Source organism: Bombina bombina, chromosome 8, assembly GCF_027579735.1.
Source record: "Bombina bombina isolate aBomBom1 chromosome 8, aBomBom1.pri, whole genome shotgun sequence".
Lineage (NCBI taxonomy): Eukaryota > Metazoa > Chordata > Amphibia > Anura > Bombinatoridae > Bombina > Bombina bombina.
The window spans coordinates 144371475-144443563 of NC_069506.1; the positions used below are offsets into that span (position 1 = coordinate 144371475).

Here is a 72089-nt window from a genome sequence, read left to right on the forward strand (position 1 = left end):
TTTTAATTCAACTATTAAAAATATATACATTTGCTGTCTATTTGGCAGCATCTCCCTTTCACATGATACAAAGATGTGTAAACCAGGGAAGATTCAATCTAAGCAAAGTGTGGGTATATGGTATTGTTATGTAAGTTGTTGTCTGGCTTTCTTTCAAATGCGTACGCAGCTAATAAATGATAGAGCCGGTCTTACAACCTAAGAAGTCATATACAGTCCCCTTATAATTCAATCTAAGGCAGGAGGGACATGAAACAAATCTGTTTAGTCTCCAATTTGCTTTTTTTTAAATTTGCATGGGTAGTAACCTGGACAACTAACCATGGTGACCTTTAGCTTGATAAAGGGGGCAATAATTTGAAATAACTAATTTCCCTGCGGAAACTGACACCTATACTGTTTGTCAATACTGCAATAATTGATATGGAAAAGCTATGCAAGCAACAGGTATTGGGTGTGTAAGGAGTAATAGAGAAAGTGTCCCTGCAGAAAACAATAACTTTTCAGCTGCTTGATTGAATACATTATCTTTTAAGGGGACTGGGAATGGGTAAAGAGCATTCCCCCCCCCCCCCCACACACACACAATATTCCTTTAAATTAATGGTTTAAAGGGACACTGAACCCCAAAAAAATATTTTGTGATTCAGAAAGAGCATGCAATTTTAAGCAACTTTCTAATTTACTCCTATTATCAAAAATTCTTCATTCTCTTGGTATCTTTATTTGAAATGCAAGAATGTAAGTTTAGATGCTGGACCATTTTTGGTGAACAACCTGGGTTGTTCCTGCTGATTGATGGATAAATTCACCCACCAATAAACAAGCGCTGTCCAGGGACTGAACCAAAACAAATAGCTTAGATGCCTTCTTTTTCAAATAAAGATAGCAAGAGAATGAAGAAAAATTGATAATAGGAGTAAATTAGAAAGTTGCTTAAAATTGCATGCTCTATCTGAATCACAAAAGAAAAGAAAAAAAATGGGTTCAGTGTCCCTTTAAGCACATTACCTACTTTGCAAGCTGACTATGATATCTGAAAGTAAAAACCTAGGACCTAGGTTCTAGCTGTTGATTGGTGGCTGCATATATATATATATATATATATATATATATATATATATATATATACAGTATATATATACACTGTATATTGATTATGATTGGCTCACCCATGTGTTCAGTTAGAAACCAGTAGTGCATTGCTACTCCTTCAACAAATGATACCAAGAGAATGAAGGAAATTTGATAATAGAAGTAAACTGGAAAGTTGTTTAAAATTGTGTGTTCTACTTAAATCATGAAAGATAGATTTTGGGTTTCATGTCCCTTTTTGTTGCTCAGGTTTTTATGTATACAGCTCCAAAACTCTCTCACCTAAATTCAGAAATGCTACTTAAAGGGACATTCCAGCAAAATTGGAATCCCCATGGATTCATTTCAGTTTTGAACAGAAGCAATTTTGTAATGTACATGCATTAGCAAAAATGCTTCTAATAAAAGCTATAGCTGTTTAAAAAGTCTATTTAAATATGTACTGTGCACCAGCATTTTAAACACAGCACTTGCCCAGAGAGCCTAAGGTGCTTGTAACATCTGGTAATGACTCAATTTGTTAATTGCTGACATGATTACAAGACCCACTGGTGCTCTGAGCAGTTACAATATTTTGAAGGGACATGGCATTTAAAAAGATATGAGACAAAAAAAAATATTTCAGGATTCAGATACAGCATGCAATTTTAAGCAACTTTCTGATTTACTACTATTATCACTTTTTCTTTGTTCTCTTGGTATCTTTATTTGAAAAAAAGCAAGAATGTAAGCTTAGGAGCTAGACCGTTTTTGGTTCAGCACCTGGGTAGTGCTTGCTGATTGGTGGCTAAATGTAGCAACCAAACCTAATCAGCAAGTGCTACCCAGGGTGTAGAGACAAAAATGGGCCAGCTCCTAAGCTTACATTCCTGCTTTTGCAAATTAAAGATACATAGAGAACAAAGAAAGTTTTATAATAGAAGTAAATTAGAAAGACAAAATATGGGTTTCATAGCCGTTTAAACAAGTAAGGAAAAACATGTTTGTTTTCTTATATATAAAATATTTTAAAAAAGTGCTGTGACCTGCATTATTTATTAACAAATATGCTATGCCACTGCACTGGTTGAGATATATATATATTCTAGTTTAAGGATCCAAGCACTCACTGTAAGTTGTGTTGCCTGGGTGCACTCTATGGTAGATAGGTAAAAACTTTCGTGAAAAGAAGAGGCACTCACAGGACTTAAAGGGACAGTAAACCTTAAAAATAATGTTATATAATTCTGCACATAGTGCAGAATTATATAACATTATATTAGCGAAAACGTTTTAAAACAAAATTTCCCCTTTGAATTTTAAAAAAACCCTGCTGTTTTACAGACCCGCTCTCTGTGATCTTCTGAGCGGGTCTGTTTTTTTCAAACAGCGCATCGGGCCAGCTGTATAGTCACAGCCCGGCCGACCGCGCCATAAGACTAAGTGCAGCTCGCTCCTGCTGTCTGACTTAGTGCTATGGCGCGGTCGGGCCGAGCTGTGATTATACAGCTGTCCCGATGCGCTGTTTGAAAAAAACAGACCCGCTCAGAAGATCACAGAGAGCGGGTCTGTAAAACAGCAGTTTTTTTTTTAAATTCATAGGGGAAATTTTGTTTTAAAATGTTTGCGCTAATATAATGTTATATAATTCTGCACTATGTGCAGAATTATATAACATTATTTTTAATGTTTACTGACACTTTAACACAAAAGTAATTGTTCATTAATTCAGTCAGTCAACATTTCGGTCCTCGCAGGGACCTTTATCAAGACTGTTTCTCAATCAGAGGATGAATGACCGCTGAGTATAACATTCATCCTCTGATTGAGAAACAGTCTTGATAAAGGTCCCTGCGAGGACCGAAACGTTGACTGACTGAATTAATGAACAATTGATAAACTTTTGTGTTAATTATAGGGACATGCCACCCACATTTTTTCTATGATTGCAATTTTAAACATCTTTCTAATTTACTTATATTATCTAATTTGTTTTATTCTCTTGATATTCTTTGATGAAAAGCATATCTAGATATGCTCACTAGCTGCTGATTGGTTGCTGCACATAGAAGCCTCGTGTGATTGGCTCACCATGTGCATTGCTTTTTCTTCAACTAAGGATATCTAGAAAATTAAGCAAAATAAATAATGGAAGTAAATTGTAATGTTGTTTAAATTTCTATTCTCTATCTGAATCATGAAAGAAAGATTTTGGGTTTAGTGGCCCTTTAAGTCCTGTGAGTGCCTCTTCTTTTCACGAAAGTATATATATATATATATATATATATATATATATATATATATATATATATATATATATATATATATATATATATATATTATTATTATTTTTTATATGAATCTGGCGTTATTTATTTATAGTCACAAAACATCATTACACCTTTGTTGGAAACGTGTGAATGAAAATAGTAATAATAAAACGAACACGCAAACATAAAAGCTTATTTCCCGCCATTTAAAAGACAACAACTCCGTAACAAAAACAAGGGTGGGACTAGAAACTAGAACAATAAAAATCCGCCTTTTCTTGTTTGCGTTTAATCGCATTAATTGCACGTAACAAACTAGGGTCCCCGCTTTATGACGCATCGACTAACGTTGAATGGTTGTTTTTATTAAAATGGTTCTTATTGGCTATATATTCGGTAACGTAATTCCTATTGGATAAGCGGTCAAGCGACTAATTCTGATTGGGTGGAAATCCATAAACTCACTGTTCAGCCAGATCGTTCCGAGTTCATTATTGATTGGCTGAATTATTTAGCAACTCCTCGATCTAATTAGTGGAACATAGTTGTCAAAAAGTCTTTCTGCCTTCCATTTATTCTAGAATCGCTATTTCCGAGCGGAAGCCGAAGTGCCTATCCCCGTAGCCGAAAAGAACCGAAGTGATTCTCTAAACTCCGCCTTCCATTTCCGGAAAGAGACGAAGCTCTTGGCTAATAGCCTGACTGCCAGCAGCCTCTCCTTCCTCCCAAAGAGAACAAGAGCACGAGAAGGGAGTGCGAGCTGGCGCCGCCATCACTCTAAACGCTGCCAGCATGTCGGATTTCGACGAGTTTGAGCGGCAGCTGAACGAAAACAAACAAGGTACGTTGTAGTCTGTTAGGTTTACCCTCCACAGCCTCAGATACGGTTAAATGGAAGAATGTGCGCGGTTGGGGCCTACCGGAGAGACGGGGCGGAGCTCCGGCATCACGCAGGCCCACATCATGGAAGCTTGACTGCGGCCTGTGCTGGGCCTCGTGTCTGTAAAGCGATTATTTATCGTTTTTTTTATTTAGTCACTGCGTCCTCGTTACCTCAGCGACTGGATTATATTTTTTCCCCAGCATTCGTGCGGCGTATTGAGTAGCGCTTTTTTTAGTTATCTTTATATTACGGTTGGTTACCGTTAAGCGTTCTGAGCGGAATCGGCCTTTCATTGTCTAATACGAGGGTTAAACACGGCTTTTTGTTAACGCTGTAGATCAACATCGCCTAACCTTTTCTATTAGTAGCTATAACTGAATTAGAGTTTGAATATACAGATATTGAGCGGTAAATAACGCGCTGTATCGCGTCTAAAGGTCCTCAAATTAATGGCCGCGCTTAAGTTTTTTTTTTTTTTTTTTTTTTTTTTCTTTTAAAGTGCGGGATCTACTAACGAATTTCGTAGAACGAAATTCTGCCATTCCAAACCTGATCGCTTTGTAAAACAGAACACAACCTGGTTTTCAACTGAAAAATACTTATATTGCTTTTTCTAAAGGGGCATTAAACCCTAAATGATGGGTAGAATGATGCATTGAAAGAAATGTTTAGTCTGCTAGCACGTAGATCATTTTTAGTTTCTTTAGCTCTTTAAATATTGACAAATTAAAGTGTAAAGTTTTAGTGTCTATAAGACAAAGGGAGCTGCCATGTTGTAACTTAGGTTACCTTCTCTGCTGTGGCCAATTAGGGACAGTTACTCAAAGGTCGCTAGAATGAGCAACCAATGAGTGTGTGGAATATAAGCGGTCTGCACTCCCATTTCTAACTGAAACTGAAAAGCTTACAATTTCATAATGGAATTGTAGGAAAAGGGGACAACATAATGGAAGTATATTGCTGAATTGTGTATGTATACATACATGTGTGTATGTAGTTTCTCATTTTATATTACCATCTTAAAGTGTTTAAATTACCCTTTAAGGGGACATTCAAACCAATACAGAAATTTATGGTGCTGCATTTGTTTTATATAGAAAGTTGTTTTGTTTGTTTTGTGTTGACAGAAAACATGTCTAATAAAATATATAGTTTAGTGAAACCTTAGTGCATGAGATGCTCCATGCCTCACCATTTTAAACTATTCCTGTTTAGAGAGCAGCACCTTGTATTGTGTAACTTGACAATGATTTGCTGTACATGATATAAGCCACTTCTAGCTGTTTAAGTCCCAACTTAAAATACTAGTGCATAGATATGCTTCATGTGCACAAGCTCCCACTAAAATAACTAACTTTTTAGAAACAATTTTGCTAGTATAAGTTTATTACAAAAATGCTTATATTGAAATGCATTGATGTTAGACACCTTCAGTACCCTGATTTTTATTTTTTGACATTTTGTGCGCTCACTCTATTTAAACAAATAGTAGTCTTGTTTAGGTGGGTGTTTTAATTTTATTTACCTATCAAAACTGTTTTAAGCAATTTAACTCAAGGTATTGATCAAGGCCCATTTTGGTATATTTCAGGCCACCAAATGCGATCATACATAAAAAAAAAAAAAAATCCAACTTTGTGTTATTCACTGAAACTTACATACCACTTGTGCAGTAAAAACACAAATGGTTGTAAAAGTTTGAGACCCACTTTGTTCAGAAATAGCAGGCATGCATGGCCTTGCCATTGCATTTTGGTAATTAGGCTGCACACCACACATCTGAAATTAATGTCAGTGAAGGGTTAAAGGGGGACACACTCAATTTTTTATGATTAATTCTTTGCTATCTTTATTTGAAATGCAAGAACTAAGGAGCCGGTCCATTTTTGATTCAGAACCCTGGATAGCTCTTGCCGATTGGCTACATTTAGACAATCAGCAAACACAACTCAGATGCTGAACCAAAAATCATCAGTCTCCTAAGCTTACATTCTTGCTTTTCAAATAAAGATTGCAAGATAACTAAGAAATTGATAATTGGAGTAAATTAGAAAGCTGCCTAAAATTGCATGCTCTTTCTGAATCATGGAAAAAAAATTTGCGTTTAGTATCCCTTCAAAGTATCGTCTTTCTAATGTGTATCTTCGTTCTCTTGCTATCTTTTTTGAAAAAGCAGGAATGTAAGGAACCGGTCCATTTTTGGTTCAGAACCTGGGTAGCACCTGCTGATTTGTGGGTAAATGTAGCAACCAATCAAAGTGCGACTCATGTGCTGAACCAAAAATAGACCGGCTCCTATAAATATAAAGGTTTTGTGTGTGCCCCCCCCCCCCCCCCTCAAACACACACACCTTATCACCATCTTAGGTACTGGCAGACGGTTGTTTTGTTTTTTGTCTTTTTTTTTTTCTTCCCTGAAGTGTGTCGTCCCCCTTCCCTGCAATAGTTATGTAGGAGCCACCTGACCCCCCCCCCCCCCACACACACACCTTTTCTGTAGTATAGCTCTCCTCTCTCCAAAAAATTCTGTAGGGTCCTTCTGCCACTGCCTTCCCTCCTACACCTTCTAACGGATGATGATTACAGAGAGTGACAGTTTCACTGTAACTATCTTGCAATCTGCCTTCATATGGTAAGGTAGAACCAATCATGCTCAGCATATGCAGACAGATGCCTGCAGCCCAAGAGCAGCCAAGTGGCAACCAAACTGCATGGGCAGCCTGAACGTTGGACATAGGTCTTCGTTATGCGGTAATGTGTGCTATTTACCGTATGATGTAGATCCTACATCTGATTGGAGCAAGGGTTTAAAGGGACATTCTTACCAAACTTGAAATGCACAGGTACTCATTTGGTATTGAGGTGTCTTTCCCCCTCCAAAGCATTCTTAAATAGAGTGCACACATCTATGGTATTACAGGGACATTTCAATCAACTACATTAAAGGGATATGACCACAACGTATTTGTTGTTCAGACAGAGCATACAAAATAGTTGTGTAGATCAGTGTTTCTCACCTGCGGTCCTCGTACCCAACAGGCCTATTTTTCATATATAGTTGAACCAGTGCACAGGTAAAGTAATCAGCTGATGGGTGAGAGCAGGTTAGTAACCATGGTTACTGATCAGCTGATTACATCAACTGTGCAATGGTTCAGCTGTAAATGAACCTGGCCTCTTGTGGGGTACTTGAGGACCGTGGTTGAGAAACACTGGTGTAGAGCACTACTGCTGTCCTATAGTGCTCCAGACACGTGCACAATCCCTGCTTTTCAACAAGATACCAAGAGAACAAAGAAAATTTGATAATGGAAGTAAATTAGAGCATACCATTTTCTATCTAAATAGTGAAAGAGAATTTTGGTTTCATGTCTGAGTTAGTGCAAAGTATCATGCTTTTTGAAATTGCCTTTAAGGGACATTGAACCCACATTTTTTCTTTTATGATTCAGATAGAGCATTCAACTTTCTAATTCACTCATCAATTTTTCTTCGTTCTCTTGCTATCTTTATTTTAAAAGAAGGAATGTAAATCTTAGCAGCAAGCCCATTTTTTAGGTTCAGCACCATGGGTAGTGCTTGCTTATCAGAGGTTTACATTTACCCACCAATCAGCAAGCATAACCCAGGTGCTCAACCAAAAATGGTCTGGCTCCTATGCGTCACATTCCTGCTTTTTAAATAAAGATAGCAAGAGAACTAAGAAAAAATGATGATCGTAGATTAGAAAGTTGCTTAAAATTGCATGCTCTATCTGAATCCTGAAAGAAAAAAAATTGGGTTTAGTATCTCTTTAAATGGACAGTTAAAGGACCAGTAAACACAGTAGATATGCAAGACAATACAATAGCATTTACTGTGAAATTCAAATAAGTAGTAGATTTTTTTTATTTTATTTTTACAAATTTCACTTATGTATATTTCCACTCCCCCTGTACCATGTGATAGAAATCAGCCAATCACAAATGCATATACGTATAGTCTGTGAATCCTTGCACATGCTCAGTAGGAGCTGGGTGACTCAAAGTGTAAATATAAAAGACTGCACTTTTTTTTTTTTTTTTATAGAAGTAAATTGGAAAGTTGTTTAAAATTACATGCTGTATCTGAATCATTAAAATGCAATTTTACCTGAGTGTCCCTTTAAAGGTCATTAAAATTGACATTTCAACAACCCCTAAAATGTTTCCTTATTAAAAGTGAAACGTTACATAACAATATACATTCATTATTTATTTTGCAGCCTTTTGTTCTAAAATACTGTACATCTAAAAGATGTTTCACTTTCTCCCAGGGAGGCTTGGGTTTATACTTTAAAGTGAATGTAAATTTTGATGCTTAAGTGCCCAGTTTTTAAAAATCCGATTAAAAACAGGGACACTTTAATTTATCAATGTACATTTCACTCATGTTGTGAAAAAATACTTGCCTTTTAAACTTGACAGCCGCTCCAGCTTCCCCCAGTAGTCGCATGCCATTTCTGACGTCGACATGATGGATCAGTTATCCTCCAACCACGACTCTTCCCCCTCTCGAATTATTAAAAACCGGGCACTTGAGCATCAAAATTGGCAGCTTTTGTTTACTTTTACCTCCCTCCCCTAAGCTTCTAGAGCAGAACTACATTACCCATGATGCTTATGCACTCTGAAGTCCAGGTGAGAATCATGGGAAATGTAGTTCTGAAACATCTGGGTGGTCAAGGTTCCCCATCCCCTGTTCTAGGGTATTGCATGCTTTTCAAAAGGTGGATTATCAGTTTTGCATAAGCAATCATGATGGGGAAATTCTTCTTTGCAATAGTAACCAAGTTGAATCAGTGCTAAATCACCTTAAAGGGTTAGTACATTTACAAATACTCAATCTGTCCGTGTCCAGTTTTATCTTAACATTTGAACCTCATATTTATTTCTTTAAAATTTTTTGTATGTATTCTTACTTTTAATAGTACTGTTAGTGGCCTGTACTTCTCCAACCACTTGACATATTAAATATGGACATTTTTATAGAGCCTTTTTTCTTCAGCCCACATGAAATTCCTGGCACACCTACTTTTCTTCCTACTGATGCTTGCTGATGTCTCTTCAGAGCAGCTTCCTATCTGATTATTACTGTGCATGTGTCGGAGCAGGAGCCATAGGTCCACTTCAATAGCATACTCTGTAATCATGCGCGCGTTCACAAATGTATTCCACGTAAGATATATTAGCGATAGGTGGATTGCCATTACTTTGAAATAGTAAAGAAAGACAGCGGATCGTTAGGTTGCCAGGTTTGTGTGTGTTTTTATATTTTTTATTCTAATACAGAGCTTTTTGGGTCTTAACAGTGGATTGACTAACAGCCCCCCACCCCCCTGTAAGTGGTTAAAATAAGATGGCTCTGAAGAGCACTGCAGGCACAGGAGGAGAAACCATAACATTGTGAATAGTAACCATGCTATTGTAGTTTTAACAATCCGTTTAAAAAGACACAAGTTAAAATTAACCATTCATGGGTCTTAGTATGCACTATTCTTACTGAGTGTGCAAAAGTTTACAGTATATACATGTTTGTCACATTACATGGGCAGGAAAATGGAAGAGGCTTTGAATCTTGACAGAAAAAAAATCTACTGTTCATTTGAAATTCAGACTTTTACTGTAGTTTCATTTTATGCATATGAGTATGTAATATTTTGTATTTAAAGTTCCTTGAATATTCTTATGCTCAGTAAGTTTGGAAACGACTGTAATGCAGGGCATTTATGGTGTGGGGCAGTGGTACAATGTTGAGTATGCTGTAATTGTATTACAAAAAATAAAATCGCTAATAGCTTTGATTAAAGCACTTAAAGTGTCACTAAACCTAAAAAATAATGTTATATAATTCTGCACATAGTGCAGAATTATATAACATATTAGTGCTATCTTTATAAAACCTTATATTCCCTTTTTTAATATGACAGTTTTTCAGAACCGCTCTCTGTGCTCTTCTGAGCGTCTGTTTTTATTACACAGCGTATCGGGCCAGCTGTATAGTCACAGCCCTGCCCGATTGCGCCATAACACTAAGTGCAGCTCGCTTCTGCTGTCTGACCAGAAGAGCACAGAGAGCGGGTCTGAAAAACTGTCATATTTTAAAAAAATTAAAAGGGAATATCAGGTTTTATAACGATAGCACTAATATAATGTTATATAATTCTGCACTATGTGCAGAATTGTATAACATTATTTTTTTGGTTTACTGTCCCTTTAAGGGACATTAAACATTGTTACAACCTCATACATGCAATATTTGTATCGGGAGATTAGATAAGGGAAACCTAGGTGGCATGGCAGTGCCCAAATTTTTTATTTTTTTTTATTTTTTTTTAAAGCACTTAGCGCAGCTCACAGGGTTTTGCAAAATCTATAGTCGTGTGTGTGTATCTCTATATCCTGTTTAATGTATCTCTTATGGACAGTTTGAGACTGAAAAATGTATGGTGTTTGGTTTTATAAGCACTTTAAACTGCATTTAAAAAAAAAAATTGTTAGCATAACTTTTGGGTTGCTTTAACAGTTGTTCAGGGACAGAACCATGAAAAGCCTCTTGTGTATTTTATTTTTAACCTCTTCTGCAGAAGCCAATTAGGGACAGATATTAATTGGTTTATACGTTGTGGAATTGATGTGTAAAGTACTGATAAGCTTGGGATATGAATCCTGTGGGGGTGACACTGTTCTCCTATCATTAAAGCACATTGCAGAGCTGTTTTAAGGAGAATTATTTATTTGTATAGCACTGCCTAATGCCGTAAAGCCTGGAGCTAGCTGCTAATTTGTGGTTGCACATATATGCCTCTTGTTGGCTTACGGATGTATTCAGCTAGCTCCCAGTAGTGCATTTTTCTTTAAAAGGTTACAAAGAGACCAAAAATTGATAATAGAAGTTAATTGGAAAATTAGGGATGCACCGAAATGAAAATTCTGGACCGATACCGAAATTTCAGGATGATCCTGGCCGAAACCGAAATTGTTTTTTTCTTTTTTAACTACAGTGTGTGTGTGTAGCTGAGAGAGCTTGTAGGCGGGAAAGGTCCAACAAATGGACATGGTCACTTGTACAGTAGGGCGTGATCTGCAGTGAAACTGGAGCTCTAAGGGAGAGCGTGGTTATAGCCAGACAACAATACAAGGGGAACATGTTTTGTTTTTGGGTGTAGTTATCCGTGCGATGAGCGTGGCTGCACCTGATCGTCTCATCGTATCTCCGCCTGGTTCGGGTCTCACACTGACTCGTCAGATTATATGTCCGGAGCCCCAAATGGAGTCTGTCTGTCACCTATCACCAGGACCACTGGACTTAGCTACAACCTTACGTGCAAGGTGGTTATAGAAAGTTACTGTGCTTTTTTTGTATACACCGTCCGGTGGGTGCTAATTTGTACCAACTGTGTGCAAACTTGGGGCTTATAAAGTGTGCATGCATATTTGCCTCAGGCGAATAGAATGTCTACGCACAAGAGGCTGATGTATGAGCACTGTATATAAGGCTTAAAGATATTCACTGTGTGTGCTTAGGGCTGTTTCTGATAATATCAAGTGTTTATAAACATGTTACTTATCCTCCTTTGATATTTGTATTCACTATTCAGAACTTTGAAACCAGGAGAGAAGGAAACCAAATATCATGTCATGGTACTTATGTGTGCGCTCTGTGTACCATGCCAGTGCTGTGCTGCTCACCTTATGCTAAGGATAGACATGTAACTCAATAGAACAGGGGAGGGCTGTACATTTTTAGCCATTTTGGTCCTCTTTGGGTCGAAATTGGAATTGCACATTTTCGGCAGCCCAAATTTTGGTGCATCGCTAGTATTCTTTATTTAGTTCTGTGTAACAGAATCAGATTTAACCATTTTTTTTTTTGTTACCAATTATCAAAATAAAGTATAGTCCTAGAAAACTATTATATGCAAAGTAAGTCAAGTAATGAACTCAAACAGCAGCTTTAGGCTGGCATCAAATTTAAAATATGCTACACAATAATTTTGCCGAAAATAAAAGGCAAAAAAAACGAAAACCGAAATAACAAAAAATGCTATTTTCGGCCGAAACTTTCTGCGGCCGAAATTTCGGTGCATCCCTATGGAAAATATTTTAAAATTGTATGCTCTGAGTCATATTCTACTGCTCATTTCAAAGTAAGGTCTATTGCGTTTTCACTATTCTTTCAGTGTTTTCATTCTGCTTTATTTAGTGGTCCTTTAATGGTTTCAGTTGGGCTAGACTTATCCCACCCTCCATTGGAGGTATATGCTACATGTTAAAGCTTTTCTGTAGCCAATATTGCAGTTTATAAATTTGTCATTGACGAAGGTGTTACAAAAGCAACTGTTTCAAATGTCAAAATAAAGATAAATTGGCATAAAATAAACAAATTATAACAAACTTTGTGATTTTTATAGTTTCAAATAAGTGTGAATTATAACAATAAAATAAGTGGAATCATGTATACACCACTGTTTAAAAATACTTATATTAGTTGATGTAAAGGGTTGTCAATGTCCATAAAGTTCCTGGAAACTCTTCATAAGGGAAAGCCTCAAAAAAGAAATCTCATAGTTTGATGCTGTGAATCAACAATGTCGTCCAGTAGAATCAATTCAGTACTAGCATTCGTCACAGCTCCAGCTCTGAGATACAGAAGTGTTTTGATATACCTACTGGCACATTTTAGGATCAGATTCCTCCCCCCCCCCCTTCAAATTATATTAAAATATAGGCTTAACACCCATTTGGGGTATAAGCACCCAAACACAGGTGGTTCACGGACATATAACTAGAGTCCAAAACAACTCTGTCCACTTCTCCTTCATCCTAACCCTTCTCAGTGATTTAGTCTAGAAACCTATGCACGTTTCACTGATTTACACACCACTTTTTCAACGAGTATGATCCTCTGGTGCTGTGCTCCTTTATTTACATTATCAGTGTCTTATTCCAAATCCTGATATATCATGTAACAGTGTGCACGTAAGAATAATTACCTATGCAAGTAAGGGGGGGTGGTGGTTTGAGGGACATCGGATAATGCTATTGGTTTTTGCGAAGAGGCTAGCTTGTTTCCATGGGGATACTGTCACATGCTTTGTGAAAGCTTCAGCATTATACTGTGCAATGCTTTAGTCAGGTGTCATGTGACACTGCACAAGTGCATTCTGCCATAGCTATGGCCTGTATAGCACCTTCCATGTATGGAAATGTCCAGGGGGAGCTTGCTGCAAACAAAACTATGCCTGAATTAAAGGGGTTAAAAAAATAAACCATTTTGCAGGTGAGCTTTGGCTGCATTATATATTTAGAAACTTGTTAGTTAATAATTTTGTCCCTTTTTTTAAAGGGACCGGGAAACCCCAACATTTTCTTTCATGATTTGGATACAACTTTAGAATTTACTGCCGTTATCAAATTTGCTTTATTCTCTTATCCTTTTGTTGAATGAACACATCTAGTTAGCCAATCACAAAAGACAAATGTGTGCAGGCACCAATTGGCAGCCAGCTCCTACTAGTGTATGTGTTCCTTTTCAACAAAGGATACCAAAAGAACAAAGCACATTTGAAAATAGAAGTGAATTTAAGTTGCATAAAATTACATGCTCTATCTGAATCATGCAAGTTTAATTTACTTTCCTATCCCTTTAAGCTTGTATAAAATTTTAAATTTGAAGAAATCTGATCCTGCTTGTGCCAGTGGGTTTAACCAAATGCTTATGTATCTCAGAGCTGGATTATATCTGACAAATGTTTCATTGCTTCCATTGCATGACATTGATGTATTGCACTGAATTTTTTTTTTAGGCTTTCCTTTATGAAGTTTCCTTTTCTATGGACCTTGCAAACCATTTACAGCCATCAATATGTTTGTTTAAAAAAAATGCTGTTACACTTATTTTTTAAAAATATATATATTGGCTATTTTGAAAGCTATTTAATACCACAGCAGGTAAAATTGATCTTTAGAAACTTAAATGACCAGTCAACACAGATGTGCATAATCAACAAATGTAAGATAACAAACCAATGCAGTAGCACTTAGTCTGAACTTCAAATGAGTAGTAGATTTTTTTTTCCATTTTTTTTCTGACAATTGTGACAGCCATCAGCCAATCGCAAATGCATACATACCATGTGACAGCCATCAGCCATTCACAAATGCATACACTTATTCTTGCACATGCTCAGTAGGAGCTGGTGACTCAAAATATTTAAATATAAAAAGTATGTGCACATTTTGTTAATAGAAGTAAATTTGAAAGTTGTTTAAAATGGTATGCTCTATCTGAATGAGATCTTAATTTTGATTGAGTGTCTCTGTAAACAGAAGAAAAATGTATAATACAATGTCTTTAAAGTGAAGGTCAATTTGGATGAATTGGTTCCCGGTTTTTAATAAACCTATTAAAACAAGGGCACTTTAATTCATCAAAATTGGCATTTCACTCCCTTTCTTCAAAAACTTGCCTCTTTAATCCTGAAAGCCACTCCAGCGCTTCCTCTGTCTGTCGGAAGCCTCTTCTTATGTCAGAAATGACGAATCCAGCTTCCTTCAATCACGGCTTTCCCGGGGGGGGGGAATCATGCAACACAGTGATTGGAGGAAGCCAGATTCGTCATTTTGGACCTGTGAAGAGGGCTTGCGACGAGCGGAGGAAGCGCTGCAGCAGCTGTCAGGATTAAAAGTTACGTTTTTGAAGAAAAAAGTGAAATGTCAATTTTGATGAATTAAAGTGCCCTTTTTTTTTTTATATATAGGTTTATTAAAAAACGGGCACTAATTCATCCAAATTGACCTTCACTTTAATGTCACTTTAAAACTCCAACCTTTGAGTGAGGAAAACAAGTGATTTTTAGAGGCTTCTTGCAGCTAAAGCATGCACAATACAAATGCAAGATAACAAGACAATGCAATAGCACTTAGTCTGAACTTCAAATGAGTAGTAGATTTTTATTTTTTTCTGACAATTTAAAAAATTGTCTCCATCCCCCTGTACCATGTGACAGCCAGCAGCCAATCACACATGCATACACGCTTATTCTGGGAATTCTTGCACATGCTCAGTAGGAGCTTGTGACTCAAAGTTTAAATATAAAAAAACTGCATATTTTGTTAATCGAAGTAAATTGGAAAGTTAAACTTTCATTATTCAGAGAGCATGCAATTTGAAATTTTGACTTGAGTGTCCCTTAAAGCATTTTTTTTAATTTATTTTTTTATACAATGGGGATTCTATTTAGAATTATTTTTAAACACCCGCAGCTCAGATAAAGATTAAGGGGTTACATTACTCAAGGGGTTAAATTAGGGGATGAGAAATATATACGAGCCAGACAGAGGTAATTGTATATTGATATATGGAGACTAACCTGTAAATTTAGTAGTTGGTGGTAACATTCTAGGAGCCAGTAGCTACCTGGGTTTGTCTAGCCCTGGATAAAATCACTACTTTTGCGTGAGGCTTTCACTAAAGAGTTGTGTTGGATTGCACACGTGTTTGCGCATCCTGCTGAAAGAACTTGTAAGTAGACATGCTAAGTGTTGTCTTGCAGTTTGTTCCACTCTTGTAACAATCAGAAGCCCGTCTGATAAATAAGTCAGTGACATTGCTCTTGACAAATTTAGACTTCTGTTGTTGCTCTTTTTAAGACCAGCTGTGTGTTCACTATGAAAACACTCACTTTTCAAAAGGTTGCACCATTTTTATTCTTGGCTTATGTGTTTTCTACTTTAAGAGCGTGATAAAGAGAATCGCCACAGAAAACGCAGTCATAGTCGCTCTAGAAGTCGTGAGCGAAAACGTCGAAGCCGCAGTAGAGATAGGAGAGCAAGAGAACAACGCAGTGGCTCTAGGGACAGGAGGCGGCGCAGGTACAGTAACATGTTTTGTATATCTAAGCTTTTCTCATTTCATTGTACATTGGGGTCCTACTCAGTGAATAATTTGACCTAATTAGTTAAAGCAGAAAATGTTGGTGGTTGTGTTGTATATTCGGGGGTGGGGGGATTTTGCAGAACATATACCAACTTTGTTAAATTCAAATTGTTCCCTTTTTTGAAGGCAACTTTTTGTTATAGGAAAAAAAAATTCTATGTAATTTAAAGGGACAGTAAACACCATACATGTTTTAAAAAGCTAGATAATCCCTTTATTTACCATTCCCTAGTTTTGCATAACAAACATGGTTGTATTAATATACTTTTACCTTTTTGATTCCCTTGTATTTAAGCCTCTGCAGACTGCCCCCTGATGTCGGTTCTTTTGACACTTGCGTTTCAGGCACAATAACTCTATGGGGGGTGATTACAAAGTTTGTGTGTCTTATAGATAACAAATGCTCTCTAGCTGTGAAAATTTTGTCAAATGCATTCAGATAAGAAGCAGCATTCAAGGGCTTTGAAAGCTAAACATAGTTAGGCTCATATGCAAATTTATGCTAAGAATTCCAAGAAAACAAAGCAACTTTGATAAAAGTAAATTGAAAAGTTGCATAAAATTACACGCCATATCTGAATCATGCAAGTTTAATTTGGACCTTACTGTCCCTTTAAGAATGTTGATCGCCTTGAAATCAATATTTTAATGCTATGTGCCCCTATTTCAAATGTTGCTTAAAGGGACAGTCAACACCAGGATTTGTTTTAAAAGATAGATAATCCCTTAATTACCAATTCCCCAGTTTTGCATAACCAACAGTTATAATTATACACGTTTTACCTCCGTGATTACCTTGTATCTAAGCCTTTAGCAGACTGCCCCCTTATTTCAGTTCTTTTGACAGACTTGCATTTTAGCCAATCAAAGCTGTCTCCATGGTAAATTCACGTGCATGAGCTCAATGTTTTCTATATGAAACATGTGAACTAATGCCCTCTAGTGGGGACAAACTATCAAAATGCATTTGGATTAGAGGCGGTTTTCAAGGTCTAAAATTAGCATATGAATTTAGCTTTCAACTAAGAATACCAAGTGAACAAAGCAAACTTGGTGATAAGTAAATTGGAAAGTTGTTTAACATTACTATTTGAATGTCCTATTTGAATCGTGAGTATTTTTGTTTTTGGACTTGACTGTCCCTTTAACCTCTTCGCAATCTGGACTTTCAGAGAAGAACTTGACAAAAATACCGGATAATTTTTAGCATTTTTGATATATAGGTTTGATCCAGGCCCACTTTGGTATATTTCATGCTGCCATTTGACCACCAAATACAAACACATTTTTTTTATTTTTTTATTTAAAAACAAAAACAAAAAAAACTTTTACACAAACATTGGGCTTCCTACTGAAATTATTTACATACAGCTTGTGCAATCATAGTACAAATGATTGTAAAAGCTTCTCTGGGGTACCCTTTGTTCAGAAATCGCAGACATGCATGGCTTTGACATTGCTTTTTGGTAATGCCACTAATTGCAGCTGCGCACCACATCTTCACGGCAATTAAAGGGTTACTCAGGTAGCTTGTATGGTTAATTTTTAGATTTAGTGTAGATTACTTTCCTACCTGATCCCTCCCTTAACCTCTGGTCACCACAATCTTTGCTACTGGCAGACAGTCTTGCCAGCATGCAGTTTAGCTTTTTTTTTTTTTTTCCTCTCCTCTGTAGCGTAGCTCCCCCATCCCTCCCTCACCCTTTTTATTTATTTTTCTGCAGTACTGTAGGGTCATCTCACCCTACCCCTCCGCTGCAGGACCGCCTCCCAGTTTCTCTCGCACCAGCAGATGATCGTTACAGAAGGTGATACACACACACACACACACACACACACACACACACACACAGCTCAGGAACTCCAGCTCTTTGCTGTGACTTTAAAGTCAAGACTGCTGGTGCTTCCAGCAGCTCAGATGTATGTAAATGTCCTATTGGGTTAATGGGTTAAATCAAATATTACAGAATACCTAATAGTTGAAACAGATCTCAAGGGAAACATTTGTTCTACCATTGAATTGTAATGTTTACCATGCACCTCCTTAAAGCTGTTAGGGATATGCATCTGTTCTGAGGTATTTTTAGATTAGCTGATCGGTTATCTTCTGTTAAACATTAGTTATTATATTAATGCACTAAAACGGCATTCAGTTCACTGCATGGACTGTGTAGAACTCAGATTTCCATGAGCATCCCCTGAATGAATAACTGTACATTGAAAACAATTTTTCCAACCTCTTCCCTTTAAACATTTAGCCGCTCCCCAAGACATGAGAAGAAAAAGAAGATTCGCAAATACTGGGATGTCCCCCCTCCTGGTTTTGAGCATATCACACCAATACAGTATAAAGCCATGCAAGGTAAGTCTGCTGTTGGGATATTATCTGCCATGCCATCTAACCATAAGGATTTAAAAGTATTTTGTGAAGCTTCACACTCTCTAAAAATAAAAAAATGTAGTATTCTACTCTGTTTTAAGACATTATGTGCTTGTAACTAGAGGAAAAGCATTACTAAAAGCCTCCTCCAAAACCAATGCAATAGTTGAAGACCATGAGGGCCACTAGTTTGAACTCTCAAGCAATTAATTTTGTCTCAACAGCTGCAGGGCAGATTCCTGCTACAGCTCTCCTTCCAACGATGACACCGGATGGATTGGCTGTAACTCCCACCCCCGTACCTGTTGTTGGCAGTCAGATGACCAGACAAGCCCGTCGTCTTTATGTTGGAAATATTCCTTTTGGCATCACTGAGGTATTTGGTTTTACTCTGCTCACCAGTTTTAAGTTGGCTTTAATTTCTATTGCTGCCATATTGTAAACCTCAATACTTTTACTTCTATGTATATAAATTTGAGAAGTGACCCATTTTCTAGTTATATTAGTATTTTGCTCTAGAGCAGTGTGTGTTACTTTTTGATCTTTGTGATACCCTATTAGATATTGATTTAAAAGGACAGTCATTTTTTTTTCTTTGTTGCCTTTTAGAGGATATTTTAAAATGAGAAAAATAACTCATGAAAATATTTGCCCTTCAGTTAAGCTGTGGACGCTGCAATCAAGGATCCAATGTGTCTACACAAGCATTTCCTTTTTGATATGTATAAAGCACCAATTGGTTTTTGTTTCACTCTAGAAAGAGGGAATAAAACGATACATAATGTAATCTGAAACCAAGCAAGGCCTTCCTTTTAGCTACAATCAGTAGTAACATATGCCTGTATTCAAAATATACTGCAATTTAAAGGGCTTTGACTTCACCAGTGTACAAACAAGTTTGAAGTACGTAGTGTTAGAATTTCAGGGAAATATAGAAAATATATGGGTTAATTAGTTGTCAACTGATGGTATAATGCTATTTAACTAGAATTCTTAAAACCAATAAAAATGCAGCTGAGTATTAATAGAATAAGAATTGGGTACTGAAGAGTCTTTTTGGTGAGTAGTAAAGAGTTTATCTAGAAATTAAGACATTTCAGAAGTGTTTTATATATATATATATATATATATATATATATATATATATATATCTATCACAATATTGCTATGCAAGTATCTGTTTAAGATATTGTTAAACACTGGGACATCAGAATTTATACAATAAATTGGATATTGGACATTTTGAATCATATGGAGTAATTTAGGGACATAATACTCGTATGCTAAATCACTTAAAACTGATGCAGTAGAACTGTAAAATGCTGCCAGGAAAATCTCTTGAACATCTCTATGTAAAAAAATATATTTTTACCTCACAAATTTCCTCAGCTCAGCAGAGTAAGTGCTGTGTAAAAGTTATACTTCAGCTGCAGTTAAAAAATAAAAAATGGAGAAATTAACTGCAGCCAATCAGCATCAACAGTGCTGAGGTCATGAACTTTTCTACTACGATCTCATGAGATTTGACTTCTCTCATGAGATTTCATAGTAAACTTCCTTAAACTGAATAGGGAAATAACATGTGTGCACAAAGCTCACTCCCTTGCCTGTCCCGGGACAGACATACTGTTTTGCTACTTAAAGTCCTTTGCAATAGGGTTTTAATACTTAGAAGATATTTTACCTCAAAATGTCCTATTTTTGTTTTTACATAGATGTTCAGGTGATATTTTCTAGTCAGCTTTTTACAGCTATGCTGCATCACTTTCAAGTCTTTCAACATTTGGGTATCATGGCCCTTTAAGGACGTAGGCAAGTCAACATTAAACTTTCATGATTCAGAACGTAACTTTGAACCCCATTTCATCTTCTGTTATTTTAAAGTGAAGGTCAAATTTCATCAATGAGTGCCCAGTTTTTAAAAATACTTTTAAAAACAGGGGCACTTTCATTGATGAAAATTAACATTGCACTAGATTTGAAGAAATACTTACCTTTTAGTCCTGCAAAACCGGATCGTCTATCTCCGCCTCAGTTCCTCTGTACTGACGTCAGAAATGGCGAAAACCGGCTTCCTCCAATCATGGCTTGCACCCTAGAGCGTCCAGCTCGTGATGCCTGGCTGTGATTGGAGGAAGCCAGTTTCGTCATTGCTGTGGTCTACAGCAGGAAGGAGGGGGGATCGTTGATCCGGCTTTGCAGGAGTAAAAGGTAAGTATTTCTTCAAATCCAGTGCAATGTTAATTTTCATCAATGAAAGTGCCCCTGTTTTTAAAAGTATTTTTAAAAACCGGGCACTCATTGATGAAAATTGACCTTCACTTTAATGTCATTCTCATGGTATCCTCTGTTGAACAGCATACCTAGGAAAGCTGCTGATTGGTGGCTGCATTTTCCCCTAGCCATTGGTTTAGCTTGCTCCCTGAAGTATATTGCTGTTCCTCAACCAATTCTATCATACATTTTTTCATTCTCTTGGTATTTGACAGTTGCAAGTTATTTAAAATTGTATGCCTTATCTGAATCATGAAAGTAAAAATCTTGGGCGCCACGTTCTCTTTTTTTTTTTTTTTTTTTTTTTTTTTTTTTTAATGGCCATCAATGATACATGTTTAAAGTGGAGACCCTGTCATTCCTATAGTCTTCAGTGGGTAGTAAAAATAGCATTAGCTGCCTGGCATTCACTTATCCTCCAAAAACAGTTTTCTTTTACTTTATTTTAGCTTGTATATAAAGTAATGGACTACATGTTTATGCCGTACGTTGCATTATGTTTGCAGAGTATGAGACCATAAATTATAGCACGTTGTTGAACCTTCAAAGAGTTTAGGCTATTTAACCACCCATTATGGGACTTTGTTGCTGTCTAGTTTTAAATCGCTTTATTAAAATGGGTATGCAGCTTGTAAATTTTAATAGGTATTTAGTAGAAATGGCTGCTTATAGGACAATTTAGAGGTCAGTTTATAGCCACCAGAACAAATGAAAATTCTTATTTTCTCCAGTACTCTTTTTGAATCTTTGTACCTTTTCACCTATGCACCTTAGCCTGTTCCAGTGTCTTGGATTTGTGGGTCTCAGTGTTTACTCTTTTTACTTCTAGAAATGGTAACATTATTGCTAATATTAAAGGGAAAGTATAACCATTTGCCCCATGCTTGTACTTTTTTTTTATTCCTTTCATTTCTAACATTCAGCAAATTATGCTGCAGTTAGCTTGGCGTTTTTGCAAAATTGATCATTTTGTTTAAAGCAACTTTTTTAAAGTTGATTTAAAAAAAACAAAACTTTCTATTTGAAAAACAAGATCAAAGAGTTGTTTCCATTTCTTTTCAAAGTGAAAATTGTGGGGCTGAAATCCCTTCGTAGCAATATAAGTTTGCTACCATCATGCAAGGCAAGTAGGAAATTCTAGATTTTAAACATGCACTTTGTTACTGTTAGCAAGGATATAAGATTACTTATCTCTGTCCGTTTTCCTTCTCTTTAGGAAGCAATGATGGACTTTTTTAATGCCCAAATGCGCCTTGGTGGTTTGACCCAAGCACCAGGCAACCCGGTGTTGGCTGTGCAAATTAATCAAGACAAGAACTTTGCTTTCCTTGAGGTGAGTATGGACTCAGAACTTTTGACTTTTTTTGGGGGGGGGGTAACCCCCCCCCCCCCATCAGCAACTGTAATTTATTGTAATAGTTTGATGGCAAGTGTGTTGGTTTGAATGAGTCACCCCCACTTTTTCTTGTTTTAATAACAAGAACTTTTTTTTTTGTGTTCCTTTTTAGTTTCGCTCTGTTGATGAGACAACACAGGCAATGGCCTTTGATGGCATAATTTTTCAGGGCCAGTCACTTAAAATTCGTCGTCCTCATGATTATCAGCCCTTGCCTGGCATGTCTGAAAACCCGTCCGTGTATGTCCCAGGTAAGATTTTGTGGTTTTCCAGCATTAAAATCACTTTGGTAAACATTTCAAGAAGTTCTGCTTCAACATATGTATCTCCAATTTTCTGACTCATCTTAAATCAGTTGTAGTCTTCACAAGATTTTCTTGAACAATAATACCTTTCTATTTTGACTACCAGTGTACAGTGCTCATTTATTGCAGAGCATGCTGTTCCAGCCAAGGCTTCAATGCAGCAAGACATAGCTGGATAATGTCCTTTTGTATAATAGAGGATCATGCATCATATTAAGAGCTGCTTCTTTTTTTTTTTTTTTTTTTTTTCTTTTTTTTTTTTTCTCTCCAAATATCATTCCTTTTTTAACAGGGGTGGTATCCACTGTTGTCCCAGACTCTGCACACAAGCTTTTCATTGGAGGTTTACCCAACTATCTGAATGATGACCAGGTAACCATGGCGTCATTAAGCCTATGGGTTGGTAATTTCAGGCTTACTTATTTGTTATTTTTCATACCTGGGAATGTGTACAATTCGGTTACCAAATTTAAAAAATTATGGTCCGAGTCTCAGACACTCGCTTGAAGTGTTCCATTGCATCCGACCTCCCCGTTTGCACTGCAAGCAGGGAGGCCCTAAGGTTGCATGGACACAGTCTCCAAAGGAGCACTGTCCCTTAAGTAATGAGTGGTGTCACATTAGCAAACTGGCAAGAAAGCTTGTACAGTTTTCTACTGATGCTACTTTTACTCTAGGGACACTTGGGTTGTTGGGCTTTTGAGTGCATACATGCACTTTTCATTTTATCCAAAACAATTTTGGGTGGGTTTGTGAATTAACATTTTTCTTTACAGCTTGAATCACCTAAGATTAAAAGTGTCACTGTAGCTTATTTTTGTTGTTGTCCTAAGTAGAACATCGGATATGTTCGTGGGTTCCCTCTTTCCCTAAAAATATGCATGAGTTTTAATTGTTCAAAGATGCAAAATGTGCAGGGCCATAATTCATAGTACAGGATTTATTTCCTCCAATAAGTATTTAAATTTGTCTGTCCTAGAGAAAGTAAAAAAACAATTACCAAAAAGGCACTACATTGCAATTTTTACAATAATTGTAAAAGTTATCTGGAATGGTTTTTATCGTCCATTTTCTTTAACAATGTTGAATATTATGAATTGATGGCTTTGCTGTTTTTTCCTTTTTATGCCTGAACTGCTCAGAAAATAGCAAAGCCCTTAAAATTTTACTACCAAAATGTTTTAAAGTAATAGTAAATCCTAGTGTTTATGAAACGCTTGGATTTACCATTGGCACAAATAAAGGGGACTTTCAGTCATGAAGTATAACATACTTCATTCTGAAAGCTTTTATTTGTTTGCAGTGTTCGCAGGACTGAGCTGCTAAGGCAGCCTACAGCAGAACACCATTTGGCTGAGAGGTGACGTTTCCACCTCTTAGCCAATAGCCCTGCGGAATATACAGTGCCAAGCCGGATTTCCTACAGGGCTATTGGCTAAGAGGTGGAAACGCCAAATGGTGTTCTGCTGTAGGCTGCCTTAGCAGCTCAGTCCTGCGAACACTGCAAACAAATAAAAGCTTTCAGAATGAAGTATGTTATACTTCATGACTGAAAGTCCCCTTTATTTGTGCCAATGGTAAAGCAGGAGTAGCAGACACTGCCCCCTTCCCAGCATATGAAAAGACAGATTATTCAAACAGGAGTTGCAGGAATCTTTAGATATCTTATATATCTAAAACGTTGGGACTTGGTTTAGAGTCTGAAAATCAGCAAAAAAAAATAAGCAAAACTATACATTTTTTCAAAAGCACTCCCAGATGGGTTATTTAAATGAATCGTCTACAAAACTTTTATGCAAAAAAGTGTGCTATGTCCATGAAGGGAAGGGAAGAGCTACCCCTATCTGTTTCTTTAACTGCATATATGCTCAAATCCTTCCCTTATTTTTTTTTTCTTTTTTTTTTTTTACATTTTTATTATTATTTTATACATAGTTACAATCACAAACACCACGCAGGGTGTACAATAATCAAAAAAAGAAAAATGCACATAAAGAAACTTGCAACCACAGCTCCTGCAGCTGTGGTTGAAAACACACAATACAGTATCTTTGGCACAATGCAATAAACACTACACATAACCAATAAAGAGAAAAAATAAAAGGGAAAAAAAAATAAAAAAATTTATGAGCCAAAAAAACCTGTGACTTAAAAATAAAATTAGTTTCAACTAAAGTACAATAGACACAGAATCTCTGTAATCAAGTTTCTTAAGCTTCCTATTTCTTTTGTAATCTGATCTAAAAAAAAAAAATTGTGTTGTATTGCATAACCATTCTCATAGTTGGTCGTTAAAGCCCCAATCAGCCAAAGCAGAACCATAGCTAGTTCGGCAAAAACAAAAAATAGGACGAGACAAAACTAAACAAAACAGGGCCAGCCAATATGCTCAAATCCTAGGTGTTCTGGGGGACATTAAACAATGTACTTATTTGACAAAGCTGCATTACTGCAAAATTATTGTGGCACATTATGTGGCCTAATTTTTTATTTTTTTCCCCAGTGAAAAATTAACGTTTTAATTGATGCCATTTAGCTTGGCTGACTTTTTTTCTGATATTAAAGTTCAGAAGGGGGGAAAAAAAAGCAACAATTTGTAATGTTTACCAGTCATAGTATATATTTTAAATGCAGCCTAGATACCATCATACGGGTATTAGGCTCTGGGCAATTATCGTATGCCTCAAGAGTGAGGCATTCCAGTGATGCCCAAAAAAGTGGCTTATGGTCAACTGATCACTGACAGTCAGTAACCACTCTTGTTTTAGCCCTTTCTGACCCATGTATAGTAAGTGTTACGTTTATTTTAATAAAGTGTATTTTTTTTAACACTTTTTTTTATCACAAAGGGCAGAAAACTAAATTTAGAGGTAAACATAATGTGTCAAAATACATCTAGATAAATACCATGGGGGGTGTCTAAATTATACAAATTTTGTGTGTAGTAGTTTTGAATTTGCGCACAGTCCAAGCATAGCACATTTTTAGCATTAAGCCAATAATATAATCTTTGATTTGCTATAAATTACTTAAAAACATAGATACATGGAGTATACCTAAAATCAGGACAGCATAATGAATTTTATTTAGAGGTATTTTTCTACAGCTGAACTAATTATGTAGAAAGGAATTAAATACTGAAACGTGTGTGGGCAAATAAAATCATTAGTAAGCAAAAATGCAGAAATTGCCCATGTCGCTCAAAGCAAGCTGGGAAAAAAAATCTGTATTTAGTTTAAATGGACAGTTTAGTCAAAATTAAGCTTTCGTAATGGGGCATGTAAATTTAAACAACTTTCCAATTTACTTTTATCAATTCTTGGTATTCTTAGATGCTAATTTCTTAGAGCTTGAAGGCCACCTTTTTAGTGCGTTTTTTGACAGGTTTTTTTCCAGCTATACCCTGCTAGTTCATGTGTGCCATATAGATAACATTGTGGTTACTCCCTTGGAGTTAAGTCTGCACTGATTGGCTAAAATGCAGGTCTGCCCCCTTATTTCCGTTCTCTTGACAATCTGCAGAGGATTAGGTACATGGTAATAAGTGGTAAAAAGTATATGGTGGTTATGCAAAGCTAGTTAAAGCTGGATAATAAAGGGATTATCTTTTTAAACAATCCAAATTCTGGAGTAGACTGGTCCTTTAAAGGGACATAAAACATGTTGGGATGCAGACAAAATATATGTAATTTAAATGCTTTACATGCAAATTTATACTGCAGTGCCTCACCATTAACCCTTTTATGTTTCCAAATTGTACAGCTCCTAACTCCCCCACCCACAATTCCTTCAATGGCTGTATTATATCCACCTTTGATTTGGTAGAATGCAAGACTTTAACACTTATTTGCTTCTGGGCATGCTCCAGCAGATAAGCTGCTGTGAACTCAGTTGAAATACAATGCATGTGTTTCTGATGCTAAACAATAAGTGGATCAGACTTCTCCAGACAGCATGGCTGTAACTAATTTTGCTTATTTTTGAAAATTATTAGCAATGACTAATCTGGCTTCCTCCAATCACAGCATGGCCTCAGGCAATGAGTACCCTGGGGGGAAATCCGTGATTGGAGGAAGCAGGATTAGTCATTGCTGACGTGTGAAGAGAGGATTTCCAGGAGGGGGGAAGCTGCTCTGGCTGTGAAAAGGAGACAAAGGTGTTTTTCTCTTGTAAGGTGTATCCAGTCCACGGATCATCCATTACTTGTGGGATATTCTCATTCCAAACAGGAAGTTGCAAGAGGACACCCACAGCAGAGCTGTAATATAGCTCCTCCCCTAACTGTCATAGCCAGTCATTCTCTTGCAACTCTCAACAAGCTAGGACGTTGTAGGAGAGAGCGGTTAAATATAGCTAGTTTATTTTCTTCAATCAAAAGTTTTATTTTTAAATAGTACCGGAGTTGTGCTATTTTATCTCAGGCAGTAAATAGAAGAAGAATCTGCCTGAGGTTTCTATGATCTTAGCAGGTTGTAACTAAGATCCATTGCTATTCTCACATATGTCTGAGGGGATTACACAGATGAGGTAACTTCAGCGAGAGAATGGCGTGCAGTTTATTCTGCTATCAGGTATGTGCAGTTAGAATTTTTTTCTAGAGATGGAAAACACTAGAAAATGCTGCTGATACCGGATTAATGTAAGTTAAGCCTGAATACAGTGATTTAATAACTACTGGTATGCTTACTCCCAGGGGTAATACCCTTATGATATTGCAATATAAAACGTTTGCTGGCATGTTTAATCGTTTTTATATATGCTTTGGTGATAAAACTTTATTGGGGCCTAGTTTTTTCCACATGGCTGGCTTAAATTTTGACTAGAAACAATTTCCACTGTTGTAGTATAAAAGTTACAGTTGGTGCAGTTAAAATTACAAACTGTGACATCCAGCTTCCCTCAAAGGCCCTCTGAATGCTATAGGACATCTCTAAAGGGCCCAAAGGCTTTCCAAAGTAGTTTATTGGGGAAGGTAGGGCCACAGCTTGCTGTGGCAGTTGGTTGTGACTTAAAAAAAGTCTATTTCGTTTTTTTGATCCGTTTTTTGAACTTAGGGGTTAATCATCCATTTGCAAGTGGGTGCAATGCTCTGCTAGCCTATTATACACACTGTAAAAATTTCGTTTGATTTACTGCATTTTTTCACTGTTTTTCAAATTCTGACAAAATTTGTTTCTCTTAAAGGCACAGTACCGTTTTTTATATTTGCTTGTTAACTTGATTTAAAGTGTTTTCCAAGCTTGCTAGTCTCATTGCTAGTCTGTATAAACATGTCTGACATAGAAGAAACTCCTTGTTCATTATGTTTAAAAGCCATGGTGGAACCCCCTCTTAGAATGTGTACCAAATGTACTGATTTCATTTTATGCAATAAAGATCATTTTCTGTCTTTAAAAAATGTATCGCCAGAGGAATCTGACGAGGGGGAAGTTATGCCGACTAACTTTCCCCACGCGTCAGACCCTTTGACTCCCGCTTAAGGGACTCACGCTCAAATGGCGCCAAGTACATCTAGGGCGCCCATAGCGTTTACTTTACAAGACATGGCGGCAGTCATGGATAATACACTGTCAGCGGTATTAGCCAGACTACCTGAACTTAGAGGTAAGCGAGATAGCTCTTGGGTGAGACAAAATGCAGAGCATACTGACGCTTTAAGAACCATGTCTGATACTGCCTCACAATATGCAGAAGCTGAGGAAAGAGAGATTCTGTCAGTTGGTGATGTTAATGACTCAGGAAAGATACCTGATTCTAATATTTCTACATTAAAATTTAAGCTTGAACACCTCCGCGTGTTACTTAGGGAGGTTTTAGCTGCTCTGAAAGACTGATACCATTGCAGTGCCAGAGAAATTGTGTAGACTGGATAAATACTTTGCAGTGCCGGTGTGTACTGATGTTTTTCCAAATACCTAAAAGGTTTGCAGAACTTATTAATAAGGAATGGGATAGACCAGGTGTGCCGTTCTCTTCCCCTCCTATTTTTAGAAAAATGTTTCCAATAGACGCCACCACACGGGACTTATGGCAGACAGTCCCTAAGGTGGAGGGAGCAGTTTCTACTCTAGTAAAGCGTACTACTATCCCTGTCGGACAGTTGTGCTTTTTTTTTTTTTTTTTTTTTTTTTTTTTTTTAGATCCAATGGATAAAAAAAATAGAGGTTACCTTAAGAAAATATTTATTCAACAAGGTTTTATCCTACAGCCCCTTGCATGCATTGCCCCTGGTTTGAGTCTCTGGAAGAGGCTTTACAGGTAGCGACTCCATTGGATGACATACTTGGCAAACTTAGAGCACTTAAGCTAGCCAATTCTTTTATTTTGATGCCATTGTTCATTTGACTAAACTGACGGCTAAGAATTCTGGTTTTGCTATACAGGCGCGCAGAGCGCTATGGCTTAGATCATGGTCAGCTGACGTGACTTCAAAATCTAAGCTACTTAACATTCCCGTCAAGGGGCAGACCCTATTCGGGCCTGGTTAAAGGAGATTATTGCTGATATCACTGGAGGAAAAGGTCATGCCCTTCCTCAGGACAAGTCCAAATCTAGGGCCTAACAGTCTAATTTTCGTGCCTTTCAAAACTTCAAGGCAGGTGCGGCATCAACTTCCTCTAATAATAAATAAGAGGGAACTTTTGCTCAATCCAAGACGGTCTGGAGACCAAACCTGACCTGGAAAAAAGGTAAGCAGGTAAAAAAGCCTGCTGCTGCCTCTAAGACAGCATGAAGGAACGGCCCCCTATCCGGGAACGGATCTAGTAGGGGGCAGACTTTCACTCTTTGCCCAGGCGTGGGCAAGAGATGTTCAGGATCCCTGGGCGTTGGAAATTATATCCCAGGGATATCTTCTGTATTTTAAACGTTTTTGCTAGAATGTAAAATCGTTTTCATTTTCTGAGGTACTGGGTGAATAAAATGTTTGGGCACTATTTTTCCACTTGGCAGTTGCTTGATCTAGTTCTGACAGTTTACTGATCTCTCTCACTGTTGTGGGGGAGGGGCCTTTTTTGGCGCTTTTGCTACGCATCAAAAATTTCAGTCAGAAGCTAATTGTTTTTCCTGCATGTTCCGGTTCATCTCTACAGAACTCAGGGGTCTTCAAAACTTGTTTGAGGGAAGTAATCTTCACAACAGAGCTGTGAGATTGTAGTTGACTGTGATAAAAAAAGTTTATTTTTTAACTTTTTTTTCTGCCATCAGGGTTAGTTATTCTGTGCTAATGGGAACAAGCCTTTGCTAAAATTGTGTTTTGTTTTACAAAGATTGATGCTGTAACCTTTTCAGTTTGTTGATTTCAACTGTCATATATCTTTCTGTGCTTCTTAGGCACAGTACGTTTTTCATTGTATTTTACTTGAATAATATTTCCAAGTTGCAAGTTTAGTTGCTAGTGTGTTAAACATGTCTGATTCAGAGGAAGAGACCCGTACTATTTGTGCTAATGCCAAAGTGGAGCCCAATAGAAATTTATGTACTAACTGTATTGATGCTACTTTAAATAAAAGTCAATCTGTACAAATTGAACATATTTCACCAAACAACGAGGGGAGAGTTATGCCGACTAACTCGCCTCACGTGACAGTACCTGCATCTCCCGCTCGGGAGGTGCGCGATATTGTGGCGCCCAGTACATCTGGGCGGCCATTACAAATAACATTACAAGATATGGCTACTGTTATGACTGAGGTTTTGGCTAAATTACCAGAGCTAAGAGGCAAGCGTGATCACTCTGGGGTGAGAACAGAGTGCGCTGATAATGCTAGGCCCATGTCAGATACTGCGTCACAACTTGCAGAACATGAGGACGGAGAGCTTCATTCTGCGGCTGACGGTTCTGATCCAAACAGATTGGATTCAGATATTTCAAATTTTAAATTTAAGCTGGAAAACCTCCGTGTATTACTAGGGGAGGTGTTAGCGGCTCTGAATGATTGTAACACAGTTGCAATACCAGAGAAAATGTGTAGGTTGGATAAATATTTTGCTGTACCAACAAGTACTGACGTTTTTCCTATACCTAAGAGACTTAACTGAAATTATTACTAAGGAGTGGGATAGACCCGGTGTGCCGTTCTCACCCCCTCCGATATTTAGAAAGATGTTTCCAATAGACACCACCACACGGGACTTATGGCAAACGGTCCCTAAGGTGGAGGGAGCAGTTTCTACTTTAGCTAAGCGTACCACTATCCCGGTGGAGGATAGCTGTGCCTTTTCAGATCCAATGGATAAAAAGTTAGAGGGTTACCTTAAGAAAATGTTTGTTCAACAAGGTTTTATATTGCAACCCCTTGCATGCATTGCGCCGGTCACGGCTGCAGCGGCATTCTGGATTGAGTCTCTGGAAGAGAACATTAGTTCAGCTACTCTGGACGACATTACGGACAGGCTTAGAATCCTTAAGCTAGCTAATTCTTTCATTTCGGAAGCCGTAGTACATTTAACTAAACTTACGGCTAAGAATTCCGGATTCGCCATTCAGGCGCGCAGAGCACTGTGGCTAAAATCCTGGTCAGCTGATGTAACTTCTAAGTCCAAATTACTTAATATACCTTTCAAAGGGCAGACCTTATTTGGGCCCGGTTTGAAAGAAATTATTGCTGACATTACAGGAGGGAAAGGCCACGCCCTGCCTCAAGACAGAGCCAAACCTAAGGCTAGACAGTCTAATTTTCGTTCCTTTCGGAATTTCAAAGCAGGGGCAACATCAACTTCCACTGCTCCAAAACAAGAAGGATCTGTTGCTCGCTACAGACAAGGCTGGAGACCTAACCAGTCTTGGAACAAGGGCAAGCAGGCCAGTAAACCTGCTGCTGCCCCTAAAACAGCATGAATTGAGGGCCCCCGATCCGGGATCGGATCTAGTGGGGGGCAGACTTTCTCTCTTCGCCCAGGCTTGGGCAAGAGATGTCCAGGACCCCTGGGCGCTAGAGATAATATCTCAGGGATACCTTCTGGACTTCAAATACTCTCCTCCAAGAGAGAGATTTCATCTGTCAAGGTTGTCAACAAACCAAACAAAGAGAGGCGTTTCTACGCTGCGTACAAGAACTTTTGTTAATGGGAGTAATCCATCCAGTTCCACGGTCGGAACAGGGACAAGGGTTTTACTCAAATCTGTTTGTGGTTCCCAAAAAAGAGGGAACTTTCAGGCCAATCTTGGATTTAAAGATCCTAAACAAATTCCTAAGAGTTCCATCGTTCAAAATGGAGACTATTCGGACAATTTTACCCATGATCCAAAAGGGTCAGTACATGACCACATTGGATTTAAAGGATGCTTACCTTCACATACCGATTCACAAAGATCATTACCGGTACCTAAGGTTTGCCTTCCTAGACAGGCATTACCAGTTTGTAGCTCTTCCATTCGGATTGGCTACAGCTCCAAGAATCTTCACAAAGGTTCTGGGTGCTCTTCTGGCGGTACTAAGACCGCGGGGAATCTCGGTAGCTCCGTACCTAGACGACATTCTGATACAAGCTTCAAGCTTTCAAACTGCCAAGTCTCATACAGAGTTAGTACTGGCTTTTCTAAGGTCACATGGATGGAAGGTGAACGAAAAGAAAAGTTCACTCGTTCCACTCACAAGAGTTCCCTTCCTGGGGACTCTTATAGATTCTGTAGAAATGAAGATTTACCTGACAGAGGACAGGTTAACAAGACTTCAAAGTGCTTGCCGCATCCTTCATTCCATTCAACACCCGTCAGTGGCTCAATGCATGGAGGTAATAGGCTTAATGGTAGCGGCAATAGACATAGTACCCTTTGCACGCTTACACCTCAGACCACTGCAACTGTGCATGCTAAGTCAGTGGAATGGGGATTACTCAGACTTGTCCCCTTCTCTGAATCTGGATCAAGAGACCAGAAATTCTCTTCTATGGTGGCTTTCTCGGCCACATCTGTCCAGGGGGATGCCATTCAGCAGACCAGACTGGACAATTGTAACAACAGACACCAGCCTTCTAGGTTGGGGTGCTGTCTGGAATTCTCTGAAGGCTCAGGGACAATGGAGTCAGGAGGAGAGTCTCCTGCCAATAAACATTCTGGAATTGAGAGCAGTTCTCAATGCCCTCCTAGCTTGGCCCCAGTTGACAACTCGGGGGTTCATCAGGTTTCAGTCGGATAACATCACGACTGTAGCTTACATCAACCATCAGGGAGGGACAGGAAGCTCCCTAGCTATGATGGAAGTATCAAAGATAATTCGCTGGGCAGAGTTTCACTCTTGCCACCTGTCAGCAATCCACATCCCGGGAGTGGAGAACTGGGAGGCGGATTTCTTAAGTAGTCAGACTTTTCATCCGGGGGAGTGGGAACTTCATCCGGAGGTCTTTGCCCAAATACTTCGACGTTGGGGCAAACCAGAGATGGATCTCATGGCGTCTCGACAGAACGCCAAGCTTCCTCGTTACGGGTCCAGGGATCCAGGAGCAGTCCTGATAGATGCCCTGACAGCACCTTGGGACTTCAGGATGGCTTACGTGTTTCCACCCTTCCCGATGCTTCCTCGATTGATTGCCAGAATTAAACAGGAGAGAGCATCAGTGATTCTAATAGCACCTGCATGGCCACGCAGGACTTGGTATGCAGACCTGGTGTACATGTCATTCTGTCCACCTTGGTCTCTACCTCTGAAACAGGACCTTCTGATACAGGGTCCTTTCAAACATCAAAATCTAACTTCTCTGAAGCTGACTGCTTGGAAATTGAACGCTTGATTTTATCAAGACGTGGGTTTTCTGAGTCAGTTATTGATACCTTAATACAGGCTAGGAAGCCTGTTACCAGAAGAATTTACCATAAGATATGGCGTAAATACCTATATTGGTGTGAATCCAAAGGTTACTCTTGGAGTAAGGTTAGGATTCCTAGGATATTGTCTTTTCTACAAGAAGGTTTAGAAAAGGGTTTATCTGTTAGTTCATTAAAGGGACAGATCTCAGCTCTGTCCATTCTGTTACACAAATGTCTGTCAGAAGTTCCAGACGTTCAGGCTTTTTGTCAGGCTTTGGCCAGGATTAAGCCTGTGTTTAAAACCGTTGCTCCACCATGGAGTTTAAACCTTGTTCTTAATGTTTTACAGGGCGTTCCGTTTGAACCCCTTCATTCTATTGATATAAAGTTGTTATCTTGGAAAGTTCTATTTTTAATGGCTATTTCCTCGGCTCGAAGAGTCTCTGAGTTATCAGCCTTACATTGTGATTCTCCTTATTTGATTTTTCATTCGGATAAGGTAGTTCTGCGTACTAAACCTGGGTTTTTACCTAAGGTAGTCACTAACAGGAATATCAATCAAGAGATTGTTGTTCCTTCTTTGTGCCCAAATCCTTCTTCGAAGAAGGAACGTCTACTGCACAATCTGGACGTAGTTCGTGCCCTAAAATTTTACTTACAGGCAACTAAGGAATTTCGACAAACGTCTTCTCTGTTTGTCGTTTACTCTGGTCAGAGGAGAGGTCAAAAGGCTTCTGCTACCTCTCTTTCTTTTTGGCTTCGTAGCATAATTCGTTTAGCTTATGAGACTGCTGGACAGCAGCCTCCTGAAAGAATTACAGCTCATTCTACTAGAGCTGTGGCTTCCACTTGGGCTTTCAAGAATGAGGCCTCTGTTGAACAGATTTGCAAGGCTGCAACTTGGTCTTCGCTTCATACTTTTTCCAAATTTTACAAATTTGACACTTTTGCTTCCTCGGAGGCTGTTTTTGGGAGAAAGGTTCTTCAGGCAGTGGTTCCTTCTGTATAAAGAGCCTGCCTATCCCTCCCGTCATCCGTGTACTTTTGCTTTGGTATTGGTATCCCAGAAGTAATGATGACCCGTGGACTGATCACACTTAACAGAAGAAAACATAATTTATGCTTACCTGATAAATTCCTTTCTTCTGTAGTGTGATCAGTCCACGGCCCGCCCTGTTTTTTAAGGCAGGTAAATATTTTTTAAGTTATACTCCAGTCACCACTACACCCTTGGCTTCTCCTTTCTCGTTGGTCCTTGGTCGAATGACTGGGAGTGACGTAGAGGGGAGGAGCTATATGCAGCTCTGCTAGGTGAATCCTCTTGCACTTCCTGTTGGGGAGGAGTAATATCCCAGAAGTAATGATGACCCGTGGACTGATCACACTACAGAAGAAAGGAATTTATCAGGTAAGCATAAATTATGTTTTTGATCAGATTTGCAAGGCGACGACTTGGTCTTCGCTTCATATTTTTTCAAAATTTTACAAATTTGATACTTTTGCTTCTTCCGAAGCTATATTTGGGGGAGAGGTTTTACGGGCAGTGGTTCCTGCCTTGTCCCTCCCTTCATCCGTGTACTTTAGCTTTGGTATTGGTATCCCACAAGTAATGGATGATCCGTGGACTGGATACACCTTACAAGAGAAAACACAATTTATGCTTACCTGATAAATTTATTTATTGTGGTGTATCCAGTCCACGGCCCGCCCTGTCATTTTAAGGCAGGTAATTTTTAAATTTAAACTACAGTAACCACTGCACCCTATGGCTCCTCCTTTCTCGGCTTGTTTTCGGTCGAATGACTGGCTATGACAGTTAGGGGAGGAGCTATATTTCAGCTCTGCTGTGGGTGTCCTCTTGCAACTTCCTGTTGGGAATGAGAATATCCCACAAGTAATGGATGATCCGTGGACTGGATACACCACAAGAGAAATAAATTTATCAGGTAAGCATACATTGTATTTTTTTGATTTGTTTTGTTTTTTAAATCAAAACTGCTGCTTTATAAACTTTGATGAATGGAAGTGCCCCTGTTTTTAATATTATTTTTAAAAAACGGGCTTTCATTTACCAAAGTTTACCATCATTTTAAAGGAGGTTTTGGTTAATTTGACGACTGATACTGTCGTTGTCAACCCTAAGAAATATAATAACTTCTTATTTCTATGAGGTTACTTCCACTGTGGAAGTTTTTCCTGTTCCAGACTCTGCATAGGAGATTTTTCACAGGAATGGGAGAAGTCGGGGATTCCTTTTTCCCTGTCTCCTGTATTTTTAAAAGGATGTTTCCTGTTGCTGACCCCATTAAATATTCATGGTGCACATTGCCTATAATAGAAGGGGCCTTTTCTACTCTGGCTAAGAGAACTACAATCCCTTTAGAGGATAGCTGCTCTTTTAAGGATCTAATGGACAAGAACGGGAGGCTTATTTGAAGTTTGTATTGCCACTGTGTCCAGTGCGGCATCTTTTTGGTGAAACGCCTTGTCTGGTTCCATTTGGGTAGAGACTCCTTGGAAGGAGATCCAGGACAGAATTAAGGCTCTTAAGCTAGCCAATTCTTTTATTCTGATGCTACCATGCAAGTTATTTAGCGGGGAGCTAAGATATCTGACTTCGCTGTACTAGCCCACAGGGCGTTGTGGCTTAAATCTTGGTCAGCGGATGTCCACTCTAAGTTCAAGCTTTTGGCACTTCCTTATAAGGGTGAGACCTTGTTTGGCCCTGGTCTGGCAGAAATAATTTGATATTACAGGTGGAGAATGGTCTATTCTACCACAAGACGAGAATAGACCTAAAGGATGTCAGAATAGAACCCCGTAGCTGTGTCTAAATTAGAATGGAGGGTTAGCCTCCAATCCAGAATTGGATTAAATTGGGGGCAGAATTGCTCTGTTCTTAATGCATGGATACGAGATGTTCCAGATCCCTGGGCTGCGGACATAGTATCTCAGGGTTACTAAATATTCAGAACCGATCTCCCAGAGGAAGGTTCCTCCTCAAGATTATCTGCAGTCTGGATAAGAGGCATTCTTAAATTGCATCCAGGACCTTTCTTCCCTGGGAGTAATAGTTCCAGATCCTGTAGGGAACAGGGTCTAGGAGCAAAAAGAGTCTGCTTCTAGGGTGGTAACTAGCCATAGAAAAAGCTATTATGCTATTCGTTCCCAGGTTGAGAGCTTCTCTTAATTTATGCAAATTATGACTCTTGGGGAAGTATCCCTAAATGTCATGTGGAAATAGACGTGGACCCGTTGCTCAGTTTGCCTAGAGGGATATGGCTGCACCTCACTGACGAGGCCCACAATAGGCCGAATTGTACGTCTGGGGTTTTGCCGTTTCTCTTGTTCAGAGAGGGATCGCCTGTTTTCGGGGCTGTACTGCACTTTTAAGTCAGGATCAGACTGATATGCTACAGGAAAGTTTGTCTCTGTGAAAGGCACATATTGAGCAAAAAGAGGCTGCTTCTAGGGTGGTAACTAGCCATAGAACAAGCTATTATGCTATAGTTTGTTCCCAGGTTGAGCACTTCTCTCTTTATTTATGTCTTGGAGGATTCTATTCAAATCTGTTTTTGGCTCTCAAAAAAAGAGGGAACTTTTTGTCCTATCTAGATTTAAAGTGTCTCAGCCAGTTTCTCCTCCTTTATAATGGAAGCCTTTCGTTCCATTCTTCCTTTGGTCTCAGAGGGTCAGTTAATGACGACCCTAAACCTGAAGGATGCATATCTTCATGTTTCCATCCATAGGGATCATCGTAAGTTCCTGAGATTTGCCTTTCTAGACAAACACTTTCAGTTTGTGGCTCTTCTGTTTTTTTGGCCTTGCCACAGCTCAGAATTTTCTCAAAGGTTCTGGGGGCTCTTGGCAGTGATCAGGTCTCTGGGAATTACTGTAGCTCCTTACCTGGACGATATTTTGGTTCAGGCGCCATCTTTTCAACAAGCAATCTCTCTCATACAGAGAGATCTTTTTTTCCTATGTTCCACGGATGGAAAGTGAATCTGGAAAAGAGTTCCCTTAATCCAGCTACAAGGGTGGTTTTCTTAGGTATCTTCTTAGATTCCCTATTTATGAAGATTTTTCTGTCAGAAAATCAGATTCTTTCCTATTGCTTCTTTGCAGTCTACTGTTCGGCATTAGTGGCTCAATGTATGGAGGAAATTGGTTTGATGGTCGCGTCTATGGACATCATACCCTTTGCTTGATTCTATTTCAGAGCTCTAGTTATGCATGCTCAGACAATGGAACGGAGACCATTCGGATCTCTCCTAGAGAATAGATCTAGACAAGTCGACAAGAGACTCTGCCATGGTGGCTTTCTCAGGGCACATGCTTCCGGAGACCTTCCTGGATGTTTGTAACCAAGGACGCCAGCCTGCTGGGCTGGGGAGCAGTCTGGAACTCGTTAAAGGTGCAAGGACTTAGGACTTGGAAGGAGTCTGCTCTCCCCATAAATATCTTGGAGTTGAGATTGATTTGCAATGCTCTGTTGGCTTGGCCTCAGTTGTCCTTAGCCTGGTTTATCAGGTTTCAATCAGACAAATTCATCTCAGTGGCTTACATCAACCACCAGGGAGGAACTCTAAGTTCCTTAACCATGATGGAGGTGGCTCTGATTGTTCAGTGGGCGGAAGCTCACAATTGCTGTCTATCTGCCACCCACATTCCAGGAGTGGACAACTGGGAAGTAGACTTCCTGAGCAGACAGATTTCATCCCGGGGAGTGGGCTCTCCACCCGGAGAAGATAGTGCCCTCTTGCAGCTGTTAACTTAAAGGGACAATTTACTCCAGAATTTTTGTTGATAAAGATAATCCCTTACCCATTTCCCAGTTTTGCATAAACGGTTATGTTATTTGTTATACTTTTTACCTTTTGACTACCTTGTATCTAAGCCTCTGCAGATTGCCCCCTTATCTCTGTTCTTTTAAGACTTGCATTTTAGACAATTTTGTTTGCTCTATCTGAATCATGAAAGCTAAATTTCGACCGGACTGCACCTTTTTTTCAAAATACAATTTGAGTTTTTTGAGCTGTTTAGTATGTTGGCTAGAAATTACCAGCAAACTTTTGTTGTCAAATAACAAATTGACATTTTTTTTTTTACCAACTGTATATGTCTTATAATCTGTTACCCTAAAAGCTGTTAACCTTTTTTTAAATATGTGGTTCTATTTGCTTAATTTTATGTTGGCTATGTTATCACTAATGTTGACTGCATTTCTTCACAGGTTAAAGAATTACTTACATCTTTTGGCCCATTAAAGGCCTTTAATTTGGTAAAAGACAGCGCCACAGGCCTTTCAAAGGGATATGCCTTCTGTGAATATGTGGATATAAATGTCACAGATCAGGTAGGAATCTAGTAATGGGAGACTATTTTTTTTTTTTTTTTTGTTCTTAAAGGGCAGGTTAAAACTATTTAACCCTTTTGAATACCTTCTAAATTGGTATTAGAATTTGCATCTGTTACAAACTTGTTAACCGTGTTATAAAATATTGTAACTTTTTTTTTTTTTTTTTTTTTTTTTTTTTTTAAGGCCATTGCAGGTCTAAATGGGATGCAATTAGGGGACAAGAAGCTGTTGGTACAGAGGGCAAGTGTTGGAGCCAAGAATGCAACTCTGGTAAGTTGCTCCATTATAGTTGTGTACTATTTGTGCATGGAGCTAAAAGCACATCAGTCATAGTGGGAAATACACCTCTGCTTGGCATAAGCTGTGGTGTGCTGAGATGTCTTATATTCAAACTATTTGCTACTGACAAAACTGTACAATTTTTCTCTGAAAGGCAAATGTGTAATTTAATGATAAAATTGTTATGCCGATATTCACTGTAAAGGCAGTATTTACATTTGATCTAATTTTTGTATTTATTTTTTTTCCTCTCCCATACAGAGCACAATAAATCAGACCCCTGTTACTCTTCAGGTTCCTGGTCTAATGAGCTCCCAGGTGCAAATGGGAGGTCATCCAACAGAGGTGTTGTGCCTGATGAATATGGTCTTACCAGAAGAGTTATTGGATGATGATGAATATGAGGAAATTGTTGAGGATGTGAGAGATGAATGTAGCAAATATGGCATTGTGAAATCCATTGAAATACCCCGGCCTGTTGATGGTGTTGAGGTTCCAGGATGTGGCAAGGTAAACTTAGTTGGTTCATTTAGCAGGCTTTTATGTAATGACTATAGCTTTCTCCACTCATACATACATTGTTGTTCCTAGAATTCCTTATTTCTTTCTAAACTGGAACAAAGCATAACATATTTTTTTTTTCTTTTGTCATGTGGATTCCATAGTTAGGTGCTAGGATTTTTTTTCAAGAAAATGGAGATTACAGTTTTAAGGGTTTTCTAGAAAATATGATGTACAAAGTAATGTTGGAAGAAAGGAAGTGTGCCCCCTCACCCTTCAAAAAAAAAATCTCTAGTCCAGCCGTTACCAAGGTAATCGCTTTCAGCATATACATTTTCCTCCCAAGTGTATTTAATTTGTTTTTTTCCCCCCACCCTTTTTAGATCTTTGTGGAATTCACATCTGTCTTTGACTGCCAGAAAGCCATGCAAGGACTCACAGGACGCAAGTTTGCTAATAGAGTGGTGGTTACAAAATACTGTGACCCAGATGGATACCACCGTCGTGATTTCTGGTAGATGTAGCTACCCAGCTTGATGGTTGAAAAGAAAAAGCTTCGGCTCTGGAGAGCGGGGGGGAGATCAGATGGACCCTTAAATTTTTTTTTATATATATATATATATAGTTTGTTTTTTTTTCGTTACTTTTTTCTCTCCCTGCAAGAATGTTTGTTTATTTTATGGCCAAACTTTTTTTTTTTTCCTCTCCTGAACTTTGGGCACCTCACTCCCTTTTAAGGAAAAAAAATCTACTTAATCCTGGTCCGTTATGCAACAATGCAAATAACCCCTGGAAATCCTTTTCTTTCCCTTTGAAGGACCATGAAATCTCAGTGGTGGTTATACTGTAGTAAAATGTCTTTCTTTCTGTGGCAGTTTCATATTTGAAAACATTTGCTGATTAAAACATTTTGTTGTATTTTACTTTCATTCTTTAATGTGATTTTTTTTTTTTTTTTTTTTTTCTCCCCTCAGTCCATCTCCTCCATTAAGTGTTTTTCATCCTTCTGAGGTGTTTTGATTGGATTAGTCAAACCACTTGTGGATACATTCTGTTGTGTAAATGTTTTTAAATATTTCTAATCGCTCAAAGAACGGACCTGTGCATGAACCACAAAAAAACACTATTTCCAAAATCTGATTAATTCCTTATTCTGCGTATGAAAAAGTGTAGCTTCTAAAGCAAAAGATGGTTCAGTCTGTTTTAAACTGTTTCTATCCGTGTACTGTCACCAAAAATGAAGTAAAAAAAAAAAAAAAAAATTAATGGTAGCAACTGAAATTTGTTCTAGTTCTATTTTTAGAAGCTGGCTTTTTTATACCTTAAATTAAGCTGCTCAAAACATTACATTGTTCTAAAACTAATCACATTTTGATTTTGGCATGTGAGCAGTAGCACCTATGAGGGTTGTGCTCCTTAGTACTTCTATTTATTTAGCAGCTGCTTTACTTTTATACTGTTACTGGTGTTTTATACAGTGCATATGCTAGAATATGTAATACCATATAACCCCCCTCCCAACATAAAACATTGGAAATAAGGTGCCTCATGTTCACATTTTTATATGCTTGCACATTTTGCTCCTTATCTGTAACTTAAAGTGGAAAGGTAATAAACAACATGATTCTTTTATATTGTTTTTTTTTTCCTTTTGCAAAGAATATGTAGGTAATTTTAGTTGTAACAGAACTATTGCAAACCAGTTTAAAGAATTTTAGTGTTCTGTAAGTTTGCATGCATATCAAACATACATAATCAAGTGGTGCTTGTGCACTTTGACAAGTGGAAAACTTATACTATCCACCATGCTATATCTTTACTGAAAGCTAAATAAGAGTAAAATTACCAGTTTTTAAAGTTGATTTATTTTAATTGTTGTTTTATATACACATCTGATAAATTATTTTCCTCTTTGCAAGTGAGTCCACAAATTTTATTTATAACCTATTGGAAATACTTCGCCTGGCCACAAGGAGGCAAAGACACCCCAAACAAAGCATTGAAATATCCATCTCTTCCTCTAAACTCTCAGTAGTTCAAGCCGAAGATAAGGAAAAGTAGAGAAAACATTGCTTACCTGATTGATTTCTTTCCTACCACGGAGAGTCCACAAATTAATTCATTACTTTTGAGAATCCAATACCAAAACTAGAGTACACAGAATGAACTTGGAGGGGAAAATAAGGCTGGCAGATTTGCAGTATCTGTAAGCACCACCACTTGAGGCATTTTTCTTCAAAAAGAAACCAACTGAGACGACATCAGAATTTTTTTTTAAGAAAAGGAATGTAAGGACCAGGTAACTGTCTTACAAATCCACCCCATATAAGCATTGTTCCTAATAGCTCAAGAAGAGGACCCTGCGCTGGTAGAAAGAGCTGTAACCCTCTCAGGAAGGAGGCTGTTGACCAGCTTCCTTATAAGTGAAACGAATGACACTTCTCAGCCAAAAAGAAAGTCGCCATGGTCTTGCATAAGGAAGAAAAGTCTAAAATCCTTGATTGCAGGAAGAAAGAATATCAAAGCATGAACATCCAGATTGCATACAAAATGCTCCTTCCGAGAGGAAGGATTAGCACAAAAGGAACTAGTTTCCCAAACGCTATTGTGGACAGACAACTTTAGGTAGAAAAACCTAACTTAGCACGTAAAATGGCCTTAGCCACATGGATAATCACACTGATAATCAGCAAACAAAAAACAAATTCTCCAAGATAGGTTAATTTTCAACAGAATTCATAGGTTCAAAAGGAACCTTTTAGTAGAATACAAAAAAGGCTCTAAGGAGGAGCAACTGACTTAAACAGCTTGAATCAAGGACTGAATATCAGGAAGATAAACAAATATCTAGTGCAAGAATTCGGAAAGAGCAGAGATCTAACCCTTGATAGAACTGGCAGATAAACCCTTCTCCCGACCATCCTGGAGATAAAAATAACTAGAAGGGAAAACTTGTTCTTCATACCAAGCCGGATAGGTGTGCCACACCTTATGGTAATATGGCTTATGAGCCTTAAACAGGGTCACAATGACCCCTTCAGAAGTACTTTTGAACCGCACTGTTTAATCTCCACACCGTCAGCCTCAGAGAAACTAGAACATGGGAAAGGAACTGACTGGATAGGATTGCCTGAAGAGGCAACATCGATGGAGGGAAAAGATATCCTTATTAGGTCTGCAAACCTGATCCGACAGGGCTCAGGTTTTCAGGGACTTCTCAGCCAAAAAGACTGGTCAGTCACCCCTAGCGGATCACAAAAAAAAACATTTGTTTTAAGATGACACAAGGAGATAAAAATCTCTTAAAAATGTTGTCCAGAGCTATAAATGAGACATATCGGAATGAGCACTGATCCCTGGTCTGTGCATACACAGATGAAAAATTTTCCTTGGGAGACGCCATGATGCTCGCCACCTCCATGCCCTAAACCACAGAGGTGCAAGCCGTGGACAGAGGCATGCTTGATGCTCCATCTGAAACATCTGCATGACAGAGTAGAAAATTGCTCTCTAAAAGAACAGTCTCCGGTGTTGAGAGAGCTCTTATCTGGGGTTTTTTTTCCCCCCTGTGCTTCTAAAGAAGAAGGAAGACCAGGCAAGGTGCCATTATGAAACATTGCGTTCTGGCCACCGTTAGAATTCTTTGAACTATTGTGAGGATCTTTATTCGTAATTAGGGGTGAAATTACCCTTAGTGGAAATAAAATTCTGTAAACCTCAGAAAAGGTAATTCCACTATCAAAAATAAATATATATACTTTTTAATGGAAAAAAAGTTATAAATAATTGAATGCAACAATATACCTCACAGAAGAGGGATTATAAAAAAAACATTTTATCAATTTTTTCCTAAACCAGGAGCAATTGAGAGAAAATCTGAATTAATGTACCTCAGATAAGGTGAATCCATCATAAAAAAATACTCTTAATTAGATGAGTTAAACAGAATCTATTGTAGTATTAAGTACAATAAACTGCCACTACATCGCAGCAAACACCAGGTAGTCCCTGTTTAAGGACCAGTTAAAACAGTAGATTTGAATAATCAACAAATGCAAAATAACAAGACAATAGCATTTAGTCTGAACTTCAAATGAGAAGTAGATTTTTTTTTTTTCCCTGACATAAGTTATCTTTTTTCACTCTCCCTGTACCATGTGACAGTCATCAGCCGATCACAAATGCATACACGTACCATGTGACCGCCATTCACAAATGCATACACACTTATTCTTGCACATGCTCAGTAAGAGCGGGTGATTAAAAAAGTTTAAATGTAAAGACTGTGCACATTTTGTCAATGGAAGTAAATTGGAAAGTTGTTTAAAATGGCATGCTCTATCTGAATAAATTTGATTGAGTGTCCCTATAAGCCTAGAAAATGTCTTATACTAAAATCTGAAGCCGGTACTGTGATATATAAATAATAAAAAAAAAAATTATAGCACTGCACAAACATATAAGGGAATAATCATTACTCCCCATAAAATAATTTGGCTGGATTCTTAGGACACACGACTTGTAGCGTTTGCACGAGCCTAGTAAAACCTGGCTTCAGATAGTTTAAAGGGACACTCAATCAAAATTAAACTTTCTTTATTCAGATAGAGCATGCCATTTTAAACAACTTTCCAATTTACTTCTGTTAACTAAATGTGCATGGTATTTTTATATTTAAACTTTTTGAGTCACCAGCTCCTACTGAGCATGTGCAAGAATAATTGTGTATGCATTTGTGAATGGCTGTCAGATGGTACAGGGGTAGTGAAAAAATACACAACTTTTTAAAATTGTCAAAAAAAAATCTACTCTTTTGAAGTTCAGACTAAGTGCTATTGCAATTGTTGATTGTGCAAATCTACTGTGTTGGCTGGTCCTTTAAATGCTGAAGCACTAGTAAGGAATCCCCATAGGCAAATCTGAAAAGCGCACCAAACAATACTGCCTGTGTCGGGAAGAGTTGATTAGTCGTGCGCACTACCACTGGGTAGGCAAAAATGGCGCTGTCGATAGCAACACATAATCAGATTCATGTTGCTTAAAAGCAACAGTCTTAGCTCCAACCTTCAAAATGTACTCACATCTTGTTAGCCGGAGGTGAAAAAAACCCACAAATAAAACAATCGGCATAAGGGAGCTCAACTCTAGATGCTCCATGACAATAAAAGCCCTAAAAACGTTTTTATATAGAGATAAGATATCAAAGCAGCTGAGTGATTATGGTTACATCAAAGCATATAACATCCCACGGTTCTACTGAGGACTATTCGTATTAGGAAATACTGGTTAGTCCTGCTGCTATCATAAAGCTGCATAGGAGTATAGAACTCTAGACTGCTCAGATAAAAAGGATATCCTTAGTAGAAGATATAACAAAAAGTCTATACCAGTTTATATGGGCAAGGAGGTGCCAGCTGGGCACCTATCACTGTCCCCCTTTTCCCGAAGTGACGCATACCTGCCACAGGGAAGGACTTACCCTCCAGGGTCTCTGCTGTGGAGCAGACACAGCACTTCCAGGTCTGACCGCTTCATATCTACATCTAAAAGAAAACGCAGTGCAAATTTACCCTGTTTGCCAGAGGGGGAGTTAGCAAAAAGTTCCCGTGTGACATCCAGCAGCTAACTTTCACAAATACGCTATTTACATGGCTACTCTGTGAACCCCATCTTTTTTTTATTATTATATATATTATACACAAAGTACCCTAGAGGATGACGAAGCTGGGCTGCAGCGTACTGCATGTGACAGGAGAAGGGGATAAAAGCCTATGTATGACCTGGGCAACCAAGTCCAGGGAAATAGAGGACTCTCAGGGTTTAAAAAAAAGAATAATAGGAGTGACAAACAAGAGTCCAATGAAGTAAAAAAGGGCTCTTAGGGGTTAATAAAAATAATCGGAACAGAAAAAGTCTTGAACCTCACAGACTATAACACAAAAATATATTGAGACATGAGTAACTTAAGTGTGTGTGGGGGGGGGGGTGGCAGGCTCTGGCCACATACCATACATATACATCACAGATAGTACAAAAAAAATCATCCCCACAGACCGAAAACTAAAAATTGAAAAGACAAATCTGGTTCTTTGCATTTCTGTGCCAAAGTCTGGGCGCTTACCTCGTAAAAGTTGTCGGAAAGACGTTTAGAAAACTTCCGACCACGATCGGAATAAAAGGATGATCGACCTGAGACCACGTGGCGCAATGTTCCGGTGAGGCCCCGTCCCCTGTAAAAGACCAAAAAGGTGTGCAAACTAGCACAGCAAGATACCACGGCTATTGTAAAAGAAGCACTCTCCCAGAGACAAAGTTGAAACCAACCTCATAAAAGTGCACCAAAGACTTAAGTCCACCGCCTTATTTATAAATAAAAAAAGTCCCTATCTCTTAAATCCTTACAGACTATATTCTCATAGACGTGGCAAAAAAAACAACCCAGTGCTGCTCAAGCTGCAAATATCTCTCCATGAGGAGAAATGTACTTATAGAGATCCATATGAACCCTCTGAGGGTGTAAAGGTGCCACCCGGTCACTTGTAGTAGTAGCCCAGTCCTCATCCTAAGCACACAAACGGGGATAGCTCAAAGGAAAATAATAAGGATAAAGGACTTGCCCTCCAAGTTCTCTGCTGTGAAGCAGACACAGCACTTCTAGGTCTGACAGCTTTATATCCACACCTGACAGGGACATGAGATAGAAAGGAAAGCAATGTAAGCTAACACTGGTGCCAGGAAGGAGGACAGATAAGATCCCTGCGACATCCAGCAACTAACAGCGACCAAAACTCTTACTAAGAGGATTAAATGGACACAGCAAACCCCAGTCCTATCTTGAAGGGAAACTACCCATTAAAGGACTAAACTCCAATTTTCTTCACACCACCATCTTCGCCTTCCTCCAAGTTACAGAGGCAAAGAATGACTGGGGGAGTATGGGAAGCGGGAGGGATACTTATAGCTTTGGCTGGGGTGTCTTTGCCTCCTCCTGGTGGCCAGGTGTTGAATTTCTAACAGTAATGAATCAATTTGTGGGCCTATCCATGCCATTATAAAGAAAAAGGGGTAAAGTGGTGTCATAAGGCTGCAGCCACTACACAATTTCAGGATGGGTTCGCTGACAAGAAGGAAAAGTATTTATCAGGTAAGCATAAATTATATTTTCCTTCTAATGGCAGTGATAGTACACATATTTATTCATAACCTACGGGAAACCAATACCCAAGCTGTGAAGTCTACAAAAATTTTAGGGAGGGAAAGGTAGAGAAGGGCAGTCCTTAATTACTAGGCAGTACAGCTTAAATAACCTTTTCTTCCAAAAGATTCCTCTGCAGGGGCAATAATATAAAATCTGTAAAATTTAATGAAAGTATGCAAAGACCAGTAGCAGCCTTATAAATCTGTTCAACTTTTGCCTCATTCTTGAAGGCCAAGGAAGTAGACACCGTATGGTAGAATGCGCAATAATCCGGGATGGAGGCTGCTGACCCATTTCTATTTAAACTATGTGAATCAAACTTCTGAGCCAAAAGGATAGAGAAACAGCTGTGGCCTTTATACCTTTGCACTTACCAGAAAAGACAAACAAGGAATATTGATGAAATTCATTGGTAGCATGAAGATAAAGCTCTAACAATAATCTCATTGGGAGAAGGATTGGGACACTTTCTTGATTGATATTGTGAGTTAAAACAACCTTAGGTAAAAACACAATTTTTGTCCGAACTACAGCCTTATCCAAATTAAATACCAGATAAGGCGGATCATACTGGAGTGCAGATAATTCCGAAACACTACGAGTATAGCTAACAGAAATAGCTTTCCAAGTTAGTAATTTATATCAACATACAGGGAGTGCAGAATTATTAGGCAAGTTGTATTTTTGAGGATTAATTTTATTATTGAACAACAACCATGTTCTCAATGAACCCAAAAAACTAATTAATATCAAAGCTGAATAGTTTTGGAAGTAGTTTTTAGTTTGTTTTTAGTTATAGCTATTTTAGGGGGATATCTGTGTGTGCAGGTGACTATTACTGTGCATAATTATTAGGCAACTTAACAAAAAACAAATATATACCCATTTCAATTATTTATTTTTACCAGTGAAACCAATATAACATCTCAACATTCACAAATATACATTTCTGACATTCAAAAACAAAACAAAAACAAATCAGTGACCAATATAGCCACCTTTCTTTGCAAGGACACTCAAAAGCCTGCCATCTATGGATTCTGTCAGTGTTTTGATCTGTTCACCATCAACATTGCGTGCAGCAGCAACCACAGCCTCCCAGACACTGTTCAGAGAGGTGTACTGTTTTCCCTCCTTGTAAATCTCACATTTGATGATGGACCACAGGTTCTCAATGGGGTTCAGATCAGGTGAACAAGGAGGCCATGTCATTGGATTTTCTTCTTTTATACCCTTTCTTGCCAGCCACGCTGTGGAGTACTTGGACACGTGTGATGGAGCATTGTCCTGCATGAAAATCATGTTTTTCTTGAAGGATGCAGACTTCTTCCTGTACCACTGCTTGAAGAAGGTGTCTTCCAGAAACTGGCAGTAGGACTGGGAGTTGAGCTTGACTCCATCCTCAACCCGAAAAGGCCCCACAAGCTCATCTTTGATGATACCAGCCCAAACCAGTACTCCACCTCCACCTTGCTGGCGTCTGAGTCGGACTGGAGCTCTCTGCCCTTTACCAATCCAGCCACGGGCCCATCAAGACTCACTCTCATTTCATCAGTCCATAAAACCTTAGAAAAATCAGTCTTGAGATATTTCTTGGCCCAGTCTTGACGTTTCAGCTTGTGTGTCTTGTTCAGTGGTGGTCGTCTTTCAGCCTTTCTTACCTTGGCCATGTCTCTGAGTATTGCACACCTTGTGCTTTTGGGCACTCCAGTGATGTTGCAGCTCTGAAATATGGCCAAACTGGTGGCAAGTGGCATCTTGGCAGCTGCACGCTTGACTTTTCTCAGTTCATGGGCAGTTATTTTGCACCTTGGTTTTTCCACACGCTTTTGAATGAAACGCTTGATTGTTCGATGATCACGCTTCAGAAGCTTTGCAATTTTAAGAGTGCTGCATCCCTCTGCAAGATATCTCACTATTTTTGACTTTTCTGAGCCTGTCAAGTCCTTCTTTTGACCCATTTTGCCAAAGGAAAGGAAGTTGCCTAATAATTATGCACACCTGATATAGGGTGTTGATGTCATTAGACCACACCCCTTCTCATTACAGAGATGCACATCACCTAATATGCTTAATTGGTAGTAGGCTTTCGAGCCTATACAGCTTGGAGTAAGACAACATGCATAAAGAGGATGATGTGGTCAAAATACTCATTTGCCTAATAATTCTGCACTCCCTATAGACTCAAATGGAGCCTGTTCAAGCACTCTTAAGAACAAGATTCAGGCACCATGGAGGAGCAATAGCTTTGAAAGCGGGTCTAATTCTAACAATAGCTTGAACAAATGACTGAACATCTGGCAAAGAAGTAATCCTCTTATGCAACAAAACAGTTGACAGGCCCTTCTCCAAACCATCCTGAAGAAATCGAAGGATATGTGGAGTCTTCACCTTGTGCCAATGAAACCCATGTTCTGCACACCAAGACAGATAAGCCCTCCACACCTTATGGTAAATAAGTCTGGTAACGGTCTTGCACGCCTGAACCAGAGTATCATTCACCACCTCAAAATCCTCTGTGGGACAAAATTATCCATTTAATCTCCATGTAGTCAGTTTCAGAATCTAGGTCTTGATAGAACGGACCCTGCGCCAGAAGGTCTGGCCATTGAGGCCTCCGCCACGGAGGAGCAGAGGACATGCATACCAAGTCCTTCGTGGCCACACAGGAGCCAACAGGATGGCTGAAATTCCCTCTTGTTTGATTTAAGCTACCACTTCAATATACACTTGATTGAAATGCCTAGGAACTGTTAATGCATCCACCAAGTCCTCCTGAGGATATGTCTATCTCGTCCCGTATCTCTAGTTTGGCATTGAGACGGGAAGTCAACTAGCAGTTCTCCACAACTGGAATGTGGATGGTTGATAACTGACATTTGTATGTCTCTGCCCATTGAATATGAGACACTTCCCACATAGCCAGAGGCCTGTGCATTCCATCCTGGTGGTTGACATAAGCCACAGTAGTGATGTTGTCCGATTGAAATCGAATAACGGACGGAATGTAACTGGGGCCACGACAGAAGAGAATTAAAGATGGCTCACAACTCCCAGAACATTGATTGGAAGACTTCCTCTGAACGCCAGGTTCCCTGGGCTCTTCGAGAACCCCACACAGCTCCCCAGCCTGTCAAACTCACATCTGTTGTTATAATATTCCAAGATAGGCATAGGAAGCACATGCCCTAGATATTTGGCACCCATGGTATATATGAGCAAAAAAGGCTGTGAAAAAGTGTCTTTATTGTTTAACCTTTTGATTTTTTTGTAAAAAAAAAGTACACAAAAACACTCTGTTCTCATGGATATCAAACAATTGCAAACGCAACACAGGTTTATCATAACAAAGCTTTGTTAAATATGTCTGGCACAATTATTGGCACCCTTTAAGTCAATACTTTGTGCTACCTCCTTTTGCCATGGCAAGGGATCTGAGACCATTTCTCCATACGGAATCTTTCCAGATCCTCCAAATTTAGAGGTCGACGCTGGTGGACTCTCCTCTTCAGTTCACCCCACAGGTTTTCTATGGGGTTTTAATCAGGGGACTGGGATGGCCATGGCAGGACCTTAAAGGGACAGCCAACACCAGATTTTTTGTTTTAAAAGATAAATAATTCCTTAAAGGGACACTGAACCCAAAATGTTTCTTTCGTGATTCAGATAGAGCATGAAATTTTAAGCAATTTTCTAATTTACTCCTATTATCAAATTTTCTTTATTCTCTTGGTAACTTTATTTGAAATGCAAGAATGTAAGTTTAGATGCCAGCCCATTTTTGGTGAACAACCTGGGTTGTCCATGCTGATTGGTGGATAAATTCATCCACCAATAAAAAAGTGCTGTCCACAGTACTGAACCAAGAAAAAAGCTTAAATGTCTTCTTTTTCAAATAAAGATAGCAAGAGAACGAAGAAAAAAATGATAATAGGAGTAAATTAAAAAGTTGCTTAAAATTGCATGCGTGCTGTTTGAATCAGGAAAGAAAAATTTTGGGTTCAGTGTCCCTTTAATTACCTATTCCCCAGTTTTGCATAACCAACACAGTTAAAATAATACGTTTTACCTCTGTAATTACCTTGTATCTAAGCCTTTACAGACTGCCCCCTTGTTTCAGTTATTTTGACAGACTTGCATTTTAGCCATTCTGTGCTTACTCCATGGTAAATTCGAAAAAATCACCATAATAGAACACCCAACCATTTAAGATTTAGAAGCGATTTTAGAAATACAAGAGGATATTATGAGGGGAGGGGATACCAACATGGATATAGGAATGAAGAACGCCCATATCCATATAGATATAACGATTCTGAATACAGATACGAGGACGAGAGAGATATTCAACCCCATGATAAACACATGAGGAGAAATAATATATACCAGACTCCATCAAATAACTATAAGACGCAATGGACAAATGGAGGACATACACAAATTGAGAAGGATCCGAAGAATGAGCATATGAGGGAGGAATGGAGGATAGAAAAGCAGATGAAACGGACAGAGCAACGGGATGGACCACAAAGATTAATAACTACTGCCGAAACTAACTCACCGTCTTTTTTAGAACAGGACCGCATACACAACAGAGAAAAGGAGAGAATACCAAAACCACAGAGGGAGGCAAGGCCAGAAAAACCGACCACGTCCCAAAAAGGAAGAAACCCCACCGTGGTAAGAGAGGAGGAATGAATAAAAATAAAAGCAAAAAAAACGAAACCAACCTGGTGGCTGAAGAGAAGCCAGGAGGGATTTTTAATTTAAGTTCACATGTACTCTCTAAAGATGAAACCTCTGTTTTAAAGTACGGTCTCTCCTTTGCCCCAAAAAGGAGCTTGAATAAATTTCAAACCTTTATTAATGTAAAGGAGTTTATACGGAAATTAACCCTGAAGAGATTTTTTGCAAAATCTCCTATTGAGAGATTAACTTCCTCAGCACAGAATGTCACGGATGGATATAAGCATACGGACTTGAAGCCAAAATCAATATTTTACCCCATAAACAGCAAGGGGGTTCATTTGATTCACAACTCTAAATATAAAACGGACCTATTAAGACCCACTACAAGATTTGAGAAATTGTGCTTACTAGAGATAATACCTAGAGGAACCCTATCAATAGCGAGAGGAATATTGGAAGACACACTGATTAACTCTCTCCCTTCATACACCACACGTTGGCAGGTAGAATTGGGGACACCCCTAACAACTCAGGACTGGGAGAACATATTTTTTAACACTCGCAAATCTTCTGCAGCGCCCAAAATTCTCGAACTTAATCACAAGATCCTGACTCGCTGGTACTTAACCCCTGAACGCTTAAGACATATTTATCCTACCGTAGATGACATATGCTGGAGGGGGTGCGGGGGGAGAGGCACTATGTCGCATATCTGGTGGCAATGTGAGAAAATACAACCTTTCTGGTTAATAATTGAGACGGTATTTCAGTCTATCATTGACATATCTTTTGTGTTGACCCCTGCAATGGCATTGCTGAACCATAGACCAGAGGGAATGTGCAAAGTTAGATGGAAACTCTTGCAAATAGGACTAAATAGTGCAAGGAATTTGATAGCTAAGAGGTGGAAATCCACTACACCTCCCTCTAGAACAGAATGGATCCAGAACACTACCATGCTCTTATCACAGGAGGAGTATGTGTACTTTCGAAAGAAACTGCTTACTAGATTTTATGATATTAAGTTTTACTGGGAAACCTACCTGGGTACACAACCGGACTCCTAAACTCGAAACACAGCTTTCTCTCTTGTCCAGAGAGACCCACCCTTGCTTATTAAAACCCTATTTAACCCCTCTTGTTTCTGCTTCCCTTCTTTTTCCTTTTCTTTCTATCCTGCCCCACTTTGTTTTCCCCTTCTCTTTCTACCTGTAGGGTCCTGCTACAGATCTCATATTTGAGTTTTAAATTTTTCCTTAAATTTACGTATAAGTTTATGTAAATGTCCTAATTTTTGAATTTTTCTTTTTTCCTCTTTTTTTTTTTTTTATTATTCATTTATGTTAATGGAAGGACACGTAAACAAGTTAATATGTTTTAATAAGCTATAAGTGTATGGTGATTGTAAACTATATATATGGTATCAGTACAATGTTAATAACAAATGCTTGAAGGGATGAGTAGGTCATTTGTTTTCGGCAGTGAAACACGTGGACTAATTGAATGCACTGATATAAGTACAATCACAATTTCGCTTTTGTATGTTACACTGTACCTTCTTTGTTATGCGCAATATTGTAAAATCTAATAAAAATATTGTTTAAAAAAAAAAAAAAAACAGCAAGGGGGCGGCTATAGAGTCATTTGAGACCATAGTCTGCAAAGAGATAAGAGAGATACAGCCTGGCAAACTCAAGGTTAAAAAGCATAACCTTACGGATCGGCAAATGAAAACCATCAGAACTCTAGAAGACAACCACAACTTAACAATTAAGCCTGCAGACAAAGGAGGGGGAATTGTCATCATGGACAATACAGATTACAAAAGAGAGAATGCAAGGATCCTTAGCAATGAGGAGACCTATTTGAGACTGACAGAAAATCCAGTGACAAAATATAAAAAGGAATTATTGACGATTTTGGATCAAGCAAAAGAACAGGGGATACTGAACAACAAAGAGTACGACTATATCAACATAAGTCATCCAATAACCCCAATATTATACCACTTACCTAAGATCCACAAGTCGTTACAAAAACCACCAGGAAGGCCGATTATTTCAGGTATCGGATCTTTAAGCTCAAATCTATCGGAGTATATCGACCTGAACCTCCAAAGATATGTGAAACAGCTACCTTCCTATTTGAAGGATTCCACTCAAATACTAAACCTTCTAGATGGAATAAAATGGGAAGATGAGTATATCCTAGCAACATGCGACGTAACATCCCTATATACGTGCATTCCACATGAAGACGGTCTAGAAGCGGTGGAATACTTCCTGGATAAAGATGTAGAACTCCAAGATGAGCAAAAGACATTCATCCTGGAAGGAATTAGATATATCCTTACCCACAATTACTTCTATGATGAGGGAAAATATTACCAGCAGATTTGTGGTACGGCGATGGGGACCAGGTTCGCACCCAGTTACGCTAACTTGTATATGGGAAAATGGGAACACATCTTCTGGGAATCATGCCCAGCCAGTGCGGACCTGGTCCTTTATCGCCGGTATATAGACGACATCATTATCATCTGGAAGGGGACACAAGAAGACCTTGATTACACTGTTGAGGTGATGAATAGGAGTACCGACAACTTAAAATTCACTTATACTTGGAGTAAGACAGAACTGGTCTTCTTGGATCTAAAAATCGAAATAGAAAACGGCAAAATAGAAACGTCCACATTCTTTAAAAAAGTGGACAGTAATAACTTCATTCACAGAATGAGTTGCCACCATAAATCATGGAAGGACAGCATTCCGACAGGACAATTCTTGAGAATTAAGAAGAACTGCTCCACAAATGAGAAATGGGAGCAACAAGCACAACTTACTAAGACTAAACTCCTGGAGAGAGGATATGATGAGAACCAATTGGAACAGAAAATACAGGAAATTAGCCATATTGAAAGAACAGAATTAATGAAATACAAAAAGAAAGAAGAACCCACGGTAGAGAATACCCTGAACATCAACATGATAACAGAATACAGTGGAAATAAAAACATTATTGAGAACATATTTCGCAAGCATTGCTCACTATTGAAAGACGACGATATCATTGGTGAGAAATTACCATCCAAACCAAGATTCGTGTACCGAAAAAACAAAAATCTAAAAAATAAACTAGCCCCTAGTATACAAAAGAAGAAGGCTTCAAGGACGTCTATGGTAATGAGATAAAGGGCTTCTTTCCTTGTATATCATGCAAGGCTTGTAAACATGGTACCAAATCTGCAACATTTGACTGTTTCCACACAAAAGAAAAATATAAGGTACATGACCTAATTAGATGTCAAGACAGCGGGTCATTTACATGTTACAATCTTCATGTGGGCTCCAATATGTGGGGCAAACGTCAAGGACCCTAAAGGATAGAATCCGCGAACATCTGCTTTTAATTGAGAAATTAAACATGGATACAGCCCTATACCGCCATTTCTCAACGAAACACCAAGGGAATACAAAAGACTTATCCTTCATGGGGATACAAAAAGTGATGAAATGTTGGAGAGGCGGCAACTATAATAACAAATTACGTATTGCCGAATCTAAGTGGATTTTTAACCTCGATTGCCTCTACCCAAAGGGTCTAGTTAGAGACCGTTGATTTATAACATAAGTTGGAGCAAATGGCCAACCCTCTAGACTATCAGTCCTCTAATTAAATTAGACTGCTAATGTGTAACCAAAGTTGGATTAAATGGCCAACCTTCTAGACTACCAGCATTCTAATTGAATTAAACATAGAGATTGTCCTGTCGTTTATTCAACCAGTCTATCTAAAGCACATGTCACCTCAAGAGTGCAGTCATAAGACACTCCACACTCTCAAATCTATGAATTGTCAGCCCATAAGATTTTTGTCAAATATCTTCCAATATATTTACATACGTTAATACCATTATATTACTGACAAGGTTCCTAACTCTTAGTGGCAGTTAGGCATAAAGTAGTCTTTTTTTCTTTTATATAACTATCCTCTGATATCTACAAACATCAATTCGTAAGAAATGTAAGCTTTAAAATAAGAGGGAGTACCTAATAAATAACAAGAGTCCTCTATGTACCAGAAAAATGACTTCCACAAAAAAAGATTGATCCAAAATAAGGAAAGTTTTAAGATATTGCTCCAGAACAATATCTGAACAACGAATTGCGCTTTTGATATCCACCTAAACATACATAAATTAAAAAATTAAAATATAATAGGCACCCAAGCCAAGACATCTGACCATAGATGTTTCAGTTATATAATCATATAATTATATACTAAGAAATATATCTGATAAGAAACAGCAGTATCCACACTTCTTTCAATAGGTTAATAAGAATGAGGAAAATAATCCCCCTTGTAAAATCACTCAAAAATACCCCCTCTCTCTATAAACACGCTCTAATCCTTTGTTCACTAGCTCTCTCATATGCAGCTCTGATCTGAAATTACACTATGCAAGATAAAATAGTAAATAGCATAGTGCTTTTATCAAAATTAAGAAAGTTTGATAATATTTTTACAAAAACAAGGAATAAGAATGACACAGTGAAGAAACATCATATTCACATTATTTATTGAAATCGAAGATTCGATTATAACTTTAAACAAATATATCACAAACAATAAAATTTAAGAATGTTTAGGGAATGATAATAAAAGTAAGTCCAGTTTCCCTATCTGAATGTTTTGAACAATGAATAATTGAACATACATATCTGAGCACAAAAATACTGCAGATTACACACCTCTAATAACTCCCTATCATAAACCCAGCTAATAATGACGTCACGACCAATGGGACAACTTGAAAAACGGCACTTTCATTAAACAACCAATGAAATGCCTCAGAAAACGGAATAATTAAAACTAATTTCGGAACATCATATGTAATATGGTATAAACACAATCGACATAAGTTCATCAGCATAGATCAACAATTAGATGAAAAGCATGCACAGAGATTTACAACTAGGAGCACAGCTAGTATATATTTGATATATAGCTGCAATTTTTCGGCAGCCATCCCCAACCGGAAGTGACGTCACGATTAAACGGAGGTCAGAAATACCTCTTTCTCCAACATTGGTGTGTCCGGTCCACGGCGTCATCCTTACTTGTGGGATATTCTCTTCCCCAACAGGAAATGGCAAAGAGTCCCAGCAAAGCTGGTCACATGATCCCTCCTAGGCTCCGCCCACCCCAGTCATTCTCTTTGCCGTTGCACAGGCAACATCTCCACGGAGATGGTTAAGAGTTTTTTGGTGTTTAAATGTAGTTTTATTCTTCTATCAAGTGTTTGTTATTTTAAAATAGTGCTGGTATGTACTATTTACTCTGAAACAGAAAAGGATGAAGATTTCTGTTTGTAAGAGTAAGATGATTTTAGCAGACAGTAACTGAAATCAATTGCTGTTTCCACACAGGACTGCTGAGATGAAGTAACTTCAGTTGGGGGAAACAGTTAGCAGTCTTTTCTGCTTAAGGTATGACTAGCCATATTTCTAACAAGACCATGTAATGCTGGAAGGCTGTCATTTCCCCTCATGGGGACCAGTAAGCCATTTTCTTAGTTAAACATAAAAGAATAAAGGGCTTCAAAAAGGGCTTAAAAACTGGTAGACATTTTTCTGGGCTAAAACAATTGCTTTACTAGGCATATTATGCAGATTCTAACTAATTATTGGTATTATAATCTTGGGGAACGTTTAGAAAAACGGCAGGCACTGTGTTGGACACCTTTTTCAGATGGGGGCCTTTCTAGTTATAGACAGAGCCTCATTCTGGGACTGTATAGGGGTTAAATGTAAAAACGGCTCCGGTTCCGTTAATTTAAGGGTTAAAGCTCTGAAATTTGGTGTGCAATACTTTTAATGCTTTAAGACACTGTGGTGAAATTTTGGTGAATTTTGAACAATTCCTTCATACTTTTTCACATATTCAGTAATAAAGTGTTTTCAGTTTGAAATTTAAAGTGACAGTAACGGTTTTATTTTAAAACGTTTTTTTGTGCTTTGTTGACAAGTTTAAACCTGTTTAACATGTCTGTACCATCAGATAAGCTATGTTCTATATGTATGAAAGCCAATGTGTCTCCCCATTTAAATTTATGTGATAATTGTGCCATAGTGTCCAAACAAAGTAAGGACAGTATTGCAACAGATAATGATATTGCCCAAGATGATTCCTTAAAATGAGGGGAGTAAACATGATACTACATCATCCCCTACTGTGTCTACACCAGTTATGCCCACACAGGAGGCCCCTAGTACATCTAGTGCGCCAATACTTATTACCATGCAACAATTAACGGCTGTAATGGATAACTCCATAGCAAATCTTTTATCCAAAATGCCTACTTATCAGAGAAAGCGCGATTGCTCTGTTTTAAACACTGAAGAGCAAGAGGACGCTGATGATAACTGTTCTGACATACCCTCACACCAATCTCAAGGGGCCATGAGGGAGGTTTTGTCTGATGGAGAAATTTCAGATTCAGGAAAAATTTCTCATCAAGCTGAACCTGATGTTGTGACATTTAAATTTAAATTAGAACATCTCCGCGCACTGCTTAAGGAGGTGTTATCTACTCTGGATGATTGTGACAATTTGGTCATTCCAGAGAAATTATGTAAGATGGACAAGTTCCTAGAGGTTCCGGTGCCCCCCAACGTTTTTCCTATACCCAAGCGGGTGGCGGACATAGTAAATAAAGAGTGGGAAAGGCCCGGCATACCTTTTGTTCCCCCCCCTATATTTAAGAAATTATTTCCTATAGTCGACCCCAGAAAGGACTTATGGCAGACAGTCCCCAAGGTCGAGGGGGCGGTTTCTACTCTAAACAAACGCACTACTATTCCTATCGAAGATAGTTGTGCTTTCAAAGATCCTATGGATAAGAAATTAGAGGGTTTGCTTAAAAAGATTTTTGTACAGCAAGGTTACCTTCTACAACCAATTTCATGCATTGTTCCTGTCACTACGGCAGCGTGTTTCTGGTTCGAGGAACTAGAAAAATCGCTCAGTAAAGAATCTTCGTATGAGGAGGTTATGGACAGAGTTCAAGCACTTAAATTGGCTAACTCTTTTGTTTTAGATGCCGCTTTGCAATTAGCTAGATTAGCGGCGAAAAATTCAGGGTTTGCTGTCGTGGCGCGCAGAGTGCTTTGACTAAAGTCTTGGTCAGCGGATGTGTCTTCCAAGACAAAATTGCTTAACATTCCTTTCAAAGGTAAAACATTATTTGGACCTGATTTGAAAGAGATTATTTCAGACATCACTGGGGGAAAGGGCCACGCCCTCCCACAGGATAGGTCTTTTAAGGCTAATAATAAGCCTAATTTTCGTCCCTTTCGCAGAAACGGACCAGTCTCTAATTCTGTATCCTCTAAGCAAGAGGGTAATACTTCACAACCCAAACCAGCCTGGAAACCAATGCAAGGCTGGAACAAGGGTAAGCAGGCCAAGAAGCCTACCACTGCTACCAAAACAGCATGAAGGGATAGCCCCCGATCCGGGACCGGATCTAGTGGGGGGCAGACTTTCTCTCTTTGCTCAGGCTTGGGCAAGAGATGTTCAGGATCCTTGGGCGCTAGAAATAGTTTCTCAAGGTTATCTCCTGGAATTCAAGGAACTACCCCCAAGGGGAAGGTTCCACAGGTCTCAATTATCTTCAAACCAAATAAAGAGACAGGCATTCTTACATTGTGTAGAAGACCTGTTAAAGACGGGAGTGATACATCCAGTTCCAATAAGAGAACAAGGAATGGGATTTTATTCCAATCTGTTCATAGTTCCCAAAAAAGAGGGAACATTCAGACCAATTTTGGATCTAAAGATCCTAAACAAATTTCTCAGGGTACCATTGTTCAAAATGGAAACTATTCGAACGATCCTACCTACTATCCAGGAAAATCAATTTATGACTACCGTGGATTTAAAGGATGCGTACCTACATATTCCTATCCACAAGGAACATCATCAGTTCCTAAGGTTCGCTTTTCTGGACAAGCATTACCAGTTTGTGGCACTTCCATTTGGATTAGCCACTGCTCCAAGGATTTTCACAAAGGTACTAGGGTCCCTTCTAGCGGTTCTAAGACCAAGGGGCATTGCAGTAGTACCTTACTTGGACGACATCCTGATTCAAGCGTCGTCCCTGTCAAAAGCAAAGGCTCATACGGACATCGTCCTAGCCTTTCTCAGATCTCACGGATGGAAGGTGAACAAAGAAAAAAGTTCTCTGTCCCCGTCAACAAGAGTTCCCTTCTTGGGAACAATAATAGATTCCTTAGAAATGAGGATTTTTCTGACAGAGGTCAGAAAATCAAAACTTCTAAGCTCTTGTCAAGTACTTCATTCTGTTCCTCGTCCTTCCATAGCGCAGTGCATGGAAGTAATAGGATTGATGGTTGCAACAATGGACATAGTTCCTTTTGCACGAATTCATCTAAGACCATTACAACTGTGCATGCTCAGACAGTGGAATGGGGATTATACAGACTTGTCTCCGACGATTCAAGTAGATCAAAAGACCAGAGATTCACTCCGTTGGTGGCTGACCCTGGACAATCTGTCACAGGGAATGAGCTTCCGCAGACCAGAGTGGGTCATTGTCACGACCGACGCCAGCCTAGTGGGCTGGGGCGCGGTCTGGGAATCCCTGAAAGCTCAGGGTCTATGGTCTCGGGAAGAGTCTCTTCTCCCGATAAACATTCTGGAACTGAGAGCGATATTCAATGCTCTCAGAGCTTGGCCTCAACTAGCAAAGGCCAAATTCATAAGGTTTCAGTCAGACAACATGATGACCGTTGCATATATCAATCATCAGGGGGGAACAAGGACTTCCCTGGCGATGAAAGAAGTGACCAAGATAATTCAATGGGCGGAGGATCACTCCTGCCACTTGTCTGCGATCCACATCCCAGGAGTGGAAAATTGGGAAGCGGATTTTCTGAGTCGTCAGACATTCCATCCGGGGGAGTGGGAACTCAATCCGGAAATCTTTGCCCAAATAACTCAATTATGGGGCATTCCAGACATCGATCTGATGGCGTCTTGTCAGAACTTCAAGGTTCCTTGCTACGGGTCCAGATCCAGGGATCCCAAGGCGACCCTAGTAGATGCACTAGTAGCACCTTGGACCTTCAACCTAGCTTATGTATTCCCACCGTTTCCTCTCATCCCCAGGCTGGTAGCCAGGATCAATCAGGAGAGGGCCTCGGTGATCTTGATAGCTCCTGCGTGGCCACGCAGGACTTGGTATGCAGACCTGGTCAATATGTCATCGGCTTCACCATGGAAGCTACCTTTGAGACAGGACCTTCTTGTTCAGGGTCCATTCGAACATCCGAATCTGGTTTCCCTCCAACTGCTTGGACATTGAACGCTTGATTTTATCAAAGCGTGGGTTTTCAGATTCTGTAATAGATACTCTGATTCAGGCTAGAAAGCCTGTAACTAGAAAAATTTACCATAAAATATGGAAAAAATATATCTGTTGGTGTGAATCTAAAGGATTCCCATGGAACAAGATAAAAATTCCTAAGATTCTATCCTTTCTACAAGAAGGTTTGGAGAAAGGATTATCTGCAAGTTCTCTGAAGGGACAGATCTCTGCTTTATCTGTTTTACTTCACAAAAGACTGGCAGCTGTGCCAGATGTTCAAGCATTTGTTCAGGCTCTGGTTAGGATCAAGCCTGTTTACAGACCTTTGACTCCTCCCTGGAGTCTAAATCTAGTTCTTTCAGTTCTTCAAGGGGCTCCGTTTGAACACTTACATTCCGTAGATATTAAGTTATTATCTTGGAAAGTTTTGTTTTTGGTTGCAATTTCTTCTGCTAGAAGAGTTTCAGAGTTATCTGCTCTGCAGTGTTCTCCGCCCTATCTGGTGTTCCATGCAGATAAGGTGGTTTTGCGTACTAAGCCTGGTTTTCTTCTGAAAGTTGTTTCCAACAAAAATATTAACCAGGAGATAGTTGTAGCTTCTTTGTGTACGAATCCAGTTTCAAAGAAGGAACGTTTGTTACACAATTTGGACGTAGTCCGTGCTCTAAAATTCTATTTAGAGGCTACTAAAGATTTCAGACAAACATCTTCCTTGTTTGTTGTTTATTCTGGTAAAAGGAGAGGTCAAAAAGCGACTTCTACCTCTCTTTCCTTTTGGGTTAAAAGCATTATCCGATTGGCTTATGAGGCTGCCGGACGGCAGCCTCCTGAAAGAATCACAGCTCACTCCACTAGGGCTGTGGCTTCCACATGGGCCTTCAAGAACGAGGCTTCTGTTGACCAGATATGTAAGGCAGCGACTTGGTCTTCACTGCACACTTTTGCCAAATTTTACAAATTTGATACTTTTGCTTCTTCGGAGGCTATTTTTGGGAGAAAGGTTTTGCAAGCTGTGGTGCCTTCCATTTAGGTGACCTAATTTGCTCCCTCCCTTCATCCGTGTCCTAAAGCTTTGGTATTGGTTCCCACAAGTAAGGATGACGCCGTGGACCGGACACACCAATGTTGGAGAAAACAGAATTTATGCTTACCTGATAAATTACTTTCTCCAACGGTGTGTCCGGTCCACGGCCCGCCCTGGTTTTTTAACTACAGTCACCACTTTATCATATGGTTTCTCCTATATATATTTCCTCCTGTCCGTCGGTCGAATGACTGGGGTGGGCGGAGCCTAGGAGGGATCATGTGACCAGCTTTGCTGGGACTCTTTGCCATTTCCTGTTGGGGAAGAGAATATCCCACAAGTAAGGATGACGCCGTGGACCGGACACACCGTTGGAGAAAGTAATTTATCAGGTAAGCATAAATTCTGTTTTTTTTAAGAACACTGATACACAGAATTTTAGTTTACGAACGCACAAATGTCACTAAATATTCTTTTATGGCTCCACTCTATTAGAGACTCTGTCAAAAGGAGTATTTATATCCCTGTTGTTATACACGAAACCGGAAGTAACATAGATGTTTACTTCCGGTCATTTACAGACAGACACTATAAAAGGTCACTAACGAGTACAAGAAACCAGTCTTGATAAAGGCCTAATGAGAGGCCGAAACGCGTAGACCTTGTACTGGTAAGTTTAATTCTACTGGAGCACCTTGTGAAAAACCTGCTACACATTGTATCCATTTCTTTTCTTCACAGGTATTTTTCATCAGTATTTTTATTTTTGATTTTTCGCCATTTTTGTTCTAACACTTCTACTATCTATTATGGATTGTTCTCCCATTGTATGAGTTGACCCTCTGTGTTCAAAGGTTTGGAACAAAACCCATCTTTTACCCCAGGATCTACAACTTATGACTTATTGTTTTTTGGTGTTGAAATAGCACATTATTTTTGGTGTTACAATAGCACATTGCGCTACACTATTTTTTGCATATACCTCACGCACACTCATCCACAATTTTATATTGGAATCACATATCTTTTTGAGGTTTATTTGTTTTTGGTGCTGAAACAGCAATTTTCTTTTTTCACACCTAGAATTTTTTGGATTTTGGCATTTGACTTTATTTTATTTGATTTTTGGATTTCACTAGCAATTTTTGGCTTTCAAGTTATCTTTTGGATTGCATTTTTTGGATTATCACATTAGGACACAATTCAGGAACTATTATTGAACACTTAACATTTGATTGGTGTTTTTTGTTTATTGTTTATTCCTGTAAACCAACACCAATAACCATTATACTGAACATTAACTTATGGACAATTTTGTATAACCTCTGATTGCAGCAAGGTCTTATCTAAAAGTACAGTAGGATATACATATATCTATATCTTTTTTGAGAATACTCTTCTATTTTCTCTACCAGGATTTTTTTTTAACGTTGAATTTCACATACATTTTTCATTGTACTGATTATTGTATTGTTATATATTTTTATACTGTAAAAAGTCTTGGATCCATAGACTATGAATTTTATTGTAATTTTATTGTATTTATTGTATCTATATATGTTATTAATTTAGCATTAAAACTTCTGCTATTTTAACTTTCAATTCCCACCAAGCCTTCATTAGTTGGCGCCTGGTTCTTTCACTTTTTCTGATCCATTCATTTATCACTGGTGACAGCTAGGGATTCACCATCTTCCGGGCAGAGTGGTGTCAGTTGGCACTTACGTAGAGACTCTTTCTATATACTGTTCTTTGCACCTAGCACTACCACAGCAGCCAACATCCAAATTAACTCAAATAACTAATATCTAATTTCTATTACTATACATATGGAGTCATTAGCACTATTACGGCAGGACATACTCATAGATGTTAACAAGCAGTCCAAATCAATCAGTATAGAATTAGAAGAAGATGATACTGTAGATATACAGTCTATCTTCAGAGATTTAGAAAAACTCCTCATTTCAGAGGTAAAGTATAAAGCCGAGATATCTTTCTTGAAAAAGTGTCTCAAGCTAGAAATTATCCCTAAAGGTCTTATGACTCACAAAGAGTGTGCCTTTCCACTCTCTAACTCAATATCTGAGAGATGGAAAATGATCTTGATAAATACATCAAGACAATTAATCAAACTCATTATTGAATATAGAGTCTTTGACAATAGACATGGACTCTAGAATCAAAGAAAATGAGGAGATTTTATTGAATTTGGAACACTCTGGACAAGAATCCAAAGATATTTCAGACAAAAAAGAGAATTTATTTAAAAAGGTGAAGAAAGTGAGGGATGAAGTAATTCAAAAGAAAACGAAAAAACTTATGAGAGAGTTGGAAAACAAAGAGTTACACACTGAGGAACAAGAAAATAATGAAATTAGGGATAATCAGGAAGCAAATATAGAGGAAGGGATAACAAACATACATACTACAGCAATACATAAAATCAATAACAATCAAGAGAATCAACATCTCCCTGAACCGAATTTGGACTCTAGGGGATACACCAATAGACGGGAGTACCATACAGCTCCAAGGCCCAATCAATACGGACCACCTAGGAGAAACTTTAATCAAGCGAATCATTTCCCACAATTCCCACATTCAACACGCTTACGAAATAGGACCTATTATGATAGTAGGAGATATGAAGATAGATACTATCGAAACTACAACAATGACAGGGAGTTCAGACAAAGAGGGGAATACTCACCCGATAGAAGGGGATGGGAAAATCACCATAATAGAACACCCAACCATTTAAGATTTAGAAGCGATTTTAGAAATACAAGAGGATATTATGAGGGGAGGGGATACCAACATGGATATAGGAATGAAGAACGCCCATATCCATATAGATATAACGATTCTGAATACAGATACGAGGACGAGAGAGATATTCAACCCCATGATAAACACATGAGGAGAAATAATATATACCAGACTCCATCAAATAACTATAAGACGCAATGGACAAATGGAGGACATACACAAATTGAGAAGGATCCGAAGAATGAGCATATGAGGGAGGAATGGAGGATAGAAAAGCAGATGAAACGGACAGAGCAACGGGATGGACCACAAAGATTAATAACTACTGCCGAAACTAATTCACCGTCTTTTTTAGAACAGGACCGCATACACAACAGAGAAAAGGAGAGAATACCAAAACCACAGAGGGAGGCAAGGCCAGAAAAACCGACCACGTCCCAAAAAGGAAGAAACCCCACCGTGGTAAGAGAGGAGGAATGAATAAAAATAAAAGCAAAAAAAACGAAACCAACCTGGTGGCTGAAGAGAAGCCAGGAGGGATTTTTAATTTAAGTTCACATGTACTCTCTAAAGATGAAACCTCTGTTTTAAAGTATGGTCTCTCCTTTGCCCCAACAAGGAGCTTGAATAAATTTCAAACCTTTATTAATGTAAAGGAGTTTAAACGGAAATTAACCCTGAAGAGATTTTTTGCAAAATCTCCTATTGAGAGATTAACTTCCTCAGCACAGAATGTCACGGATGGATATAAGCATATGGACTTGAAGCCAAAATCAATATTTTACCCCATAAACAGCAAGGGGGCGGCTATGGAGTCATTTGAGACCATAGTCTGCAAAGAGATAAGAGAGATACAGCCTGGCAAACTCAAGGTTAAAAAGCATAACCTTACGGATCGGCAAATGAAAACCATCAGAACTCTAGAAGACAACCACAACTTAACAATTAAGCCTGCAGACAAAGGAGGGGGAATTGTCATCATGGACAATACAGATTACAAAAGAGAGAATGCAAGGATCCTTAGCGATGAGGAGACCTATTTGAGACTGACAGAAAATCCAGTGACAAAATATAAAAAGGAATTATTGACGATTTTGGATCAAGCAAAAGAACAGGGGATACTGAACAACAAAGAGTACGACTATATCAACATCAGTCATCCAATAACCCCAATATTATACCACTTACCTAAGATCCACAAGTCGTTACAAAAACCACCAGGAAGGCCGATTATTTCAGGTATCGGATCTTTAAGCTCAAATCTATCGGAGTATATCGACCTGAACCTCCAAAGATATGTGAAACAGCTACCTTCCTATTTGAAGGATTCCACTCAAATACTAAACCTTCTAGATGGAATAAAATGGGAAGATGAGTATATCCTAGCAACATGCGACGTAACATCCCTATATACGTGCATTCCACATGAAGACGGTCTAGAAGCGGTGGAATACTTCCTGGATAAAGATGTAGAACTCCAAGATGAGCAAAAGACATTCATCCTGGAAGGAATTAGATATATCCTTACCCACAATTACTTCTATGATGAGGGAAAATATTACCAGCAGATTTGTGGTACGGCGATGGGGACCAGGTTCGCACCCAGTTACGCTAACTTGTATATGGGAAAATGGGAACACATCTTCTGGGAATCATGCCCAGCCAGTGCGGACCTGGTCCTTTATCGCCGGTACATAGACGACATCATTATCATCTGGAAGGGGACACAAGAAGACCTTGATTACACTGTTGAGGTGATGAATAGGAGTACCGACAACTTAAAATTCACTTATACTTGGAGTAAGAAAGAACTGGTCTTCTTGGATCTAAAAATCGAAATAGAAAACGGCAAAATAGAAACGTCCACATTCTTTAAAAAAGTGGACAGTAATAACTTCATTCACAGAATGAGTTGCCACCATAAATCATGGAAGGACAGCATTCCGACAGGACAATTCTTGAGAATTAAGAAGAACTGCTCCACAAATGAGAAATGGGAGCAACAAGCACAACTTACTAAGACTAAACTCCTGGAGAGAGGATATGATGAGAACCAATTGGAACAGAAAATACAGGAAATTAGCCATATTGAAAGAACAGAATTAATGAAATACAAAAAGAAAGAAGAACCCACGGTAGAGAATACCCTGAACATCAACATGATAACAGAATACAGTGGAAATAAAAACATTATTGAGAACATATTTCGCAAGCATTGGTCACTATTGAAAGACGACGATACCATTGGTGAGAAATTACCATCCAAACCAAGATTCGTGTACCGAAAAACCAAAAATCTAAAAAATAAACTAGCCCCTAGTATACAAAAGAAGAAGGCGTCAAGGACGTCTATGGTAATGAGATAAAGGGCTTCTTTCCTTGTATATCATGCAAGGCTTGTAAACATGGTACCAAATCTGCAACATTTGACTGTTTCCACACAAAAGAAAAATATAAGGTACATGACCTAATTAGATGTCAAGACAGCGGGGTCATTTACATGTTACAATGTTCATGTGGGCTCCAATATGTGGGGCAAACGTCAAGGACCCTAAAGGATAGAATCCGCGAACATCTGCTTTTAATTGAGAAATTAAACATGGATACAGCCCTATACCGCCATTTCTCAACGAAACACCAAGGGAATACAAAAGACTTATCCTTCATGGGGATACAAAAAGTGACGAAATGTTGGAGAGGCAGCAACTATAATAACAAACTACGTATTGCCGAATCTAAGTGGATTTTTAACCTCGATTGCCTCTACCCAAAGGGTCTAAATAATAAAGAAGACCTCTCACATTTATTTAACATCATCTGAAAAGCAATTATATGGCTAAAATTCCTGAAATGTTGAATCCATTTTTCTCTTCTCGTGTCCCAATTTGATATCGTTATAGTCTAAAACAACAAGGGCAAAACTCAAGAGCAAGAGTTTTAAACTCACTCTTTGAAACAACACTAAAGTCTAGTTAGAGACCGTTGATTTATAACATAAGTTGGAGCAAATGGCCAACCCTCTAGACTATCAGTCCTCTAATTAAATTAGACTGCTAATTTGTAACCAAAGTTGGATTAAATGGCCAACCTTCTAGACTACCAGCATTCTAATTGAATTAAACATAGAGATTGTCCTGTTGTTTATTCAACCAGTCTATCTAAAGCACATGTCACCTCAAGAGTGCAGTCATAAGACACTCCACACTCTCAAATCTATGAATTGTCAGCCCATAAGACTTTTGTCAAATATCATCTTCCAATATATTTACATACGTTAATACCATTATATTACTGACAAGGTTCCTAACTCTTAGTGGCAGTTAGGCATAAAGTAGTCTTTTTTTCTTTTATATAACTATCCTCTGATATCTACAAACATCAATTCGTAAGAAATGTAAGCTTTAAAATAAGAGGGAGTACCTAATAAATAACAAGAGTCCTCTATGTACCAGAAAAATGACTTCCACAAAAAAAGATTGATCCAAAATAAGGAAAGTTTTAAGCTATTGCTCCAAAACAATATCTGAACAACGAATTGCGCTTTTGATATCCACCTAAACATACATAAATTAAAAAATTAAAATATTATAATAGGCACCCAAGCCAAGACATCTGACCATAGATGTTTCAGTTATATAATCATATAATTATATACTAAGAAATATATCTGATAAGAAACAGCAGTATCCACACTTCTTTCAATAGGTTAATAAGAATGAGGAAAATAATCCCCCTTGTAAAATCACTCAAAAATACCCCCTCTCTCTATAAACACGCTCTAATCCTTTGTTCACTAGCTCTCTCATATGCAGCTCTGATCTGAAATTACACTATGCAAGATAAAATAGTAAATAGCATAGTGCTTTTATCAAAATTAAGAAAGTTTGATAATATTTTTACAAAAACAAGGAATAAGAATGACACAGTGAAGAAACATTATATTCACATTATTTATTGAAATCGAAGATTCGATTATAACTTTAAACAAATATATCACAAACAATAAAATTTAAGAATGTTTAGGGAATGATAATAAAAGTAAATCCAGTTTCCCTATCTGAATGTTTTGAACAATGAATAATGAAACATACATATCTGAGCACAAAAATACTGCAGATTACACACCTCTAATAACTCCCTATCATAAACCCAGCTAATAATGACGTCACGACCAATGGGACAACTTGAAAAACGGCACTTTCATTAAACAACCAATGAAATGCCTCAGAAAACGGAATAATTAAAACTAATTTCGGAACATCATATGTAATATGGTATAAACACAATCGACATAAGTTCATCAGCATAGATCAACAATTAGATGAAAAGCATGCACAGAGATTTACAACTAGGAGCACAGCTAGTATATATTTGATATATAGCTGCAATTTTTCGGCAGCCATCCCCAACCGGAAGTGACGTCACGATTAAACGGAGGTCAGAAATACCTCTTTTTTTAAGAACACTGATACACAGAATTTTAGTTTACGAACGCACAAATGTCACTAAATATTCTTTTATGGCTCCACTCTATCAGAGACTCTGTCAAAAGGAGTATTTATATCCCTATTGTTATACACGAAACCGGAAGTAACATAGATGTTTACTTCCGGTCATTTACAGACAGACACTATAAAAGGTCACTAACGAGTACAAGAAACCAGTCTTGATAAAGGCCTAATGAGAGGCCAAAACGCGTAGACCTTGTACTGGTAAGTTTAATTCTACTGGAGCACCTTGTGAAAAACCTGCTACACATTGTATCCATTTCTTTTCTTCACAGGTATTTTTCATCAGTATTTTTATTTTTGATTTTTCGCCATTTTTGTTCTAACACTTCTACTATCTATTATGGATTGTTCTCCCATTGTATGAGTTGACCCTCTGTGTTCAAAGGTTTGGAACAAAACCCATCTTTTACCCCAGGATCTACAACTTAAGACTTATTGTTTTTTGGTGTTGAAATAGCACATTATTTTTGGTGTTACAATAGCACATTGCGCTACACTATTTTTTGCATATACCTCACGCACACTCATCCACAATTTTATATTGGAATCACATATCTTTTCGAGGATTATTTGTTTTTGGTGCTGAAACAGCAATTTTCTTTTTTCACACCTAGAATTTTTTGGATTTTGGCATTTGACTTTATTTTATTTAATTTTTGGATTTCACTAGCAATTTTTGGCTTTCAAGTTATCTTTTGGATTGCATTTTTTGGATTATCACATTAGGACACAATTCAGGAACTAATATTGAACACTTAACATTTGATTGGTGTTTTTTGTTTTTTGTTTATTGTTTATTCCTGTAAACCAACACCAATAACCATTATACTGAACATTAACTTATGGACAATTTTGTATAACCTCTGATTGCAGCAAGGTCTTATCTAAAAGTACAGTAGGATATACATATATCTATATCTTTTTTGAGAATACTCTTCTATTTTCTCTACCAGGATTTTTTTTAACGTTGAATTTCACATACATTTTTCATTGTACTGATTATTGTATTGTTATATATTTTTATACTGTAAAAAGTCTTGGATCCATAGACTATGAATTTTATTGTAATTTTATTGTATTTATTGTATCTATATATGTTATTAATTTAGCATTAAAACTTCTGCTATTTTAACTTTCAATTCCCACCAAGCCTTCATTAGTTGGCGCCTGGTTATTTCACTTTTTCTGATTCATTCATTTATCACTGGTGACAGCTAGGGATTCACCATCTTCCAGGCAGAGTGGTGTCAGTTGGCGCTTACGTAGAGACTCTTTCCATGGTAAATTCATGTGCATGAGCTCAATGTTATCTATATGAAACACATGAACTAATGCCCTCTAGTGGTGAAAAACTGTCAAAGTGCATTGAGATTAGAGGCAGCCTTCAAGGTCTAAGAAATTAGCATATGAACATCCTAGGTTTAGCTTTCAACTAAGAATACTAATAGAAGTAAATTGGAAAGTTGTTTACAATTACATGCCCTACTTGAATCATGAAAGTTTTTTTGTACTTGACTGTCCCTTTAAATTTGTGGTCAGTTAAAAAAATTTGTGTTGATTTTGATTTATGTTTTGGATTATTTTCCTTCTGGAAAATCCACCCACAGCTCATTTTAAGAGGCCGTCAGGTGTTTATTTAATATCTGTTGATAATTGATATTGTTCATGATGCCATGTATCCTAACAAAATTTCCTGGTCCTCTGACAGAAAAACAGCCCCAAAACATTAAAAAATCACCACCATATTTAACCGTGGGCATGAGGTACTTTTCCATATGGCTACCTCTCTGTGTGTGCCAAACCCACCTCAGGTGTTTACTGCCAAAAAGCTACATTTCTTTCCAAAGGTAGTGAGAGTCCACAAATTCATTCATTACTGTTGGGAATTCAACACCTGGCCACCAGGAGGAGGCAAAGACACCCCAGCCAAAGCTTATAAGTATCCCTCCCACTTCCGCTACTCCCCCACTCATTCTTTTCCTTCGTCTACTATAGGAGGTAGGCAGAGAAGGTGCTAAGAAGAAGATTTGGAGTTTAGTCCTTTAATGGGTAGTTTCCCTTCAATGCAGGACCAGGGTTCTCAGAGTATCCATGAAATCCTCTCAGTGACAATTGTGGTGAAAGTTAGCTACTGGATGTTGCAGGGAAGCTTCTCTGTCCTCCTACCAGTATTTATCTGCTAACACCCCCTCAGACAACCAGTGTAAGCTTGATTTCCTTTTTTTTTTCTCTCTGGTCCCTCTCAGATGTGGATAAGAAGCTGTCAGACCCCGAGGTGCTGTGTCTGCTCCACAGCAGAGACTCTGGAGGGTAAGTCCTTTGATTCTTCTGCTTTTTATTATCTCAGGAGATATCTGCTGGGGACATATCAACAAAGGCCACAGTGGGGAACTTTCATGCCTTATGAAGAGGGTCTGGGGACTCAGTTATATCCTTTTTCAGGATATCCTATTATTATTAAGAGCAGTAGTTTTCTTATGATGGCCGTATTCTCTGGGGTATTTCACAGGTTCCTCCGGTGCCTCTCTCATCGATATTGGAGCACCTGCTCCTGTGTTGGGGTCTTGTTAATGTGTGTGGCAACTGTAAGGAGGACTTTTATTTATTTATTTTTTCTTTAGTATACAGTTAGCAATAGCATAGCTTGATCACCGTCATCACGGTGCTCTGAAATTTTGCATGCTTTCACTTCTGATGGAAGCAGGCCTTGTAGTGCGCCACTCTGTTGGGCGCTCTAACAGCTCTCTGTTTGTTTTTGTTCTGGGCTCTATCGGAGCCGTATTAGATGTGGCCGTTCCTGAATGTGTCAGCAACGCTCCTGGTGGCGGTAAGTACCTCCGGCCTTAGCGGATGTGTGTAGATACTGCTCTAATCAGGAAGGTTATCCTTTCATAGGAACATTAAAGTCTGTCAACGGATCTGTGTGTATGTTTGCAGGATCCTTTCTGCCTGTCTCTCTTTCACTAAGCCTTTGATTACTGGGTTATAAACAGTGCAGATGCTCTGATCTAACTTAGATGCAGAGGATAGTGTATATGTATTGGCTTAGCATCCTCTGAGCTATTATTATATTTATTT

General features: G+C 38.5%; 1 protein-coding gene across 4 annotated transcripts; it reads left to right on the forward strand.

The window, feature by feature from the left end:
* The first annotated feature begins 3805 nt into the window (after positions 1 to 3805).
* On the forward strand, positions 3806 to 40349 carry U2AF2 (U2 small nuclear RNA auxiliary factor 2). Of its 4 annotated transcripts, none has more exons than XM_053690615.1 (12): positions 3806 to 4185; positions 15986 to 16121; positions 17910 to 17993; positions 18444 to 18547; positions 18790 to 18941; positions 22056 to 22172; positions 22348 to 22486; positions 22833 to 22912; positions 38521 to 38643; positions 38830 to 38916; positions 39187 to 39435; positions 39810 to 40349. In XM_053690615.1, exons 1-12 carry the CDS (start codon positions 4137 to 4139, stop codon positions 39942 to 39944), a joined length of 1455 nt encoding a protein of 484 aa, XP_053546590.1. In that variant the 5' UTR covers positions 3806 to 4136; the 3' UTR covers positions 39945 to 40349. The 4 variants fall into 4 exon arrangements, with proteins under 4 accessions (XP_053546590.1, XP_053546593.1, XP_053546589.1 ...); XM_053690614.1 differs by having other exon boundaries at positions 3809 to 4185; positions 22833 to 22939; XM_053690618.1 differs by lacking the exon at positions 17910 to 17993 and having other exon boundaries at positions 3807 to 4185.
* Positions 40350 to 72089: the final 31740 nt, after the last annotated feature.

Coding starts and splice junctions, on each gene's coding strand:
- U2AF2 (XM_053690614.1), top strand. CDS start 4,137: ATGTCGGATTTCGACGAGTTTGAGCGGCAGCTGAACGAAAACAAACAA. Junction 38,644..38,829: donor ATATAAATGTCACAGATCAG/GTAGGAATCTAG, acceptor TTTTTTTTTAAG/GCCATTGCAGGTCTAAATGG. Junction 39,436..39,809: donor AGGTTCCAGGATGTGGCAAG/GTAAACTTAGTT, acceptor CACCCTTTTTAG/ATCTTTGTGGAATTCACATC.